The 72,089-nt window shown below is 35.4% G+C and overlaps 1 protein-coding gene and 1 long non-coding RNA gene across 4 annotated transcripts; one reads left to right on the forward strand and one right to left on the reverse strand.

The window, feature by feature from the left end:
* Window positions 1–7,292: 7,292 nt before the first annotated feature.
* On the reverse strand, window positions 7,293–9,170 carry LOC143235454 (uncharacterized). Of its 2 annotated transcripts, none has more exons than XR_013019198.1 (2): window positions 8,802–9,170; window positions 7,293–8,311 (listed from the first exon to the last, which is right to left on the reverse strand). It is a non-coding gene; the product is annotated as an uncharacterized LOC143235454 (long non-coding RNA). The 2 variants fall into 2 exon arrangements; XR_013019197.1 differs by having other exon boundaries at window positions 8,797–9,170.
* Window positions 9,171–9,227: 57 nt separating this feature from the next.
* On the forward strand, window positions 9,228–29,364 carry LOC143235453 (uncharacterized). Of its 2 annotated transcripts, none has more exons than XM_076473646.1 (3): window positions 9,228–9,505; window positions 12,377–13,082; window positions 26,130–29,364. In XM_076473646.1, exons 1-3 carry the CDS (start codon window positions 9,476–9,478, stop codon window positions 26,198–26,200), a joined length of 807 nt encoding a protein of 268 aa, XP_076329761.1. In that variant the 5' UTR covers window positions 9,228–9,475; the 3' UTR covers window positions 26,201–29,364. The 2 variants fall into 2 exon arrangements, with proteins under 2 accessions (XP_076329761.1, XP_076329762.1); XM_076473647.1 differs by lacking the exon at window positions 9,228–9,505 and adding an exon at window positions 11,074–11,185.
* The last annotated feature ends 42,725 nt before the right edge of the window (window positions 29,365–72,089 follow it).

Below are 72,089 nucleotides of genomic sequence, written 5' to 3' on the forward strand. Positions count from 1 at the left end.
TTTGTATCTATAAATTGACTGTTTTTCCAATGGTGAAGTTGGTTTTGTGACGATAGTGTAATAATTTGTCGTGTGCTTAGCTTCGTATAACCAGTCTTGCTTTTTTAAATTGTCTTAAGGACTTAGTTGCTAAGATGTTCAGTGATGTAGAGTATGATTAGTTTACTCCACTGCTTTGGGGTTATTGAGGCTATTTCTGGAGATAACTTTTAATTTTTTGTTGCTAGGTGAATATCTTTTACATGTTATTGTCTACTATTGTTCCTTCTATCATCATTGTTGAAGATGTTGTCAGTTTTGTATATATAACTAATAATTGTACCTCACTTTATTCAGAGTAGTTGAGGTGAATAAAATTTAAAGGGGGTGAGATTTTTATGATGTGCTGTATATACCTGTTATACTATTGAGATCTATAGTTATTGATATATCGATATATAGTTTACTACTGTTTATGAAATAGTCAAATAGATTAATGGATTAAATCCTCAAGACCATGATACCAAATGCCAAACATAAAGATCCAAATATCAGTTAATATACGGTGTAATTGTTTTCACTGACCAAGAGTGATCACATAAAAACATGCGTGTACAAGACTACAAATATAACAACAATTAATTACCCGTAGCTAAAGAATAGAACATTAAACATCTTGCTGTAACAGAAGGATATTGGCTAAGGTTGGTTTGTCATTATTGTTCTTGATGATATTTCTAATAGTTATAATGTATTCCTCAAAGGAAGGGAACGTAAAATCAATATATATGTTAAATACAATAGACTGTTTGAATATGTGATTCTTAGCTTTACATTTTTCCCATTACTCTCTATTATTTTTAACAAATAATAACGAAATAATAACAGTGGTATTTTTTATAATAGCCACAGAAGAAGGGTTTCGGTAGGCGAAGTGAATCTTAAAAACAATGAATCTTACAAGAACATGAATTTTATGTACAATGGGTCTCGCAGAACATGAAATATGAGATTTAAATGCAATGGGTATTGCAGGAAAAAAATGTTCATGTTTGTTTGTTCGTTATTAAGTGCAAAGCTACACAACTGACAATTTGTGTTGTGGCAACCCCTAGTATCGAAACCCGTATTTTATGTTATAACCCTTTCGACTGAGACGCTGGAGTAGGGAAGGTACAGTGGGATTTTACAGGAACATGAAGTTCATGTTCCTTTGGCGAATCATAAATTTACAGATTTATGTTTAAAATTAGCCTAATAGGTAGAGAACTATCGATTTTAATGTTGTTGAAGGTCTGTTCACACTTTAGTATTTATAATGGGGATTTTAGTGGATGGAAGGAATGTAATATGTAATCCTTAACTTCTCCATCGAATCTCATCACAAAAGATCCTTCACTGAAATTAAAAATGTTTAAAGTAAGGTATTTGTTTTAAGCTTGTTAAGCTGTTCAAATACATCCTTGCTATTTCTTAAAGCTGTTTATAATAGCTTATGCCTCTCTCTTAAAGACACGAACGTTATTTTCAGTAGTTTCACATAACTTCCGTGGTATAGATTAATAACTACCAAAAAGAAAAAAAGCACAAATTTATATTTCTCATGAATATAGAAATATACATTTGTAAACAAAAATGTATATAAAATACCACATTTATTTAGAGTTAGTGCTGTGACAGTGAAAAACACAAAGTTACTAAATATGACGCAATATGTTGACCTTACCGGTTGTCTGTACATTAAAAGGTCATTCCAGTCACGGTGTGAAAGCAAAATGCAACACCAAATTCAAGCATTAACTGGAACAAATTTTGTAACTTTTTTTGAAATATAACATTTGACATGTTTCTCTAATTCGTTTTGTTTTCTGTTCAGCATGAAGTCACTCTGGTAGATATTGTCAAAGATGTAAATAACTTGTACACGAGGACTAGAAGGTACAGTGTCTTGCAAAACTATCCAAACCATTACAACGTTTCTCCATTTTATGCCATCTGAATTTACAATCATGAAGCTTTCAAAGAAAACTTTAAAATCTACATAATCTATCCATAATGGAATAAGTTAAAAAAACTTGATTTCAGAGCAAAAGTATCTGTTCAAACCACAACTCCCATAGTGATACAACAAACCAGCAGGGTCAAGGAGTTTTCCAAATAAGTCAGTCATGAAGTGGTAGAGAAACACAGATTAAGAGAAAATTTCAAAATCGCTGATTACTGATTTATCCTTCGAGTATGACGAATGCTACTGTGAAACCAACACTGACTTTGATAGTTTTGTAGTTCCATGTTTGTGATGGGAGTCAGTGTTCATAGATCTACAATATCCCAGCCTCTACACAAAACTCATCAGTATGAAAAAGTGACAAGAAAAAGCCATTACTGAAAATGAATAATCTTAAATCGCGTATAATTTTGGCGACAAAGCATGTAAATGATACTACAGACATGTGACATAAGGTTTATGGTCAAATGAGACAAAAATTAGCTTTTATGTCTAAATTAAAAGCATTGCATCTGACGCAAGCCCAACACTTCACATCACCCGGTCAACACTATCCCTACCGTCAACCATAAGACTGGAAAACTTGTAAGAATTAAACGTAAAGGTGAATGGAGTAAAGTACAGGCGGATTATAGAGGAAAACCTGTTAGAGTCAATCAAGAATCTGTACCTGATTTGAAAATTCAAATTTCAGCAGAACAATGACTCAAAACACAAGATCTAAGCAATACTGGAGTGGTTTCAAAATAAGAAAGTGAATGTTTTTAGAGGCCAAGTCAAAGTTATGACTTGAATCGTATAGATAATTTATGGAGAGACTCGAAGATTGCAGTTAATCAACAATTCCCACAGAATTTCTCGAAATTTCACTGTGCAAAGATCGTAGAGAGCTGTCCAAATAACTCACAGCTGTAACTGCTGCCAAAGGGGCTTCCTCCGAGTTCTGAGTCATGCAATCAACAAATTTCAGTTTATGATTTTGTTTGTTTTTTGTAGGATTCGCTAACATTCAGCCTCTTTCAAACATAAAGAGAATTTGATCATTAGGGATTTCAATAAAACAGGTTCATTAACAAAAGTGTTTACATTATTTGTATTTTATCAAAATGTTACATGACTGGAAGGAGAATACTAGTTTTGCAAGGAGGCCCGGCATGGCTTAGCGCGTTAAGGCGTGCACTTCGTAATCTGAGGGTCGCGGGTTCGCGCCCGAGTCGCGCCAAACGTGCTCGCCCTCCAAGCTGTGGGGGCGTTATAATGTTACGGTCAATTCCACTATTCGTTGGTAAAAGAGAAGCCCAAGAGTTGGCGGTGGGTGGTGATGACTAGCTGCCTTCCCTCTAGTCCTACACTGCTAAATTAGGGATAACCCTCGAGTAGCTTTGTGCGAAATTCCAAAACAAACAAACTTTTGCAAGGCACTATATAGGTTCTGTTAAACCACATAAAAACAAAGTTCTCACTTACATATCTTACATACGATGACTTTTAAATTTCAATGATCCCGAATAAATTCTTCGTTACTTAAATTTGGAAAACAAAAATAAATGAATGGTAAAGAAATAAAAGTACGACATTCAAACTAAATCCTACAATATCTTTTGTCCTTTTTATTTTAAGCACATTTCATCAGATGTGGCGCTCTTATTACTTTACAAACTAAACTATAATGCCAGATGAGAATCATAGTTTAGGATATTACAGTCTTACAGTGTATGCTAGTATTTTTCAGAATTTGACGAGTCATAACTGAATACAATTACAAGGCTTAAAGTGTTTGTTAGTATTCCTTATAGTCTAGCCAGTCATTGGATATAATAACTAGGCTTAACTTGCATGACTATTGCCCTGACCGTTTGATCAGTCATTATTAGATAGAATTATTAGGCTTAAAATGTACGTTCTTGCCGTTTGCCCATTCTTTACTGGACACAGTTTTTTAGGCTTAATGTGTACGTTAGTAGCCCTTACAGTTTGGTCAATCATTACTATACGTAATTATGTTAGTAGCTTTTATCATTTTACCACTTGTTATCGGTTGAAATATTAAAGCTTAAATTGTACGTCAGCGACCTTTATCGTTTAGTTTAATTTGTTTGTTTTGGAATTTCGCACAAAGCTACTCGAGGGCTATCTGTGCTAGCCGTCCCTAATTTAGCAGTGTAAGACTAGAGGGAAGGCAGCTAGTCATCACCACCCACCGCCAACTCTTGGGCTACTCTCTTACCAACGAATAGTGGGATTGACCGTCACATTATAACGCTCCCACGGCTGGGAGGGCGAGCATGTTTGGCGCGACGCGGGCGCGAACTCGCGACCCTCAGATTACGAGTCGCACGCCTTATGCGCTTGGCCATGCCAGGCCCGTTTAGTTTAGTTTAGTTTATGATTGAGTTGTTTGAATTGTGACTTACGATGCAAATTATTGTTTTCTGTTACTTGCTTTACATAATTTTAAAGAGAAAGAAAAAGAAGATATTCAAAATCCTTCAATAATGATTACTTTGAAGACTACTTATTTGTTGGCCCGGCATGGCCAAGGGGATTAAGGCGTTCGACTCGTAATCTGAGGGTCGCGGGTTCGAATCCCCCTCACACCAAACACGCTCGCCCTTTCAGCCGTGGGGGAGTTATAATGTGACGAACAATCCCATTATTCGTTTGTAAAAGTTTTCAAATACCTCTCTGTATCGAACGGTTTGCTCTTTTTTTTTTTTTTTACAAATTATCTAGTAGTTTAAATCTTTCTTTTATTGTTAGTTTTGAACAAGTTATTCTAATAATCTGGTTTATTTACAGTTCCTTAAAATAAATACTGACAACAAAAAAATCAATTTCTCTCGCTTTATTTTAAATATTGCAATTAACACCACTTTCTTCACCACTTGTGGTGAGGTAGTTTATATTTGCTTTGTTGTTATTTATCAGTGAGTGATTACCATCTACCCCCAGAGGGATTTTGGTCTGCATGTCCGCGAACACATCTCGAAAATGCAAAAGCTGAAATTTTTTACAACAGATATGGTATCCCCATCATACAGTCCTCCCCTAATCTGGTCTAGATCCAGAACACTTAGAAACATTTTTTAAAAATACAGATATAATGCATACTTTCAGTATGTTAATAACTGTGTAACAAGTGATTGGATTCGGGGAGGTAAGTCTATGCAGTCTCCTTGATTGCCCTTACTATGAAATATACTTAAGGACACGTGTTTTATTGTTGAACTTGAGGGTACTTTGGGAAGTTGTTCTCTATTCGAACAGTATAAAAACTCGGCAATGTATACAAACACAAAGGAAAAAATTGGTTTGTCATTAGTGCTTAATAGAATTCTAAATAAAGTATTTTATGTTTGTAACTATTGCAAGTGTACACATTTGTCTTAAGGTTAAAAAAAATACAGGTGTATACACCCCCCATTGACTAAGATTGCTTATAATGCTGAAATTTGGGCTTCAATAACCTCGATGCACGGAGAACAGATAACTATAATTTAGATTTGCAATTAAAAACAAAGAAATAATAGTCGTATATTCCAGTTTGATAGCACGTGCACTCTTAATTAAAGAAAAGTAATGGTAAACAATTATAGCGAATGTTATAAAATATTTTAAAATGTTGTTATTACAAACTACTAATTAGATGTTATAGAATGTTGAGCATAGACGAGTTCAAGTTCGTAAAGTAAAGCCACTTACAAGCGATCAACCTTGCTTTTCGTTGTTATTTGCAAGATGGCGACTAGGATCCAGACATTGTCCCAGCACTATGATCACTGACTCTCGCTTTAAAACATGCTTCTGATGTTGCATTCCTATTCATAAATACAGTTTTGCAAAAATTTGGTACTTTGATAAAGCACAAGATGCATACTTCGTGAAAAATTATAACGCCAACTTTATACAACAAAGTGCCGAATTTTGTGAAACAATGCATAATTTTTCATCTTGAAAAATACAAGCTATAATTACCAAATTACAAACCTAATTATATTCTCAGTTGGAAACAAACACTCTTTTAAAGTAATTTTCCTGACATAATTAAAATCTCACTTTGAAACAAACTGAAAATTGCAAACAAACTTTCAAATTCTCTTCATAAAAAATAAATAAAAAGATAAACTGTATGAAAAATATTTGGTTGAGACATTGTCCTTTTTTTTGCAAAACCTGATAAGATGTCTGTGTCCTGCTTGCTAGTTTGTTGATAATTTAATATGGGTATTATTATTATTATGGTATTGCACTATTTAAGGTTACTTTCAAGGTTTCTTGTCTTGAGTAAGGGTAAACAGAGGCTTTTGATATAATGATCCCTTTGTCTACTATATCATACATCTATTAAAAATTAAACTTTACATAATCTAATACTTCTGTGTGCAAGTTTCTCAAGAAAAGAAATACAACTAACCAAGTTATGAGTATTATGTTTTAACTTAAATTTGTAGAACACAATAATAAGTGTATGCATTAGTACAAAATATTTTGATTGCAGTCTAAACTGATCATTGGAAAAATTCTATACTGTTATTCAGGTAAATGGTTCATTGCAGCTGTTATTGCATTATTGCCAAATGGTTAGACACAGCAAATTTTTTTGAAGATCCACCATGTATAAAAAGAAAATTGTGGTGAAAGGTGGAACAAAAATGAAAGAAAATGGATTTCCTAGAAATGGAAAACCATGTGATAAGTAAAGAAATTTCTCGAAGCATGCAGAAAAATTTGACATAAACAATGTAATGAGAAAGGCTGGAAGAAACTAGGAGCTTTTTACTTATAGGAAGCTGATCTTGGTAATAAAATACTTTCAAAGTCCACCTGCTAGCTACCTATTATCCTCAATAAGCTCACATTTCATCACCCAATAAATTCAGAAATTGCAGACATCAAAATCATTTGGCCAAGACACAAAGTAACATACATACCTCCACTGCTTTTTCTAAAGTTGTAAGTCCACCAAAATGAAAAGGAAGAACACCCAGCTTCCAAAATGATTCACTGATTTCTTAGAAGGAAGGAAGGAAAGACAAGAAGTGAAAAAAGTAAAAGAATTAAAGGAACAACAGAATCTGCAAGCAATAAACAAACTTACAGATATCATAATACAACTTGTTGAAAGAAATGAAAGAAAAATAATATTTTTATTTCTTTATAAATTTGTGTTTAAAGTGGAAATTAAAAACATTATAATAAAGTAATTATGTTAAAATGAGAAACCTGTGGCTTGTTTTCACTTTTTGTACTTTATATTTTAGTAGTATAATATCTATACCTGTAATTAATTCATTGTGTTATGGGGTTAACTATCACTTTTCTTTATTTGTTGCTCCTGGGACAAATTTTTTACATTAAATAGTTTGACAGTTAAATTTTACTACAGGTTGCACACAGAACAAAACAGAAAAAAAAATATGTAATAAGGCCTAATTATATATAAACAAACATAAAAACAACACTTCCAAAAATCTAAAAGTTGTTTGTGCAACAGACCACATGTGTAAAAGTTATTTTTTGGCACTGAAAAGTGTTTCCCAGAAAATCTCTCTCTTTGCAATAGCCTCCTTGTTAGTAACTGGATTTGTTTCTTTAATGTGCAATAATTAAGTGTCAACATCCATAACAACATTATCTCATTGAATTATGCATACATTGTGCAATATGCAATAAGCTGTTATGATTTTGGGTACCACTTCAACTTTTTCATTTTCAAGTACTTTAATCATCTAAGTCTATTTGTTATTAGCCAAATGCTTCCACTCAAGTCATTTGAAACTGAGTTGCACATTACATTGTTTTTGCTGCATTATCACATTTTCATAGTCTTTATATGGCAATATTAAAAACAAATTTAGCCACTGTCGTCCAGTAAATGAACATTTATAGTTACTGATGCAAAAATATTTGGCTGTTTTCCACTCCCGTGCATCATTGGATGATCCTGGCCAGCCTACAAATTTGGAATCACAAACTGCTTGTATAATTACAGAGTAAAATCCCTCCTTGTTATAATAACTGGCTTATTCTCTTCCTACCAATTATTTCCAACCAGTTTTTTAAACATCTGTCAGCAAGAACATTCTCAGTGTTCTTTCCAGATGGCTACTTAATATACCAATTTACCAGGTCACATAAATTATTACACAACAACTCTCCACTATATCAAAAAAGTGACATTTTGATACACGAAAGGATGAAACACCTTAGTACAACTCCTGATTTTAAAGTGTCCATAAAGGTGCTAAAACACTTTTCTGTTGCGACTCTAGGCCTTCCCACAGTACTGCAAAAATTTCTTGTGGCCACATGTTTGACATCTTCCTGCAATAATAAACGAAAATATGTTAAGAAGTCTACCTATGATATACCTATGAGAAAAGAAATTAATCAAACCACAGGAATTTTTTTTTGTTACTCAAAATCTATGAATGAACTAAAAACATACTACAACCAAAATGAATCGAATAATATAACACAATGTATTATCAATTACACTTGTGCTATTTTAATGAAGCATTTAAATATGTTATTAAAAATAAATTCCATTAACAGCGCACAAGTGAAATACCATTAGCACAACACTCGTGTTCAAATTCACGAAATCACTAGTCATATGATCTAAATCACTGAAATTATGCTAGTAATAATAATGTTACTATTAATACAACCAGCTACACTCAGGCATTCAATACTAGTACTAACATTACTCGGGTAACCTTATGGTGGGAAAAAACTGTCTAAAAAGAGGTTTAAAATTGGTCAAAAATATGCCAGCAAGCTTGAACCTACTGTAAACTTAGGCCTACCTCACCTGTAGACTTCTTCCTCGAAAGCATCGTTCAATCCATATACTGTGTCACTGTCTTCTCCACATAATCTTTCACTTTGGCTCCGTCAGTTTTACCAGCATTGCTGCAGTGCAACGCAACTCATACAGCAATATCTTTATCTCTATCCGAGTTGTCTAAATTGTATACTATAAATCACAATGAACATCAGCTGTGTAGGCAATTGCTACAGTAACAATTTCACACCAAATGTGCGCCATCTTGGCTAAGGAAACTTTTTAGGAGTCTTTTGTAAACAGCTTGCAAGCAGTGACGTTTTACTGGTAGATAACTGCAAGCAGATCGCTGAGTGCGTTGTAATTTACTAACATGTCCATTATTTCCCGCCAGATTTTCAGTCACTAGGGAAACTGTGTAACTCCGCGACGAAAACTAGTTTTCTTAATGTCAGGTTTTTAAAACTAGTCGTGTCAAAGTAAAGCAGTTTGGAAAGCTAGCGCCAGTCTTTAATAAGGCATATTACTGATGTACAAACGTTCACCAATTTCCAATTTTCATTTAAAATATCAAACTCATTCACAAAATAAAAGTACTCTCGAACCTCGCATACCAACACTTATCTACGTGTAAAAGCAAGCCAAACAGACAACTGTGTAAAAACCGAGAAGTTGTGTGTATTGCTGTTATGCATGTTTAAATGGACCTGAGACGTTATGTTAGAAGTGAGGTACGTATTCCACACTTGAGATTTAGCATACAACTAATTAAAATGACTAAGAATGAACTTTTTATATCTTTTATTGCAAAGAAAAGTTAAACAGATTTTGTGCATTTACATTTTAAAATCTATACAAATATTCAAAAGCTTTTTTCCCTGCACATTGTAAAGGTTGTTGATATTTGTAAATTTTAATCGTTAGCCCTACTGAAGTTTAACAATACTAGTACCATATTTAATGACCTTTAGATATAATTTACAAGAAATAACTTCGTAAACTAGCCTATAAGTATAACGTAAAGTTTTAGAAAAGTAAAGACAAAACTAGTACCAGCACAAGTAAGACGATAAACTGGTTATGTTTCGAAAAACTCTGTCCAGATATTACAATTTTTGTTGTTTTTTAATATTACTGATTTGACAACCGACTAGTTTTTTACGCCTTCTGTTGTCGTTAAAATGTATCGTAGGTACAATGCATGATGGTAATGTATCACAAAGACAACTGTGGCATGTTAATTTCTTTCTATGCTGTCTGGTATCCGACTGTAAATCTGAAAGTTGTATTGAAATAACCTCAATTAGTGTAACTAGACTGTTTAGTTAATAATTATTGTTGTGCTTTTCTGATTATATGCTTCATGATTTTTGTTCGGCCAAATTTTTAGTAAAATATCCTTCTTTTACACGGGTGCGGGTCTTAAAAATAACATTTAAAATGAGAATATGATCATTTTTAACACCCTTAAACAATATGTGATATTTAATTTAATGTATTAACATTATACATCTTATTTAGTGCTTATTTATGAACAGTTGAGAGGTGACTTCCCTCAGATCCCTGGACTGTAATTAATTCTCTCCTTGTTTACAAAGTCTGAGACTGGCACACAAGACTGTGAGTGAAAAACTATCGTCTACCTATATGCTTGAGAACACTTGCAAAGTAGTTAAAAAAATGGGCCTAATGTGGGAAAATATCAGCACACAACCCACTAAGTTATGTTACGAGAAGATTAAATATTTTCCAACTTTTTAAACGAATATAATTTTGACAGTACGTTTTCTGTTGTTTTTCTCGGAGCATCCGAAGGCAAAATTTTATTATTGTGATTGATCTGAGTTACAGTTTTTATTTTCCATGTTAATATGTTATGTTACCGAATGTCTTTGTGAGACACGTAAAGAATAATACCTAGATTTGGTGGGGAAGTTGTAACAGAAAAAAAAAAAAAAAAGGAATAGGAAGAAAAATAATAGAAAATAAAGTAACGGTACAGAATTGAAGTACCTGTATTAGAAAACACGTTTTAAATATATTTAAAGCCACTAAAATGTTGCCCTCTTCTCGAACATTAACTTTAAGCCTCTCGTGTACAATAAATGAATCGTGAATAGATGGGTATTAGGAAACTACAAATGGGGAAACCAAGTTGTCCGACCTTTTTCCAGAAATTATAGATGGCGTACCGCGTAAAAGCTATTCTGTGATTGGGTTGCTTTACGAATTTTAATTACCATTTTTAACTCGCTTTCTTTGAATGTTCCACTGAAGTGTACTGTAGCCACTATTTAGATACAACTGACAGTTCTAGACTCAGACGCGCTTTGAAAAACCAACTACGTTAACAACTGACTCTGTTGTCTAAGGAAGAAAGTGTTGCTGTCTTATCCATAAAGACTAAGGAAGTATGTGTTACTGTTGTATTCATATAGATAAAGGAATAATGTGCTGTTATATTGACGTATACGCGCTCGTATGTAAGATTGCATGCTTCAAATGTTAAACTGTAAAATTGGTCTCACAAAAAGAGGTCGGATGTCAACGTTACTTATTATTCACGATTTTTAGTCTGATATACATCTTTACCGCTGTGCTTAATTTTTAGCTGTTCTTTGGATACAGCCAAGATTTTCAGGAAATCTGGAGAAATGCAATAGTTATACAGTGTTTATATATTATTTCGAAGTGAAATAAAGACGTTGAAGACATTTAAAGAAATAATCAGTTTCAAAAACTATCGACTTTACATGTAAAATATCAACTATGGTTTCCAAATTTAAAGTGCTGATGCATAAAGTAAAACTCGGTAGAAATAATTCCAACGTTTACGAGGAAAATAGCATATGCAGCAGATTGTTTTGAATTTCGCGCAAACCTACACCAGGGTCATCTGCACTAGAAGCCCTTAAGTTAGCGGTGTTAATCGGGATTTGTAATTTTAAAACGATGCGATTTCATCCCACTTAATCTACTTGTAATATTACTTTGAAGAGTATTTTGTTCACCGTATTAACTGATAACAAACACATTAAAATATCCAACCCAGATTTATGTGTTATTACTTTTACCTTGCCTGTGTTACAACACTTACATTAACTGATTTACTACCCTTCACTCCTATGTTATAATGTTCTTACCTTATCTGTTTACTACTCTTATTTTGCCTGTTTACCCACACATACCTTGCCTATTTTAATCATGGCCAAGTGGTTATGGCGCTTCGACTCATAATCCGTGGGTCGCGGGTTCGAATCCCCGTCACACCAAACATGCTCTCTCTTTCAGCCGTGGGGGCGTTATAATGTGGCGGCCAATTTTACTATTCGTCGGTAATAGTGTAGCCCAAGAGTTGGCGGTGGGTGATAATGACTAGCTGCCTTCCCTCTAGTCTTACACTGCAAAGTTAGGAAAGGCTAGCGCAGGTAACCCTCGTATAGCTTTGCGTGCAATTAAAACAAACCAAACCAAATTCACAATGTCCCAATGAGAGGTGCGAGTCATATCTTCACATCTGTTTACACATTAATAGTGTTTATCTTAAGTAGCTGTTTAGGGTTTAGCTCTTGGCAACTCAGTGGTGGCATTGTGTTTTGCAGGTTGACCATAAAAAAGAAGAAATGGGATCGCGTAATATACTTCAAAAAACCTGCACTGAACCTTGCGCAATACCTTACTTCACAGAAGAAGACTTGAGTTATCTTCCAGCAGATACCGAATCTTATAACATGCCAGTTCCAAGCGAAAATATTTGGAAAAAAATTGATCTTCCAAAATCTCCACACTCGCCTGAACTAGATCTGTACGAGGACTGTCATCTCCCACTCAGTGAACAGGAACACTTACAGCTGGAATCAAGTAGTGATTTTGAATCTTCACGAAACATTTCCGATCTTGATTTTAGTGTTCTTAGTTGCTGGCCACGACAGATGAAACCAGCAGCGATCAAAGATGGTCTGAAGGTAGAGTTAATGCATGACTGCATGTGGTCTGGCCTTTGTTCGGACGATTGCAAACAGAAAGAACAACTTGCAACTTTTGGATTCACTTCTAGAACTTGTCCTCCTATAAATCCTTCGTCACTCGCTAGTCTTTCAGCAACGACAAACTCTCAGTCCTTAGCTGATGATTCTTCTACCATCCTTCCCCGAAGATCAGGTCCTTTGAGTAATGACCACAGTTATTATCAATCTCATTTCCAAACTCAAAATGGGTACCATAAAACAAACAAGTTACATCATTGCGATTCAACGCCTAATAGGCCAAATGTGGAGCACTACGACAGTGACACTTCATCACACTTCGGTGAGTGAATGTCAACCTGTGATATCTTAACCTCATAATCTGTTGTATCTGTAGTGGATTTACAGTTATAAGTTTATTATAGTACCAACGTTTGTTTCTGTATAGTTTTATTTTTTTGCATGTGACGTATATTTTTACTGTGTATTGCAATAATCCCGCGTGTTCTCGGAATTTGTAGAATATTCTTGAAAGTAAAAATCAACAATACTTGTTTTACGAAAACACGTTAGAATATTGTTGAAATGTCTAGAAACTCGATGCTCCGAACGATAAATAGTAGTAATATTATTGGAGTGTTTTAGTCTATTTGCTATAGACCTAGGAAACTATAATTGTTATTAACGCCTTTTAATCGAAAAACTACAGAATTATACCACGAACGTTTATAGAATTCAAACATGTTCAACCATTCAAATTCAGTTAATTACTTCAGACGTTAAAATTTGTACTAGGATATTAAATATCATCATCGGTAAAAGTAATCCGTTTGAGTCTAGTCAAGCTAGCTAGCTTCAGTGAGCTGTGATAATATCGATTCAGAATTAATTTGCTCGTCATGGTACTGGATTGTCGATAAAATATTCAGTTCTTAACGGGATATAAGATTGAATTTGGTTGTTAAGTTTGTAAAAAACTGTTGCGTATAAACTATCATTTGTAATTACTATTAGTAATAACAGTTATAACTTGTATTGTTGTTTGTGTATTAAAATATATTTGTTTTAGAAAGAAAATTATATGTATCGGTCTTGTTCGCAAATACTATCAATTTGATACATACACTGCTGGCCAAAATCTTAAAGCCAATGAACATAAAGAAAAAAACATGCATTTTACATTGTTATACTCAACCACTTATTGGGAATAGAGCTTCGAAAGATGAAAATAAGAAACGGGAAAATAAAAAAAAAATTAGCATTTAATAGGGAAAATGTGAACACTATGAAATTAGCCTAAATACTAGTTGGTCAAAAGTTTAAGACTATACTGAAACAAAGCGTTAATCGGTAAACACGGAACGAAATTTAATCATTTCTGTTCAAGCATAAGCGTTGTCAACATCTCCCACTGACATCTCCTGTGTTACATTGAGTAAAAACATGGCAAAGGCTAAAAAGTTGGCAGAGTTTGAATGTGGCAGAATTGTCGAGCTGCAAAAGCAAGGTCTCTCTCAACGTGCCATCGCTGGTGAGATTGGGCGCAGTAAAACTGCTGTTGCAAATTTCTTAAAAGACCCTGATGGATACGGAACGAGAATTTCAAGTGGTAGGCCCAAGAAAATTTTGCCGCCGTTGAGATGGAGGATTCGACGGGTTGTCCGGCAAGACACCAGCCGATCGTCGAACCAGATTAAGGCCCTTACGAACGCAGAATGCAGCTCAAGAACAATATGACAGCTTCTACGAGAGAAAGGCTTTAAAAAACCGTAAACGTCTTCAAAGGCCACGCCTCCTTCCACAGCACGAAACAGCTCGGTTAAACACTGCTGAGAAGCACCAAACATGGGATGTAGAAAAGTGGAAGAAGGTTTTGTTCTCTGATGAGAAAAATTTAACCTGGATGATCCAGATGGCTTCCAATGTTACTAGCACGATAAGGATATCCAACTGGAGACATTTTCTACACGACACAATGGAGGAGGTTTCATCATGATCTGGGGTGCTTTCTCCTTCCATGAAACAATGGAGCTTCAGGTTATACAGCGACGTCAAACAGCAGCTGGCTACATTGGCAAGTTGGAGAGAGCATCCATATTGACTGAAGGCTCACGTTTGTGTGGAAATGACTGGATCTTTCAGCAGGACAACGCTGCAATCCACAATGCGCGCAGGACAAAGGACTTTTTCATGGCGAATAACGTGATTTTTTGGACCATCCAGCGTGTTCGCCCGAACTGAACCCCATTGAAAATGCTTGGGGGTATATGGCAAGGGAAGTCTATAGAAATGGACGTCAATTCCAAACAGTGCATAATCTTCGTGTAGCCACATTTATCACTTGAAATAACATTCCAGCCGGCCTTCTACAAACGCTTATATTGACCATGCCAAAGCGAATGTTTGCAGTTATTCGCAATGACGGCCGTGCAACTCGCTACTGAGACCTCTTATTGGACATTTCCTACCTTGTTTAGGGTTTCTTTTGGTATGGTCTTAAACTTTTGACCAGCTAGTATTTTGGATAATTAAATAGTGTTCACATTTTCCCTATTAAATGCTAATTTTTTTTCCCCTTTTCTTAATTTTCATCTTTCGAAGTTCTACTCAAATAAGTGGTTGAGTGTAACAACGCAAAATGCATATTTTTTTCTTTATGTTCATTGGCCTTAAGATTTTGGCCAACAATGTATTAAACTTTAATTATATTCAATTTCAAATTTCTGGTCCTTTGAGATTATAACACGTAACTTGTTTTTGAATTAAGCACAAAGCTACACAATTGGCTATCTGTGTTCTGCCCACCTCGGGTATCGAAACCCGGTTTTTAGCGTTGTAAGTCCGCAGACATGCCGCTGAGCCACTGGGGGGCAATACGTAACTTACATAACATAATAAATCGGAGACTCGTCCGAAATAATGCGTAACATAATAAACTGGGGGCTCGTGTCCGAGATCTGAATAAGAAAAAAACAGTCGAAATAAATTAAAATTCATATCATATGATTTATATTTATCAGTCCCAACAATATTTTATCATGTCTGTTTATCAAAATTTTCATGAATCAACCTCTCCTTCTTTAGCAACTAGAAAAATATAATAAAAGTGAATTCCTTGAAGTTGCCATAATTTTAGAATTAAGATTAAAAATCAACGAGAAATAAAAACTAAAAAAACTGTATTGTTTAAATATCAGTTGATGATGATTTGTTGTCTGAGGAAGCATTAGGGGAATACTGTAATGTCTCCACTAGCCAATCAGGGTTGAGTGATAAAGACAAGTTAGAAGTCCAATTAAAACTCAAACAAATCGAGCTTGAGCAAACATGCATCGAAGCAGAAAGAGAAAGCAAATGACTCGAGGTCGAGCAAGCTGCTATCGAAACCGAAAGAGAGAATAAACGTTTTGAGGCTGAACAAGCCCTTATTGAAACTTGTCAGTATATTAAGATACTATCATTTAATGCAAATGAAGTTGATAAATACAGGGTGTTCGGAAAGTCACTGTGCAGTTTTGTAATCGTATTTTATTCAGTCTATTTCAAGCCAGCAACTGATAGCGGTGTTTAGAAACAAAATAAGAAGGATCCAGGCCTGTATTGATGCCAACGGGGGTCACTTTCAACATTGTTTATAATTGTCATTCTTATTTACCTTTTGTATTCTATGTTGAAACATGTCTGTTAATAAATATATAAGTACACAGTGACTTTCCGAACACCCTGTATATCCATCATTTTGAAAGTTGGAACCATGGAATGGCCCACCGAAAAATGGTCATAATTATTACAGTGTTTTCTTTATTGGTAAAGCATAAGACTTATGCTGCTCTGTCTCTAGAAGACTGCCTCAATTATGATAAGGTTAAAATTGCTATCCTCAAAGCAGACGATTAGTACTGGAGACTTATCGCCAAACGTTTCGAGCTTATCGCAAAAAAAAACAACCAAACTTATATAGAATTCGCCCACGAAAAATTTTATTTTTAATAGATGGTGTAATTCTATGCATATGGGTAACAACTGCGACAAAGTAAGACAATTATATGTACAAGGGACGACCTCAAAATTTATTTGGATGAAAAGAAAGTAGAAACACTACAAGAAGCAGCTTGTCTTTCTGGTGATCACACTTTAACACACATAAACCACTTTTCATAAAAAGAAATTCTTGCCAGCTCAGGAAAAACCTGTTTCTGTCCATTTCACTAAAATTGAAAATTATTCTAAAAAAAAATCCAGCTCCTATGGTTCGAAATCTACAGACAGTCATCATAAAACTTTATCCAAATCATCAGAGTCTGTCTGTTATTTCTGTAAAAAATCTGGTTATTTTTTATCCAATTGTTGGAGTTTGAATAAAGAAAAAGAAAATGATACAACACCCAGTGCATTTGTGTTCAAATCTGAACATAGTTTCACCAGATCATCCAATGTTGTTTATTTGGCCACTGATAAAAAAAAAAAAAAGGCTGATATAGTTAGGAAGGAATTTTGAGCTTTAGTGTCTGTTGGTTCTGTGTCTTTGACAAATGCACTCCTAATCCCGTACCCATATGTATTTTTGTATTACTGGGGTGACTCAAACATTATTATTAGGTGTATTGCCTTTAAATTCGAGGTTTACCGCTGGTGAGTCTTTTAATGGCTCAGAATATTGAAAGTTGGTTTTGTTAATGCTCCTTTTCATAATATTTATTTAACATCAAACCTAGTTTCGGAACCAGTTGCGGTTAGGGTAAAACTTATTCTGCCAACTTAAGATGTATCATTATTGTTGTGAAACTTTGGATGAGGGGGAAAGTTGTTGCTCAACCCAAAACTAGTAGTGAGCCGATCACTGTTTCATCCAGAAGTGTTTCGTGTACTGTAACTCGAGCTCGGGCTAAGAAATCAAGCCAAAAAGAAATGATAAACACATGTTCAGAGAATATTATTATAGATTTGTTACAGACATATTTCAGGGTTCGACATAGATCTTGTGAATGTTTGTCCTATTTACAAGTCATTGGTGAATGATAATGATTGACATGATAGATCTGGTTCGCTTGGTTAAGTACCGTTTACCAGAAGTAAACTGATATGAGCAAGAAAAGGATCCGCAGATCTCCTCAATTTTTAAATATGCGTGTGTATGTGTTTGTGTGTTTTCTTAGAGCAATGCCACATAGGGCTATCTGCTGAGCCCACCGAGGGGAATCGAACCCCTGATCTTAGCGTTGTAAATCCGGAGACTTACCGCTGTAGTAGCGGGGGGCTTTAAATATTCACTTCCAAAGAATGAACTGAAGAAAGTTACAATTGGTTACTTCTTCGAAAATGGAAATGACGTAAAAACCCGATAACCTAGTGCTTTCACAAAGTGAACCTTCCTTTTTCAGTTTATCCCTGAAGAAGTAAGGCCCACCATTTAAAGCGTTCGGATTATAGGGTTTACATTTTATTTCTATCAAGAATTAGTGAACCTACGTGTTTTTCTAACATCATGAACTCGTCAAAAATGGTGTGTGCTTTTGAGAAAATGGAGACCACCAAATGTACCAGCTTCAGAGGACTTGCTGTAATTCTTCAAATAGTTGTTCCAGAAGCATATCATTCTGAAATATTGAAGGTTGCCCATGAACTCCCCATGGGAGATTACGTAGCTGTGACAAGACATGTTACGAAATTATGAGACATTTCTTTTAGACAAAAATTAAGCATGGTGTTTCTCACTTTTGTAATGTTTGTCATACTTGTCAAGTGACTGGAAAACCTCATAAGAAAATTTCTATTGCTCCTGTAAAACATATCCCAATGTTCGAAGAACATCTCATTCATGTAATAATTGACTGTGTTAAGCATAAAAGATGATATTTATATTTAAGCACTTTCAGGTGCTTTGTAATTTTGTTATCAAAAAGTTGTTTGTATCATTATGTTATATATTTTCATAATTATTGAAATTGTATAATTCTTTAGCAATGTATTGTATTTAATAGATTATCTATATATGTGTAATATCATGTATAAAAACTATGTAACTCAAATTTTTAATTTTCTAACGTGGAGGCGTGACTGATTTACCATTATACGTTTATTTAAGTACCTATGCTTGTTTCTGTAATATTTACTCTCTGCATGTATTTTTTTCTTGACTGTTTATTTCGCAATCTCTCCTGTTCTCGGAATTTGTAGAAGATTCTTGAAGGAACAGATAAATAGTATTTGTTTTACGAAAACGCGCTACACTATTGTTGAAACGTCGAGAAACTCGCATAATTACTGTATAAAAACCGACGCGCCGAAACCCAAGTAGTAGTAATATCATTGGACAGCTGCAGTCAGTGTGCTATAAGCCTAATAAGCTATAATTGAAAGCAATTAATCGAAAAATTACAGAATTTGACCAAGAACGTTTATAGATTTGGAATATTATCAACCGTTCAACTTCAGTGAATTACTTCGGACGTTAGAATTTCTACTAGAATTTAAATATCATCTTCGGTAAAAGTCAACCGTGTGAGGCCAGTCAAGCTAGCTTGCTTCAGTGAAGTGTTTATTTTTGAAATTCTCGCAAAGCTACACAAGGGCTATCTGTGCTAGCCGTCCCTAATTTAGCAGTGTAAACCTAGAGGAAGGCAGCTAGTCATCACTACCCACCGCCAACTCTTGGGTTACTCTTTTACCAACGAACAGTGGGATTGGCTGTCACATTGTAATGCTTCCACGGTTGAAAGGGCGAGCATGTTTGGTGCGACCGGGATTCAAACCCGCGACCCTCATATTACGAGTCGAACGCCTTAACCCACCTGGCCATGCCGGGCCCTGGAAAAGTGAAATGGATGTCTATTTACACGGTTATACTTGACAATTAGGGGACCAATAATATGGTTTCCGCTTGACATCACGTGTCAATACAGTGGCACTAGTCAACGTGAAATTTAGTTTCCTCGAAAAGGGGAGAGGCCGCCTGGAAGGGCTTACTTTTTTAGTCATTCGCACTATCATACAGTAGTGTGTTATCTGTCAGTAAACACTAAAGTGACGTCACATAAATGACGCTTAACGTTATAAATATGTACTGTCGTGACGTCAATAAAACGACCGCATGTCATAAGTCACGAGAAGAATTATGCACTGTGTAGGCTCCAACATAGTATAAAATATAAATTTAAAAAACAAGAAGAAATAAGAATATTTGTCACTCTTAAGCTTGGTTTTATTTCTTCGTGAGACAGAATAATGTCGTGGATACTGCCAAAGTAGGCCTATCTTAGTATAATAAGCTCTCCCCAGGTAGTCTATACTGTTTCAATACTAAGTATACCTTTAAAATAAACAAACTGAATCAAGACTAGTTTGTTCTAAGTCGTTACTTTTAGTACATAAAACAACTGCTGACTAAGTAACTTTTGGTCTGAGGATGTTTGGATATTCAATATAATAGGGCAAGCAAATATCGCCTTTGGTGCGTCTTAAAACTTATTGCGAGAAATATTTGTCTTTTTACAAGGGCACATTTGGGAACTTAAATTTGTTTTTCTTATCAAATGAAATGCTGCTTTACCAAAAATTCACAAGTTATAAATTGATTATAATCTATACTGTTCTAAGTAATATAACCTTTCAGAAAATGGCAAGGTTGTGAAATAAAGAGAAAAAAAAAAGCCATAAAATATGTACAACAAACCGTCAATACTGGTGATAGTGGTGTCATCTATACCCTATTACTGTAAGTACGTTATAAGATTTATTATTACAGTGTACGTTGCTGGTATAGCGAGCAATGTATGAACTTATAACGTTAAAATTCAGGGTATGATTCCACGCGGAGGACACAACAGATAGCCCAAAATTCAGGGTATGATTCCACGCGGAGGACACAATAGATAGCCCAAACGGCGCTTTGCGGTAAAACACACACTTATACGGAATACACGATTATACGAAAACAAATTTCGAGCCTCCGTAATAGGGGATCTTAAATTCTATTAAAAATAAGTGTCTTCAACATTAAATTTCTATTTTTAAATAACGGTAACACTCTATGAATTACACAGAAAATACAGATAAATGTCAGTTAAACAAGAAATAATGAATAACATCAGTTTTGTTTTTTCTTTTCGAAAAACGTTCTGGTTCATAATGCAGAAAAGTTATTTTGTTAAATCATGTTTAGTTGAATCGGTATACTTAAATGAGATGTATCTTTGTGTTTTGGATGCGTTCGTGTCAAGTAGATGACATCAAATATCCAAATTTGGTGTTTCTTAAAACAGTTGTTGAGAAAGAATATTGCAATTCTTGTTGGAATATTTTAAAGCATAATCAGAGATATTAATCAAACACTTGTACCGAATGCCAAATATAGGTTACATAATATAGACTGTTAGAAGTCGTTTTTATTGGGGTTATTCATTTAAAATATAAACAGTATATAAATTGGTGGTGTAGAGCGGGTTTAACTCAGAATTATTGAGAAAATAAGTGTTTTTGTACTGTAGCAGTGATTTCTCTATTTGAATTTAGCCTACATTTACTCAAAACTTGCTCATGTCAACGTACCTAATTTTCTGTTAGATTGACAGTGGAATTTGGCCATCACTCCTATAAAACACCCACCCAGCCGTAAAATGGTAAACATAATTGTTTAGTGTTTTTTTGTTGTTGTTGTTTTTTTGGGGGGGTGTCAACTATAGAACCTCAAATCAACCGTTCGGCCCTATAACCACTACAAAGATAACTTGACTCAAAGTTAATTGGTGTTGATTTCGTTCAGGGAGGGGAAATAGATGATTTCTTGATATATAAAATATTGCAGTGGCTATTTAGCTGCAAAAAAAAATATGAATATTGATAAGCTACGATTACTGCTCACTTAGTTTAGATAGTGAGTAATAGTAAATTACGAGACTGATTTGTTTTAATTCCCTCGATTTTAAAACAAATGATACCTGTTAAAGTAGAGCCGGCATGGCCAAGCGTGTTAAGGCGTGCGACTCGTAATCTGAGGGTCGCGGGTTCGCATCCCCGTCGCGCCAAACATGCTCGCCCTTTCAGCCGTGGGGGCGTTATAATGTGACGGTCAATCCCACTATTCGTTGGTAAAAGAGTAGCCCAAGAGTTGACGGTGGGTGGTGATGACTAGCTGCCTTCCCTCTAGAGTTACACTACTAAATTAGGGACGGCTAGCACAGATAGCTCTCGAGTAGCTTTGTGCGAATTTCAAAAAACAAACAAACAAACCTGTTAAATTTTATTTAATAAATGTCAATATCCGGGTGATCTTCGAACTACTAAATACAACAGCCCATAATTTCACGACCATGAATATTGATAAGCTTTCAATGTGATAACATAATGTTTTGGGACAAAATGGGACCTATTGATCCATCTCGGCTGATCTATTCTCTAAATCAATTTAAAAGTATTAATAAATGAATTCAAAATGAGAGAAGAAATCTTAAAGCCAACCTTTATCATTCATATATATCTCAAGCTTTCTCTTAAACTCACTTAAATTTACTGCTTTTTCAAAATCCAAAGGCCAACCACACTGTTAGAAAAGTAAAACTGTCTTAGCTGAAGGTGACTCCCACCCTGTCATAATTAATAATTGTTTCTCGTATTCCAACTATTCTCACTGTTAAATATGGAGAAAAAGATGTATAAGCTTGTCAGTTCCGTTTACAATCTGAAATACCTCAGTCAGATCATTTCCTCTAACTCTTCCCTCCTTAAGAGAAAGTAGTTTGTGAGGTTTCAACCTCTTCACGTATGACTACCCCTTTATCCCAGGCACCATTCTCTGAACCATTTTCAACAGTTCAATGTCTTTCCTCAGGTAAAGAGCAAAGGCGGAACACAATATTCCCAATGCTGCCTAATCAATGACCCATACGTGAAGTTATATACTGTTTAGACGTGTATTTAATATTTCTGTAGATACAACCTAACACCCAACTTTCCCTACCACTAGCAACAACACTCTGTTTTAATGACTTTAGATTTATGACTAAATGATCTAAATCCTTCTGTAGATCAGCAGCATGCTTTCACAGCTAGCAACACCTAAGATATTAATATCATCTGCAAATTTAAGTAATTTAGTGATCATTATTTCAACTGTGTCATTCATTTAAATTGAAAAAAGCAAAGGTCCTACAATTTAGCCATGAGGTACCACACATGTAACATCAATCTAGTGTGACTAAACTCTGTTTATAACAACCCTCTGTTTTCTTCCATCCAGCCATTCTTCTATCGAATTACCCAACTTATTTTCACACCTATAGAGATAATTTGCTTTATAAGCCTTTTATGTGTCACCTTTTCAAAAGTTTTCTGAAAATCCAGATACACCAAATCTGTACTCTTACTTTCATCTACATAAGCAGTAACCTTTCCAAAGAATGTCCAAAGATGTGTAAGGCAATATTTTCTCTTAGTGAAACCATGTTGACTATCTGATGACATTCTAAACTTTGTTAAATGACTCTGCAAAGCATCTTTTATCAGACTTTCCAAAACTCTTCCCGTAACTGTGTAAGACTAATGGGGTCTATAATTGCTGTCACAGTTTTTATCATCTCTCTTAAAAATACGCGTTCTATTAACTAACTTTCAATTCTCTGGTACCTGCCCAGGACTAACTAACTCAGGACCTATTCGAGGACTAACAAACCCTTTCCTTACAGCTGAGTTAATAGCTGTAGCAAACCAGCCAGCCCTTATCTTATTTACATGTAAGCCAACAATTCCAGAACTCTCCCTTTCACTGAATCAAACTCATAAGTCTGACCAACCAATCTGTTCATCCTCATGTGCTAACCTAAGGCTAGCATTTACCCCTAGTGACCTACTTATAACTTCATCCCCACAGTTAATGTTGGGCAGTGTCACTGATAAAAGTAAGTTATGGCTTCTTTATTTATATACTTATTAATTACCTCTGGCCTACATTTACCAAATCATTAGCCCCTATGTACACCACACAAACCGAATCTCTGCTAGTTCCTTTCATTTTATATCCTGCTCTGTCGGTTATATCATCCACCATAGCATAATCTGATTTCTCTCTGTTTATCCCATAGGTTATTCTACCAATATTAATTGTCAGGGAATCGCCTATTACTATAACCTCTTTATTATCCACATCTTTCACTGATTCTTGTTCTCCCTCTAATAGTTTCTCTTCTGCAAGAAACCATGGGTTAAAATTTGTTACTTAACATAATAAGTTCGCTAGAATTAAATAAAATATTTTTAGTTTTAGCAACAATATTAATCTGTTTAACTTTCTGAGTGTCATTGTTAGCTTATATATCCCTTACATGTAAAAACTTAAGCTCCTCCTGAAATGGTGCTGCCATTTCTTACAGTCTATGCTTCTCTTTATCTGTTGCTTCTACTTTAATTATAATAGCTTCCAACTTCTCCGTCAATCTTCAAACTGTACATACAAATTTCACATCTTCATTTGTAGCTTTTTAAAAGGTAAATGCCAGTTTCGAGATCCCAAATAAAACCCACTCATTGCACCCATTACACGTGGCAAACTGTGAATGCTTAATTCTTACACTAGTCTTTAACCATTTTATATATATACTTATAGCCTAAAAATAAATACTTAATACCAGTAGCCTATAGTTAACACAGTTACTGTTAACCCTATCTTTTAACCTGTTCAGTGCCGTAGACGAGATAACTCGTCCAAGCCGATCGGTAACACAGTGCCACAGACGAGTTAATTTGTTCTCAGTAATACCTAACTTCAACACTAGATGTCAGCACCATACATGTATTTGACCTACTTACAAATTGTTTCACTTTCGATCCAAAATGGCGTCACGAAAAAGTTACAAAATGAAGAAGCATTAGAGTTGTATTGTACCAGCTGAAATACTTGGCATACAACAGGTTAAGAAGGAATTGTATTGGTTTTATCACTAGTCTATCTTTACACTAGAACTTTATTAAAAGTGGCAATAACTAGTCTTGGTATACGTAATGTTAATAAATTAATAAATCTAGTATATTAGTTTTTAGATTGTATTTATTCAATAAAAACAAGGTATTTAAGTTATTTTACGATTTACCAGTAAATTGAAATACACCTAAGCATGAAGTTATTCTTATGTTATTTAACCCTCTTTACTACTTAACTTATAGTATTAAATAATATTCAGAAATCCATAAGATATTATCTTTTCAACGCCCTGTGCTAATATGTTTTGATATTTAAAATGATCATTAATTTTATTATTGTTGTAGATTGTCATTATTAAAATATTTGAACTGCATGATATTTAGTATTTCAAAGTTACTTGGCCCGGCATGGCCAGGTGGGTTAAGACGTTCGACTCGTAATCTGAGCGTCGCGGGTTCTAATTTCCGTTGCACTTAACATGCCTGCCCTTTCAGCCGTGGGGGCGTTATAATGTTATGATCAATCCCACTATTCGTTGGTAAAAGAGTAGCCCAAGAGTTGGCGGTGGGTGGTGATGACTAACTGCCTTCTCTCTAGTCATACACTGCTAAATTAGGGAGGGCTAGCGCAGATAGCTCTCGTGTAGCTTTGTGTGAATTTCAAAAACAAAACAAAGATAGCCCTCGTGAGTGGTGATGACCAGCTGCCTTACCTCTGGTCATCACCACTCACCGCCATCTCTTGGGCTATCTTTTGCAAACAAATAGTGGGATTGACCGTCACTTTATAACGCCCTCACGGCTGAAAGGGCGAGTATGTTTGGTGCGACGGGGATTCGAACCCGCGACCCTCAGATTACGAGTCGAACACCTTAACTCACCTGGCCATCAACCATGCCCTTCGTTTTATTCAGATTCTTAATTACCTCGCAAGAAATAATGTAAAACCCAATCTATTTGTTACACGAAACCTTCGATTCTTCTGGAAAGTGTTTTGAATCATACTGGGTAGTGAAGGTTGCTTTTACACTTCCCTTTCTAGTCTTCTTTGCCTATGTTTTTTTTCCTGTTCTTTGTTAAACTTCAAAGATGGAGTTTCTTATACAATAAGTCACTTTTCTTGTTATGTCAACATTAAACTGTTTCGAGTCCTTAGTAATTTTATTTCTGTGAGATATTAACGTTTTTTAGTTTTTCGCTAACATAATGATTAGCGAAACACTATTGCTTTGGACAATATTATTATTGTTTGTGAATGTGCTATTATCTAGTTTAACCTTTACGCCTAAAGTTCGGTAAAAATCACTAACAGCAGAGAAATGTTGAAAAAGAACCAGAACATTTATTTAACGAAATCTTTATCACAAATTTTAGGCATAGCTTTCTATTTGTATCTTTGTTGTAGTTAAAATATACAGTGGGATTTAAAACAAAAACGTAAATATCTTCAGATCTTAATCTATCTTTTATTATGTTGCAGTTAAAGAAGAAGATGTGACTATCGAAGTATCACCATCCAAGAGTAAAAAAGAAAGGATTGTTGACACTTAGTGAAAAAAGCATTCCACGCAAATTATCATATTCTATCGATGATGAAAAACTGGTTGTCCGGAAAGCGATTGAACTGGTTGTGTTACCATGCGATAACAGTGCCCTTTGTGTTGCTATCGGACGTAGTAAGCCGTCAGGAATTCAAAGATTGAACTACAGGAAGTTTGAAATAAATAAATCACGGACTAGAAGAAAATACAGCAGTCGATCTAGCCTTAACTCTGAAGATTCCATAAGAGTTAGAAAAGAGCACAGCAGCATGGAAAGGAAAAGACGAAACGATTTACGTTTCGCCTTTCAGATCCTCAAAGAAAATGTTCCTGATTTAAAAGACAATTCTAAGGCCCCAAAAGTAATGATTTTAGAAAAGTCAGCTGCATATATTTACCAGTTAACTAAAACAAGCCAGATGTTAGATCAAACACTGAAAGCTGAAGTGAAGAAGGAACTGGAACTCCAGCAGAAACTACGACAGCTACAGAACAGTGCCTGTAATGTTTGTATAACTGATTTATAGTATTATACGTGTCATATGCAGACAGAGGTAACGGCTGATAATGGAAGACAAATCACTTTGTTCTATGCTCTATAAATCTTCAATTGTTGAATGTTTTTTTCTCACTTTAATACAATAACATAAAATAACAAATTTACCACGTTGTATTTTATAGTATGAACATATTAATCTTAGAATTAAATTTTTGTTGCCAGCAGTTAAATGTAGACTGTTTCCACCTACTAAGAAAGTAAATAAAAATTTAGAGTGAAGCTATAATATATATATTATTAGTTTTTAGTGTCATGTTTCGTAAACAGACGACTAGGGTATTGTGTATTAACTTAGGCTTAGCATAAGTTGAAATATTTAAAAGTACCATCGAAAGAGAATCGTAGGCTTACTGGGTAATTATAAACGTTTTCAGAGAGGTGCGCGTTTACACTACAATGTATTTGCAGCACATTACTCTGAACGTCTCGCTGAATCGTTAGGTAACTTGTCTGTATAGAGATTTAGGTGTTTGTATACCTCTTCCTCCCCCTCAATACATGGTGAATTATTTCAAATTACTACACGGGGATTGCTCCACGCACTCACTCTGATTCGTATAGATAATTATTGTAATATTGATGTGTTGAATGCAATATATTTTCATTAATTCATGCGAAGTTCTACACATGGAGAACAGTTCATGATGTAGTGTTCACATTTTTTCCTTCATTTTAAATTTCCTCCGTAATATAAAACTAATGAAGAGTTAGAAGTAACTCATTATGTAGTCTTACTTTACGTTTATTTCTACTGTATGTGTAAACTAGGGAGAAGTGCTTTGGATTATTTTCATCATCTATACAGTAACAATCTAGTTCCCTTAGTAATTCGTTTATGCACTAATATTTCTCGAAATAATGTAACGAGTTATGTAGGAGTCTATCGGTTATTGTTTCTATGTTTGCTTGACTTCATTAATTTTGAGGAGATTGATCGTGGTACTTTGTATGCTGTTGTAAGTAAGGAATTTTGTACTGTTTGTTATTTAGTTTTAATATTATTTATGTGTGTGAGCCACTTTAATTTGGAATCGTACGTTAAGCCTAAGAATGTTGTTGATGTAGTTTGGAGAAATGCTCTGTACATGTATTGTTGGTGAGCATTTTCTTTAACGTTTGGTTAGTTTTGTAAACATTGGTAATTGATTTTTTGGGAGGGACATTTATATTCATGTGATATTTTTGACGATATTAGACTATTCTATTTAACTAACATTGTAGATATTTGGTTGTTATAGACGGAGTGTATACACTTTTCTAGCCTGTCACGTCATCTGTGAAGTGTGAAGATTATAATACGTCATAAGATCATAATAAATAGTTGCTCCTTGGTGGGTTACCTTTAAATTTGAAGAATTAAAACGCTATCGCGTCTCGAAATCCGTGTTTATTGTTATTTGCGGCACATTTAAAGGTTAGTTACAAAAATGAATTTTTTAAATGCATCGAGAGCACGATTTTGTATATTAATAGTTCACAAATACAGTTTTTATATATTTACTACAAATTGCCGTATATGCAAAAAAATACAGTTTTAATCAATTATTTATGAACACTCTTTCATGTAAAGGTTTTAAAAACGAATACTGTTTATTTTATTGAAAACCAAAACCACTAAATGTAAGAACATAAAATCGGAAAACGATTCGCTAATCCTGTATCTACTTTTGATATTTCTGTACTAAAATAATAAAATCTCGTTTCTACAAGATGATCGAAAGTAAAATTTACGTTACTTTCAAGTACCCTTTGTGTTGTTCTGTTTTATTAAGAATAACCCTGTTTGGTTCGGCGCAGGATGTATTAAGAATCACTGGCAGTGTGGTGCTGATGTGCTCTAAAACAAATAACTCTCGGTATTGTATTGATGTGATATATTAACAATAACCCTCAATGCTAACTTTCTTTTCTTTTTTAACAGTTGCCTCTAAATGTCGTGTATTGCTCTGCTCTAGACAAGTACTTCCAATGATGTGTTGTCGTTTTTATTCAGAATAGCCCTAAATTCTCTTAATATTATATTAAGAATAATCTCTTTTCTTTACTTATGGCCTAGTGGTAAGCGTTCACGGTTCAAGTTCCGATTATAAAATTACGATTTGCATTTTGGGGACGAGAGTGCGTTATAAGAGTGATGATAAAAACCAACAATTCGATTAAAAGAAGCCCAAGAATTGATAGTGGGTGAAGATGACCAGGATCCCTATCTATTAGTTTAAAACTAGGAGTTCCGAGAGGCACAGCGGTATGTGTACGAAATTACAACGTTAGAAACCGGGTTTCGATACCCGTGGTCGACAGAACACGCATAGCTCAATGTATAGCATTATGTTTTACTGTTATGTTTAAACAAAACTAGGAACATCTAATGTAGAATAAGTTTCGGTAAATTTGCACGAATATCTGAATCAAACTTTTTACTACTGTGATCTATAAATCTATAAATAAAAAATAAGCATATTGTTATATTAATACAAATAAAGTAACAGAATACAGAAAATTAAAAACCGTCTCAACTAATCACTAAGCTTGTATAGGAAAAATGGAAGATTAAAATGTATTATTCGGCGTTCTGGAGAAACTTGAACAAGCGCACAAAATATGAAACCCACACAGAAAATGTACACACATAAAATGGTCACATGATTACAATAGCCAATTGTAATTTACTTCCATGTGGAATATAATATAGAATGGCTAGAGGGTCATAAATTGTAGTTTTTGTTTCTTGAAGATTACCTGAAATTAGGATAAATATATTTGAACTATATATTTATAGTTCTTATAAAATAAAAGGAGGCACATGTGGTTTTGTTCTGACATCGATGTATTGTATGATAAGAACAGCGATAATTTAGAAAGTGAACGTCTTTAAGACGCTCGTATCTGAATTTATCTGCGTGGCTCAAAAAATATAATAAACATGTCGAAATATGAATCTTGTATTAAGTATAAAACTAAGTCTGAATTGTTGGTTGATTTAAAATGGGTAAGGAAACAGCTTTACATTTGGGGTTTTCTGTTCTGCTTGAATAATTATTTTATGTGCTTGCGATGGTATAACATTTCAGATACGAAATATTGCTTGAAATATTTAAAAACAGAAGAAACTGTTATATCTAGTTCTTTCCTAAAATGCAGTTATTAAATGTCTAAAATAATTTCTTGGATATTTCTCATACTAGAACCAGCGTTATTTAAATGTTTCCTTGGAACTATTAGTAAAAACGTGTAAATAGCAAGATTCAAAAGATCACACGTGTCACCCCGTACAGGATTTTAAGTCGTGCTGTGCAAACCATTCGTTTAGTGTACGTTGCACGTATTTTCCTAACAACTTTGTCTCATGGCTCCACCGATTATGTAATTCAAATGTAACTCAGTTTAAATGGCTGCCCGACTCGAACCATTCTTCCATTTGTTAATGCATTTTAATAAAAGCGTTGGCGGTGGGTGGTGATAACTAACTGCATTCCCTCTAGTCCTTCACTGCTAAATCAGGGACGGATAGCGTGGAAAGCCCTCATGTAGCTTTTCACGAAATTCAGAAACAAACAGACATTTTAACTTCATGTTTGTGTACAGGAAATTGCTGATGGTGCATTGAACAAACAAGTTGTTATAAGGTGTTTTGTAAGTTGCACCCTATTCTAGCTTTAACACTTCATTCCTAACAGTAATAATTAGAATTTTTTACATTATTTTTAAAGATATTTTTTTATAATAAAGATTACTTTGCATATGTATTTTGACAAACCAAGATCTCACGAACCTTGCGAAATATTGTTGGGATTACGACTGACAATATCATAGAAATAAGTGTACCTAACTGATGAATGAATACATTCTAACACTTATAAGTAAGAATACTGTTATTAAATTAGTTGTATTCGTTACTGATTCAAGTTTTGATTATGAACTACATAGGTAGCTTGTGTTGTTCAGAAGTTAAAGGCAGCGGTATGTCTGTGTACTTAACAAAGCTAGAAACCGGGTTTTGATACCCTTAGTGGGCAGAGCACAGATAATCCATTGTATAGTTCTGTGCTTAATTACAATCATATAGAAATTAACGCTGATTTGAGATGAAATGTTACGCTTTAACATTACAGCGATCCTTCTTCAAAAGAGAAGTCTTAGAGCTAACGAGTGAAAACAAAAGAATAATATATCATATGGACTATTCTTCTGAAGAGAAGTCTTAGAGTCCACGAGCGAAAACAAAGAAAAAGTATTATACTAACCAAAAGGCATTTGATATGTCCATATCCGACGAGGCTTTTCGTAAGGTACCAAGGCTTATCAGATCATGTGGATTGCAACAGGCAATCCCCTCAGCCTCCTTACAAAAATCGTGTCGTTAAATAGAATATGCCTTGATTAAGCCTGAAGTGTTAAATTTTGAAAGCTATGTTAGGTACATATGCTACTTATTTCTTATACAAATCAGCATGGAACTGAAAATACGAGTAAACAGTTTTAAAATTAAACTGGTCATTTTATGTCGCTTTTAAGGTAAATGAGTATAGTAAATACCTACCGAGAATTTTGACAGAATTATATGAGGCCTGTCTTGTGAATCACAAAATTCATATTTTTAAGTAAATAAACGTGTAATAAAATAAAATAAATGCAAATACAGAAGTTGTTTGTGTATTTTGGTGCAAGGCTACGAAATTGGATATTTACATTTTCTCTATCTCTGATGTCGAACCCTGGATTTAGTATTGTAAGTATTAACCCACTGGGGTGGAAATACTAGTTTGAATATACTGTTAAGAAATTTCTATAGGCCTTCCTTTGTGTTTGACATCCAAAAAAGGAAAAAGGAAATAAATACATTGATTATCAAAAAAAATCTATAAAGCTTTGTAATTCTCTTAATCCTAGAATTATTAACAGATCATATGGATACCACCAGCTTTTTAAACACGTTTAAAAAAAAAACAAAACAGGTTAAGCACCTCGTCGTTTCTTGGCTTGGTGGTACCTCGAGAATTTCTAGCAAAGGAAATGAATCTGGATATGCTAAAACAGAAAGGTTCTTGATCTCATAAGTGTTTATTTTCAGACAAGTACCACGGTTGAGCCACAAAGAATGATTTGCATTTGATGCAATATAAAAGTGTCATCGCAATTACTTCGCAATAAAAATGACCATTCGATCATTAAGGCACCAACTATAAACTATTTTGTAGAAAATATACAAACCGTTCCCTTAAACTATCATTCATAAACTGCATTCTTAAGGCACCTTATATAAACTGTCTTCTTAAAGCTCCATATATAAAATGTCCTATTAAGGAACCACACTTAAACTATCCTCTCAGAGTTCCACGTACAATTTGGTTTTATGAAGCACCACACATAAAAATTACTTTTAAAACACTACGTACAAACTACCCTTTAAGGTGCCATATATAATAGGCTTTTGACATATGATAAAAATATATATGAACCACAGTTATATTTTCCAACCCTAATGCAGAAATCAAAATTTGCGGTTACGTCCTTTTTTTTGTAAATGTGAGGTTAATATTCACAGTGCTGAGTGTAATTTTTGTTTCTGGTGATAAAAAGGCATCAAATACGGAAACTGGGATGGTAAAAAGATGGTTTCCGTACGTTTATGTCTGGAAGGCAAATCACCAGAGACGATGTGTGTATTTCGAGGGCATTAAAAATGCAACGAAATTATCCAGCGTTATCGTCTGTTTTTATTTCCCATCAACAATTGTACAGTTCTTAAACCAGTTTTCTACATTTTTAAACGTTTTTACATGTTGGTATTTCAACAGACTTCATCAAACATCTCCATGACTTCAGCCTGCTAATTATGTCTTTTCAAACTATTCTATCACGACACTTTAAAATTTAAAGAAATTGAAGTTATCAACTGTTTTATTCTTCGCTAATAGATGCCACCACAAACATTAATCATACCAGTGCAACTGAGATTTTATTATCTTTACTCACAGGTGTATCGAAACGACAACTTTAACTACTTTATCGGAAGGTTAACATATTGCTGCTTACAAGGTACCTTTTAAGTATTACACTGTACTGTTCTTATAATCATAGTTGTAAATCTTTAATAAAGTGAAATATTTTTACCAAAAAATTAAATTGATACACAAATCTCGTTGAAGATGGCGCTACAATATCAGTTCTTATTAGACGTTTTTTGGCCGATATAAGAGTGTCCAACGACGTGTTCTTTTTGTTCTATTAAATGATTCTAACATCAATGGAATCTGACTGTATTCAACTAAACATTATTCATTCTTTCAAAAAGTTAATATATTTATCAATCATTTTATTGTTTGTTAGTAATTAATTGCAAAATTACACAATGTGTTATCTGTGCTCTGCCCACCACGGGCATCGAAACCCAGTTTCTAGTGTTGTAATTCCACAGGCATATCACTGTACCAGGGAAGAGCATCTTAGTTTTATCTCACTTATGAGATAACTTTCAAAGAATGGAATTGCTTTCTATAAGATATTATTTTCGCTCTAATGTTTCAAAACCTTCTTCGTATATTAAGGTCGGAATTAGAAAACTCGTTTTCTAATATACTCTTCAAAAAAAGAAACGCAAAAGGGATATTTTTGTTATTTTAAAGAGAAATATATGTAATAACGTTACAAGCTCAGAGTATGTGATGTTACACGTGTTAAGGCACTGATTGTCAGACCGAAATGACAATAAAAGTTGTGCACTTTGAAAACGGAGTAAAACATCGGATTTTTCGCCAAAACGCATTCGTGTCCAATAAATTTGTTTGAGAGATCTGCATGTTCTGCAAGTGCAACATGTGCAAAATCCCTATAAAATTGACGGGTTCTCGGTTTCCATAGCTCAGTGTTAAGCCACCGACACGCAATACAGTTACGCCAAGACTGACTGAAGCACAACGCAACAACGTCATTGGTCGATTGGAAGCAGGCGAATCTTGATCAGATGTTGCCAGAGCTATGGGCTATGGAATCGTCACCAACAACATGGATCAATTCGTGACCGTCCACGATCTGGCAGACCACGTGTGACCACGCCCGCACAAGATCGTTACATCTGGTTACGTCACCTTCGGGATAGAACCACCACTGCGACGTCTACTGCCTCAACCATACCAGGGCTGCGTAGAATTTCCGATCAGAACGAACGCAACCGTCGACGAGATTCTTAGGCCCCATGTGCAATCCATCATGGTGAACGTCAACGACGTTTTTCAACATGACAAAGCCCGTCCTCACACAGCCCGACTCACCACTGTCTTCTTGAGACACCACAACATCAACGTTCTTCCCTGGCCCTCCAGATCACCAGATTTAAACCCCATCGAACATCTTTGGGACGAGTTGGACCGACGTCTGCGACGGCGACAACCTCAACCGCAGACTCTACCTCAGCTTGCAGCAGCTTTGCAGGCTGAGTGGACAGCCATTCCACAGGATGTGATTCGTCACCTCATCGCTTCCATGGGCAGGAGATGCCAAGCAGTTATTGATGCTCACGGGGGGCATACTCGTTATTGACGTTGAGTGACGTTAAACTTCAACTAGTGAGCGTAAACTTCGCCTTTGCAGACTTTGGATGTTCAGCAGTGAATGTGCAAAGTTTCACACATGTCATACAGAACTACCCGGAATAAACTTGTTAACAATATGTCTCAAATTTTGCCTTTTGCGTTTCTTTTTTTTGAAGAGTATATCTTATCACAGATCCAACTCACCAGAAAACTAGCAAGAACGATAGAGATATAACCCGAACCAAATGTTCTCACACCATTCAACAAACTAAAAAACGTATGACGCTATTATTGGACTTCTTTCGACCCTGATGGTACACTAATAACTCTGCGGACTTACACTGCTGGATAATAATTATATAATAATAATATTATTATATGTTTATAATTTATATTTTCTACTACATATTTTGAAGTATAGTTATCGTCTAGTCACACCTAGAAACATATCGGCGCTACGTAAGTTGCGTTATTTATAGAGGCTTTACGCACAGCTCTAGTTATTTCTAGTAAAGCTACGTAATGGGCTATTCTTTGATAGATTGTGTAGGCAAAGTATTCATGAAGAAACTTTGTAAAATGGACAGGAACTACCTGTTGTGGAGACACAAGTGTAGAGGACGACGTTTCGAAAGTCTTCCGTCTTTTGTCTTCTAGTTGCTGTCCATTCTACAAAAGTTTCATTCATTACGTAATGGGCTGTTTGTGCTGTTTCCAACGCGGATAGTCTAATCACAGATTTTAGTGTTAAATCATTCTATATTCTTAAGTTAAATCACACTACCAACTCAAGTTAAACCATACTTTAGGCCCAAGTCAAAGTATATTCCAGGCACGATTTAAATCATATTCAAAATACACGAAAATGCTACTTTAGACTGTAGGAAAAAATGTTCTTTCTTGCTAAAGGTTTTATTTTATATGCAAAAATCAACATGTGTGGCTTGAAAAGGTAAGAAATAACTCGTAGATGAGTGATAGACACTCTAGCCTGCTTCTATTGGATAACTAAATGTTTGTTGACAAGTAAGACACTGTTATCCGGAAGTGACACACCATAAATCTATTTCAATCATGAGTGTTTGTGCGGGTTTTCTTATGGCAAAGCCACATCGTGCTATCTGCTGTGTCTACCGAGGGAAATCGAACCTCTGATTTTAGCGTTGTTAATCCGTAGACTTACCGTTCTACCAGGGGGAGACTTAACACGTGACTATAAGCATAAGTGATCATTTCAAATTTTAACAACAAAGTCGGATATTTTGCATTGGGTATCGTGCTGTCACCCCTGGATTTATAACACCCAAAGAGCCTACCGAAAAATTAAAAATTTATTTTTCAAAGACATATGCCTCCCAGCCTCTTGACGGGTCAATGATGTACTTCTTACGCAAAACTCCATTTTCGAATCTTTAGAATGAACAAGATACATATATAGAGCCCATTGTGCAAGTAAATCAACACTATAATATCAGTTTATAACGCATTCAGTTTGAAAAAGTGACTAAAAACTTATTAATTAAATATATTTGTACGCCAAAAATAAAACTGAAACATTAAGCTGTAACAAAAGTTAGCTTAGTATATAAACCTTTAGCAGGTTTCTCAGAGCTTCAGAGAAGTGGGGAATCTATTTATATTTTATTTTTTATCCAAACGTGTGATTGAAATAAGCAAACGCGTCCGCATTTATTCCGTGACTAGGGTAAGTCAGGTTTAAAGAAATGCATGTTTTGTCAGTCCTTTATTAGGAAAAAATAGACCCAAAGAAAATAAATCTGTAAAAATTTCCTTTTTATAAAACATATACAAAATCTTGTAAATAGAGAAATCTAAGTTAATGCGATAGGATTTCTCAAGAGATTCTTCTTTTGATGCGTACAAGCTTTAAAGACGTAACGAATGGTTGATTTGTATTTTTTAGAAATTTCTATTACGTTCTCCTTTCCAAATAAGATCCTATTTATCTAAAAATATTACCTAGGATCTATAGGCGTCCAATTTGCTAAAGATCACATGCTATGATTCGTCCAAACCCAACACAATTATTACACTGGTCAACAATTTTTTTCGAAATCTCAGTTGCATAAGATTTTTTTACTCATTCTTACCCTTTGTGACCTGCTAAATTCAAATATGAAAACGATTCAGCTCTACATGCTCTAGTTTTAATGCAATTTTAAGTTTTTCATTCTAGCCTTTTGTGGTCAAATTAACACATTGATGTCTCCTTGTAGCCATGATCAGATCTGAAACAAAATCTAAACAATTTTAATATCTCTGTTGATAACAAGCCGGACGCTTTCTGTTATATTTGTGGATGCTTCACGCTTATTCGTCAAAGGCGTAATATAACGTCGTTTGTGAGGCGTGCTTATAAAGCGTACTTTGGACTTGCTCTTGGTGACCAAGACAAGAAATGGGCCCCACATATTGTGTGTCATAACTGCGAGGAAATGCTGCGTGACTGGACAAAAGGGAAACGTAAGGGTTTACCTTTTGGAATTCTATGACCTGGCAAGAACCGATGGACCACACAACTGACTGCTATTTTGTCTGGTCAATACAAAGGGCATTGGCAAGAAAAAGCAGACAAAATCTCATATCCTAGTATCCCCTCAGCAATCCGACCTACTCTGCACTCTGATGAGCTCCCAATCCCAGTTTTCAAAGGATTTCTTCCATCTGAAGATGTGGGTAGTGACCAAGAGCAAGAGACTGCTGATGAAACTCAAGAAATATTTTCAGAATCTGGCGATCCTTCTTATGAGACCCCACAGTCATTAACTCCTCAACAGTTTAGCCAGCCGGAGTTGAATGACCTTGTGCGTGATTTGGGTCTCTCCAAAATGCAGCTGAAGTGTTAGCTTCCAGGATGCAAGAAAAGAATCAGCTGAGCCATACAACTAAAGTGTCGTACTTCCGAAATCGGGAGCAGGCTTTTGTGCCATTTTTTACAGAGGAGAATATGTTTTTTTATTGTCATAATATCTCAGGTCTTCTCCAGGAATTAGGGATGCCAGTATACCATCCAAATGACTGGCGATTATTTCTAGATTGTTCTAAGCAAAGTTTGAAGTGCGTTCTACTTCATAATGACAATGTCTATGCAGCTGTTCCAATTGGACACTCTGTGTATTTACGAGAGGAATATAATGACATTAAGACTGTGATTGACCTACTAAAATACCACAAGCAAAACTGGACAATTTGTGTGGACCTCAAAATGGTTAATTTCCTCCTAGGTCAACAAAGAGGATTTACAAAGTACCCCTGCTATCTTTGCATGTGGGACAGCTGAGCTCGAGAAAAGCACTGGAACCAGAAGGAGTGGCTCATACATTGAGACTCTGAAGGCAGGTATGCCAAATATTGTCAACGATCCAATTGTCAGTCGAGAAAGATCATATTTCCTCCTCTCCATATCAAGCTGGGCTTGATGAAACAGTTCATGAAGGCGTTGAATACTGACGGTGAATGCTTCCAACACATATTTTCTGTGCTCCCTGGTTTGTCCTTCGAGAAGATCAAGGCAGGTGTTTTTGATGGACCACAGATTCGTGCACTTGTGCGTGATCAAGAATTTGCCAGAAAGATGAACGACAAGGAAAGAACTGCATGGCTTTCATTTGTGGTGGTGATGGCAAACTTTCTCGGTAATAAAAAAGCTGACAACTATGAAACCCTTGTAGCGAATATGTTGTCAGCCTTTCGCGATCTTGGATGTAACATGAGTGTCAAACTCCATTACCTGTACAGTCATCTTGATAGATTCCCTGAGAACCCAGGAGCTGTAAGTGACGAGCAAGGGCGAGCGGTTCCATCAGGACCTCAAGACCATGGAAGAGCGTTACCAAGGGAGATGGGACAAACATATGATGGCAGATTACTGCTGGAGCATTAAACGAGAATGCTCTGAGACAGTCCACAAACGCAAGTGCTACAAGCAGAAATTCATGACTGAGTAGACTGCAATTGAGCTTTGCCTCCTCATAGTAGCAAATGTCTTATCTACTAATCAGTTTTATATAAATCAATTGAAATATAACTTGATATAAAATTGAATTTATATAAATAACTTGAATACATTTATACTATCTTGCATTTTCTTTTTTATTACCCAGCTATATTAAAGAGTTTTATAACATATTTTATTACATATTTTTCATGATAGACTACGACGTCAATGTGATGATGACGAAATTTTGAGATTTTCAAATACCTTGATTGCAAAAAAAGTAGAGCACTGAGGAAAAAACTAACTTCAGATCTGAAATCAGGGCAAGAAATTATGTAATACCAAGTGTTTGATATAAATGCAACAAAAACTTTGTTGACCTGTGTTATTTAACTAGCAAAGGTGCGTGTTTTACGCGCAGAGTTAAATTCAATTTTCGTTTGGCATTGGTTTCGTTTATTTTGTTATAGATGTTTCGTTGTTTTTCTTATAGCAAAGCCACATCGGGCTATCTGCTGAGCCCACCAAGGGGAATCGAACCCCTGATTTTAGCTTTGTAAATCCGGAGAATTACCGCTGTACCAGCGGGAGGCTGTTATAGACATCCTTGCGGGTTCGGCGTGGCCAAGTGGTTAGAGCGCTCGAGTCGTAATCTGAGGGTCACGGGTTCGACTCCCTATCACACCAAACATGATAGCCCTTTCAGCCATGGGTAAATATAATGTGACGGTCACTGCCATTATTCGTTAGTGAAAGCGTAGCCCAAGATTTGACGGTGGTTGGTGATGACTAGCTGCCTTTCCTCTAGTCTTACACTGCTAAATTATGGAGGGTTAGATATCCCTCCCATACCTTTGGTAAAAAAAAAAAAACAACAAGATATCCTTACTTACTTGGATCCTCATTCGCGACTTCAAAATGGCAAAAAAAGAAAGAATGGACACTAAACTCAAACCGCTCGTGCGATTGTTTTACAATATAATCCCGAATTTTGGGTTCCTCCACAAAATTATATCGGATTTGGTAATTTTTTCAGCACTACTTAACACCCAACAGGACAACAATGCTTTTACACGTTGTGTAGACGAGATAAGCATTCCTTGTCTTCGGGATTGCAATCCCTTCCTCACAAGAAAGCTGAAAATATGACTAATGGAACGCTCTCATAGTGATTGGTCGAGGATATTCTTCACGTCCTCAGTAAGGCCATGACATCCCACCATCACAGGAATGCTGCTAAAAAAAGCACATCGAAAATACAATTAGATATCATGCCTAGTTAATGTATTTTATTCTATTCTTTGGTTGCTTGAATATAGGTCAACATAAGAGAAATTTTATAACTAGTATATTTAAAGCACTGTAATTAATGTGACAGAACAACCACATTAAACTCACTTATATTTTTTACATACTTCAGAAATTGGTCAATCAGTTTACTCTGTTAAATTAGAGTCGTCTATGAAATGAAGATGGATGATGCTCGCTAAGTGCCTTCACTCTAGTCTGTATGTTCAAAACCAGCGACGGCTACTACAAATACTCGTTGTGTCGCTTTGGGTAACAAACAGACACCAATAAATAACCTAAGTATATTACTGTTTGTGTTTGAATTTCGCGCAAAGCTACTCGAGAACTATCTGCGCTAGCCGTCCCTAATTTAGCAGTGTAAGACTAGAGGGACGACAGCTAGTCATCACCACCCACCGCGAACTCTTGGGGTACTCTTTCACTAACAAATAGTGGTACTGACCGTCACATTATTAGGCCCCCACGGCTGAAAGAATAGAAAAACATACGTAACTTTCATGGTTGTTTTTTGTTGTTGTTAGATTTTTTTACATTTGATACTCTGACGTGTATGCTTTTTTGGTTTTTTTTGTTTTTTTTATTTCGCGCAAAGCTACACGAGGAATATCGGCGCTAGCCGTCCCCAATTTACTAGTGTAAGGCTAGAGGGAAGGCAGTTAGTCATCACCACCCACCGCCAACTCTTGGGCTACTCTTTTACCAACGAATAGTGGGATTGACCGTCCCATTATAACACCCTCACGGCTGAAAAGGCAATTATGTTTGGTGCGACGGGGATTCGAGCCTGCGACCCTCAGATTACGAGTCGGACGCCTTAACCCACTTGGCCATACCAGGCGGCATACCCTGATATATATTTGTAAATATAAACAAAAAGAGTAAAGTTATTCAACAAAATTTAACAAAACTTTTGCGCATGAGAGTTATCGGTCTGAAATGTTATTTCCAGCTTGATTTAAGATTAAAACTGAACCGTTCTCAATTTTATATCGTTCGGATTAAAAACAGCTGACTTCGGGAATCAAAACTATAACATGAAAAGACGTGCAGATATATAAATATTGTTTAGGCTAAGCAAACAAATTTCTAGCTCAAGCTCATACTAGTGGACAGTTATTATTGATTATTCATTGTCAACTTTTTCAGCACAAATGTATTAAATTCCATGAAATTATACACGTTAAAGAACATTTAGCGTAGTGTGATATTATCTGTACCGATTGCATGGGCGTGATGGCAATAAACTCTGAATCTAAGTTCCAAGGCGTTACTATAAAGCAGTGGTCCGGCCCTCGACGAGTCGCCAAGTGGCTCGCGATGTTCAACGGGAAAGTCAAACATAGAGAGTTCGCGCCTGCGCGAAGATTAAATGCTGTAGAAGAATATGCATTAGATTAGATACTGGATGGTTCCATATTTGTGTTGAGCAATAAAGAAAATTTAATAAGCAAATCTCATTAATGCATAAGCATTTAATCATTGGCGCAATGACGTAATATTTCCGTAATTGCGAAATCTCACGCGTTCAAATTGTTCTTCGAGATTTACTTACGAGCCCTATTTTGATATTATTTCGTAACAAAAATAGCAGCTAATCGTAAAAGAAAAGTTGACGACGAAAACCGGCAGTTTCATGATGATTGGACTGCGCAATACTGTTTTGTTCAACAACAGAAGAACGTGATCTGTCTGCTGTGTCATTCGACAGTAGCAGTGGCGAAGGTATCCAATATAAAGCGACATTATGAGTCGAAGCATAAAGATTTCCACAACGTTGTCGGTGATGAACAAACAGCTCGAATTGAATCTCTGCGGCGGTCACTGAATCACCAGCAGAACGTTTTCTCAAAGCAGTCAGCAAATTTAGGTGCAGCATGTGAGGTCAGTTACGATATTTCGTTGATGATAGCAAAATATTGCCGACCGTTCACTGATGGTGATTTTGTCAAGTAATGTATGATTACCACACTGGAAAAGTTGTGACCGGAAGTAGTTCGCAAGCTACAGACGGTGGCTTTGAATCGTATGACAGTTCAACGAAGAATTTCACATCTCTCACCAGACGTGACAAGGCAGCTTACAAATAAAGCAGCCAACTTTCTCTACTTCTCTTTGGCAGCTGACGAGTCGACTGACATCAGTTCAACAGATCAGCTACTAGCTTTTGTTCGTGGTGTGTCATCATCGTTTGATATCACAGAGGAACTAATTGGCATGGGTTCCATGAAGGGTCAGACAACTGGGTCTGCTGTATTCGTGGAGACAGTACGAGTGTGTAGTAGTGTTTCATTGGATTTCACGAAACTGGTAAGTGTGACAACTGATGGAGCACCAGCCATGACCGGAGAAAGTAGCGGGCTGTTAGCACTGTTGATGAAGCATCGAGGAAAGAAGAACAGATAGTTGGTGAAGTTGTACTGTATTATTCACCAACAGAACCTGTGCAGTAAAGAACATGATTTTCAGGCACTGATGGCATTAGTGACGAAAACCATTAATTTCATCAAATCAAGAGGCTCAATCACCGTCAGTTTCGAAATCTTCTTGAAGAAATTGATTCAGACTATGGTGACCTTCTGTATCACTGTAAAGTACGCTGGCTGAGTCGAGGGAAGATGCTTAGAAGATTCTGGGAGTTGATTGATGAGGTGATAGAATTCCTCAGAAGCAAGAACAAGGACATAGAAGTGATTTCCATGACTAATTCAGCATGGCAAGCTGATATGACCTTTCTGGTCGACATGACACAACACTTGAATGATCTGAATTTGAAGTTGCAAGGCAAAAATCAGCTTGTCTGTCAGCTTGCAAATCACGTCTCAGCTTTCAGGACAAAGTTGCAGTTGTTCCGGCAGCAAGCAGCATCAGGCAACTTCGTGCACTTTCCCACTTTTCAGTCACAGCTACAGAAGAATCAGGACGTTTACACACAAGTTTATGTTGGGAAGCTAGATACCTTGATTCAATCCTTCAACTCACGGTTTCATGACTTTGACCAATGCAGATTGTTGATGAAACTTTTTACTGATCCGTTCAGTGTGTCAGTGGATGATTTGTCAGCAGAATATCAGCTCGAATTTACTGATCTCCAGGCATCTGATGAACTGCGTGCTATTTACCGAGGAAACAGTTTGCTTGACTTCTACAAAAGAAACTAAATCAAAATTGGGACGGCCAATCTGGTATATACACTTACAGTATTAATTTTTTTTTTAATTTTGCACAAAGCTACGTTATAATGTGACGGTCAATCACATCATTCGTTGGTAAAAGAGTAGCCCAAGAGTTGGCGGTGGGTGGTGATGACTAGCTGCCTTCCCTCTAGTCTTACACTGCTAAATTAGGGACAGCTAGCACAGATAGCCCTCGAGTAGCTTCGTGCGAAATTCAAAAAAACAAACAAACAAACAAACATCAAAACAAACTGAACTGGATCTGGTTTAAGTAGTTATCGTCTTAGTTTTGTGATGTCGCTGTACACGACTTGTAATTTCAGCTGTGGATGTTTTACCAAAGTGACAGTTAATACTTTTTATTTGATTAAAGTAAATGGACAGTAAACCTAAAATTCCAAATCTTTCTACAACAGGGTAGGATTATCTAGTTCTAATCCCAAATTTATCAGAGCATTTCGTTCTCTCTTTAGCACTTATATATAATCATGTTACGCTACACTGTGATGAAAAATGTACATTGCACATATTTGAAAGTCATTGAACTTTAAAATGTTCCCCAAGAGTTCCATAAAGGCATTAACTTTCCACGTCTTTCTGAAGATGGACTTCTTCTGATTGATGAAAGTGAAATGATTTACAGCGAAAAAAAGGTAAGAGAAACGTTTTTCTTTGTTCCCGTTGAGTACATCAAATCAAGAATTTATTAGAAGTACCTAGGGTCTATTTTTTCTAATCCTAACAGTATAGAAAATAAAATTAGAGACAGGGCTTTAGGAAACAGTTTATACTAAAGTTTCTGACGACAATACCATTGTTTCTCCTCGAGTATAAAGTCCCTTCTTTGTGAACCTGAAATATCACATAAAAGCCCCTAAAATGATGGTACTTTGTCACTATAATCGGCTCTTAATACATATCTGATAACTGGAAGTGCAGCTTCTAAAAAGTTGTACACTAACAACGAGAACAATGCAACGTATTAGTGAAATCGTATACACACACAAGGATAACAATTGACATTAGCGAAACTGTATACACTACAAGATAACAATGGAAACATTAGCGAAATGGTATATGTTGGTAACAATAACAGTGGAAAATATTAGCGAAGTCTTATACACTCGTATATTACAGTGTATCTCCATATGTTCTTTAATTTACTACGTACCACTATAATATTACACTATATTTCTAATTGTTCTTTAACGTACGACATACCAAATATCCTTATCCATCAGTATTGAAAAGTCCATAGTCGTGACTATTGTTTTTCAGCTCCGACAATAAACTTGAACTTGTATGATGTTTGATCTAGTTTAAGAATGTAAAATAACTTATGTATTACAATATAATGTTTAACAGAATGTATTCCAAGGTATGGTATTTATACATGATACTATCTATATCGGGTTTTACTCGAAGGATTTAACTTATAGTATGTAAGTAAATTAATTACTCATTATATATATTTTTATTACCCATAACACGTTGTTATTAGTAAATTTCTTTAAGTATGCTGTACTTCTATGGATCATATCTTTAACTCTGTTTACCCACTTTCTAAATAAGATTATTTTTACGTCTCACTTCATCGAAGTAACACTTGATTGAGTGATTTACCGATTACTTGTATACGTTTAGGACATTTAGTCCAAATCTTAATTCGTTATGACAACAAGTTTACCGATTATTATGTGGTCGGTAAAAGAATAAATGTAAGTGGATTAATTACGTTAGAAAATGAAGTTCTGTAACTCTTCAATGGTTATGTTCTTTAACACGATTATAGTCAAAGATCTTACTGTTTATGGCTGCCTTGTTAGAACAGCTAATAGTTTGTATTCAGTTTTATAGGTTTTAGTTAATAAGTAATGTAGAGAATATTCTCTGGCTATGGATAATAAAAAACATTGTTCCATACTTCTGTCAATAAATGAATTTACAAAGTAAACATTATTCTTTTGTTTATTAGTGTTATTTTTTAGGCTTAAGAGATGTCAAAGAGAAAATAATAGCTACTCTACATCGCTCACCGAACTTGTTAATAACTGTATTTATGTTTAATTAAAAATAAACTGAATTTTATCAACTGATAGCCCTCACAAGGTAACGTACAGACTTTTAAGACCTTTTGTTTGGTACATTTGTAAATGGCCTTGCAATATAAACTATAATGTTCTTCAGCTCTCTTGTTTTATGTTTACAAGAACTATATGGTCGACATGTAAGCCATTAAGAAAAGTGTTACCTTCATTTTAACTCTAATGTTAAGCCTACAGAGGTAGGTCACAACAACGAAAGTAGGGTATAGTGAAGCTATTTGAATTTGTTGGACTTCAGAGTAGTTGGATAATTCAACAAAGACTATAGAAACTCGGTTAATGGCATGAATAATTATATACATGACGTGTTGTTAAGAGACTTCTAAAGCCTACAACAATGTTTGCCTGCTGTCACTAAGGGTCATTTAAATAGTTTTTAGTTACATGGCTCACTTTTGATGTGGGATATCGAAAAGTTTTAAAACCTACAGATTACCCCAACATTTCTCTATTCTTCACAGAATCACCCACTTAATAACTCACTTCATCCCCTCCATTTCCATCGCAAAATCTAATAATACGTCAGTTGTATTATAGATGACGCATCGATTTAGCGAAATAAGAGATCATGTTTAGCAAGCAGCACTTGTAGACATTTTCAGCATGTGGTAAGATGTTTAATAGGAGTTTCAGACAAGAATAGAACTAAAACTTTAAACCCAAAAGGTGTGTATTATGCGAAGGTGGGTAAAATGGCCATTCAGCGACGCCCACCGTCACGAGACCTAACAGTGTAGTTATCGATAACTGAAAGTCTAAAGATAACAAAGTTTTAGCATTCGGCGTCAACTCTTTTTACTAACGTAATCAAATAGTGGTATTTGAATGCGTTTTTGCAGCAACAGGATGAAAATCATTTGACCGCGTCTGGCCCAATTCCGAGGAATACTACATTTTAAACAGTAAAAGAAGTCATTAAAAAAAAGTACATTCAAATTAGTGTAAGCTAACACTGAGTACTTGTATTCGCAACAAAACAACTAAGGCTATTTGTCACAATCCCTAATATTGATCTACTAATATGATAGAAGGAAGCAACTTGACAACATTCTATTACCGACCATTTCCACTAAACGATTGACTGTCATTCTTGTAGTGTAGAATGTATTATGGCATCGTACGGATTTCAAACCGGATCGCCAGCTTCAAAATTTAGAGCTTTTGTTTTTCAGTCCAAGAAGAGAGATAAACCAAATACGTAACTATGTATGCAAAACTAAAAACCAATCAACTTTTCATATTAAAAAAACATCACAGTATAATACAAGTTACCTGCTACGAAATAAGGTAACTTATGTATTTTAAAATATATTTTATCTTCTTGCTGTTCAGCCACACAAACTTCACCGTATCATTGAATAAACGTCTATATTTGGTCCTTATATTTAAATCTTAACCAATCTAATTGAGTTGTGTGATTAATTTTAGCTCTATTATAGGTAAGCAGCTTAGGTTTAGCTGTACCATTTCTGATTAATTTTCTGGTTGTAAACACCACATATTTCACCAATGGAATGGCACGAAACATAATTGGTTGTAGTGCCTGTTTTGTGTTGAAACTTCCAGTTACCATGGTTAATATAAATTGTGCTTTCGATCCTCTGTCTTGCCCCTACCATAATGAAATTGAAACAAGAAATTGCAGACCAGTTAGTACTAACGGGAACAAACCTGAGAAGACAGCTAGTCATCACCACCCACCGCCAACTCTTGGGCTACTCTTTTACCAACAAATAGTGGGATTGACCGTAACATTAGAATGCTCTCACGCCTGAAAGAGTGAGCATGTTTGGCGCGACCGGGATTCGAACCCGTGACCCTCGGATTATGAGTCGAACGCCTTAACCCACCTGGCCATCTTTACTAATCTAGTTCATACTATTAGTTATTTTTCATATTTTAAGACAAAATTACAAAACCTTAAACCAAAGTGGTTGAAAAGATGGGCTTTTTTTTCGTTACAGGAAAACTGAGAATGATTAAATAAAGCTAAGTGTTAAAAGGAAGAAAATAGGGGAAAGTGATGTCATACCAGGTCACCATGGTAACTCGGAAAAGTTATAAATCGATTTCAAAGTGTTTTCGCAAGCGTGCTTACGTATTTTGTATAATACGATAAGAAACAAGAATGTTAGATGTAAAAACGTCAGAGAGGTTTGTTTTGAAAGATAAAATATATCGACGGAAACTATAATGATTATTAATAAAGATGCGACGTGAAAATAAATTAATTAGAAAATGACAAGTACATAGAACTAAATAGTTATACGAAAACTTGAAAAATAGTCAAAAATAGGTAATAAGTATTAAAAAGATTAGAAGTGAAATGAACAATTCTTATCACATATGAGATATAAAAAATATTTTCTTTCAGAGAACTAATTAATGGTCGAAAATCACCAATTCCAAGATCTATGATTGTTCGTCAAGGTAGAACGGTATTTAAAGTTATAATCCAATGATTTCATTTATTATAAAGTCGGTTTCATTATCGATGAGAAACCAGTCATTAAGAACGTCTGGGTTGGTCGATTTGTTTGCTTTAAAACTGTCACATTGGTCTATCTGTTGTATCCATCGCAGGAAACTGAAACCCGAATTTTAGCATTGTAAATCCATAACTATCCTCTTTACCACCAGGGTAAAGGAAGTTTTTCAGTGTTAATAAAATGTATGGTTATTGCAACGCTCCAGCATGATACAACTTATATTTTGGGTTATGCAAATAAAATATTTATTTATTTTAAAGTGTGTTTGGTCATATTTGTCGGCAAAAGAATCGGTAGTTTTCATGAACTTACACATGACCTTTATTAATGGGTGATAACCATTCTGCGAAGGGTGTAATTCCCTATTGCACAGACAAGGATGTCTTTTAGATTTCTGCTGTTTCAGTTGTAGTTTGTTTGTTTTTTCAGAATGCGAGAAGACTTTCCGAGTTTAATGTGTTCTGAGTGAAATTTTGCTATTACACTGATTAAGTTTTCTGCAGAAATCAGTGTGTAAATACTGATCATTTAAACGGACAAAGAAATCAAGAAAGTTACTTTGAGTAAGGGAGTAATCGAGGGTAAACTTATTGTTTTCGGAAAGTTCCTGTTGTCTTCCTTCGGGAAAGCAGAGGTTCTAAAGATATTCTTGTTTATACAAGACTAAATTAAACACTACTACTGAATTGTTGTGATCTATTTAATACAAATGATCATGCAAACTCCCTCCTCTCTTCCAGGACAATTATGACCAAAAATATTTTAAAATTTCCAAAGATATTGATTGACCAAAGCACACAACAATATTTACCTCATATAATGTAAAAATTGCAACGATTAGTATATAGAAAATCCCTTACATCTCTTAAGGATTTGTTTGTTTGTTTTTAATTCCGCGCAAAGCTACACGAGGACTATCTGCGCTAGCCGTCCCTAATTTCGTAGTGTAAGACTAGAGGGAAGGCAGCTAGTCAACACCACCCACCGCCAACTCTTAGGTTACTCTTTTACCAACAAATAGTGGGATTGACCATTACATTATAACGCCCACACGGCTGAAAGGGCGAGAATGTTTAGTGTGTCGGGGATTCGAACTGGCGACCCTCAGATTACGAATCGAGGGCCTTAACCATCTTGCCATGCTGGGCCTTCTCATAAGAAACATTTCAACAACCATACATTTCTAGTAAGACCAAAAAATGACTTTCCTTTTGCCCAACGCTTCAACTAACTTAGTCATTCTACTAAGAATGTTACTCTCATCGGCACTGAAACCAGTCTTAAAACTAAAGCTGATAGAGAAATAAATGAAATCTATTGGATTTTAACCTAAAATACTCTCCAACCTAGTTTAACAAACCGAAATCTGATAATTAATGTTTCATTTTTCTTCCATTAATTTCCTATATCTGGTTTGAATTATATGTTTCTATTTGCAATCTTTCTGAATAATGATAAAGTACTACGTTTGTCTTTTTTATTTTCAATTCTGTCTACTAAATGTCCCCTGCTGGTGCAGCTACAAATCTACGGATTTACAAAGCTAAAATCAGGGGTTCGATTCCTCTCGTTGGACTCAGAAGACAGCCCGATGTGACTTTGCTATATCCTTGTCATATCCTTCGGCTGGGTGATTAAGACACTCGGCTTGTAATCTGAGGGTCGCAGGTTCGAATCCCTTTACACCAAACACGCTCGCCCTTTCAGCCGTGAAGGCGTTATAATGTGACGGTCAATCCCACTATTCGTTAGTAAAAGAGTAACCCAAGAGTTGGCGGTGGGTGGTGATATCTAACTGCTTTCCCTCTAGTCTTACACTGTTTAATTAGGGACGGCTAGCGCAGATATCCCTCGTGTAGCTTTGCACGAAATCCAAAACCAAACCTGTTTTTCCAAGGAATATTTCTTCGCTCCCTCTGAATTCATATGATCGTCTGTTGCTTTCTGACACCAATGAGACTTCAGAATGAAGGAAAACAATATTCTTCTTTACCAGGGTATACCCATTATCGTCAGGGAATAACATTATTGCACTCTTCTTCAGGTTTCAATTCTAAACCAAAATCAGGTGCAGAATTGGGATTTGAATTTATGATATGGTCATAAATGTTTTGCTTCCTGTTTCTATGTCGGAATACTGTCGTTTTCTTACACTTCTAGGTTCTAGCAGATTGTACGTGAAAGACTGAGATAAGACGACACCAGTTGCCAATTTTTATTTGCAGTTTTCTTTCTTTTTCTCAATGTCTTTCTTTTCTTGGTTTCAGCAGGTTTCATGTGAAGAGTCTTGTAGAACTGTTTTATATGTTCAAACGCTTATATTTCATTTTTCTTCTAATAAACACACCCATAAAACTCTGCTCTCCAGATAAAATTAACAATGCATTAGACAAAATAAAACAATACTTCATCAACATCAATAAGTTTCCTACACAAACCGTAGAAAACATTATACACACACCTACACAGAAAGCAAAATCAACCAACAAAAGCAAATATATCTCACGATTCAAAAAAATCATGAAACCATATACTGCTGCATGCCATATATTCCCGACATCAGCAGAAAAATAACCAACATTTGTCAAAAACTAGCAACAAAATATGACATTCCAGTTAATACCAAATTTATTCAAAAACCAGGCACAAAACTAAGGTATATACTATGTATATACACTGACAAACATCACACCAACATTATTTATAAAATACAATGTGATAACTGCCACGACTTCTCTATTGGAGAAACAAGTAGAAAAATGGAAACTAGATTCAAAGAACATAAAAAGTCACCTTCACATGTTTTCGAACACTGCAAATCAAATAAACACAACATAATCATAGAAAACACTCAAATACTAAATAAAGAAACAAACATAAACAAACGCAAAATTAAAGAAGCCTTACTTATTCAACAACTTAAACCCAAAATAAACCAATATAAGGGAACGTCTTTATACCTATATTAATATAATAAAATAAATTATATATTCAAACATCCAACACCGCCCTCTACGTTCCGACACTCAGTTACACAACCCATTTCAAACATGTGGTCACCTTCCGGTCAGTTACTTCTTTCTTTCTTTGTGAACTTGACGATGGCCGAAGAAGGTCGAAACGTTGTTCGCTCCTCTACGTAAAATATTTTCTCAACCCACACGAGAGGTATCTTTTGTTGGTTTTCTTTTCCTTTTAAACGTATTATCCTGCCTCAATAAGTTCGGTTCAAACTGCCCGTGACTGTTATATAATCTTGTGATATTTTCCCATGTTTACAGTCTATGCAAGTAACACAAACATAGAGGACCAACCGAGGGTATGTTTCTTTATGGCTCAATGTTTTGTCAACAGAACCTTATTTACTATTTCTTTGGTTTTTTTCTAGGATATGAACTACTTTTGATTCATGCTACTTTTCAGAAGTTTTCTAAACAAAGATTAAAAGTTGTCATCTTCAGTTGTTTAAGATGTTTATACTGGTTACCATTACCGCAGAGCATCATGGGTCATTTAACATTCCACTTCGGGGAAAAACCATACGCTCTCGGAGGATTCGTTTTCGTTTTGTTTCGTTTTTGAATTTCGCACAAAGCTACTCGAGGGCTATCTGTGCTAGCTGTCCCTAATTTAGCAGTGTAAGACTAGAGGGAAGGCAGCTAGTCATCACCACCCACCGCCAACTCTTGTCTACTCTTTAACCAACGAATAGTGGGATTGACCGTCACATTATAACGCCCCCACGGCTGAAAGGGCGAGCATGTTTGGCGTGACGGATATGCAAACCCGCGACCCTCAGATTACGAGTCGCACGCCTTAACACGCTTGGCCATGCCGGGCATCTCGGAGGAAGATTGAACAAAAAAAAAGGAAAAGGAAAAATAAAAGGTAGAAAAAGAAACGATAATAAAAGAAAAAACGAGAGAAAAGAGAAAGAAAATATGGAATATGGAAGAAATATGGATCAGATAGAGAGTCAGAAATTCATAGTTATAATATCAATATTTTAATTACAATATTTTGTTTTTTATTCACTCATTTCTTTACTGTCAGAGCGTGAGCGTACGAGGGCTGTTCAAAAAATACGCGGACTGACGTCATAAAACAAAATGTACTTTATTTAGAAGTTACAGGTCTGGGACCCCTTCAAAGTACTCTCCTCCCCAACGCACACACTTATCCCAACGGTGTTTCCACTTGTTGAAACAGTCCTGGTACGCTTCTTTTGTAATGTCCTCCAGCTCCTTCGTCGCATTTGCCTTAATCTCAGGAATCGTCTCAAATCTTCTTCCTTTCAAGGGTTGATTGATTAATTGATTTAGTGTTTTATGGCACAAAGCAGCGAGGCTATCTGCGCCAGACATTCAGTAAAAATGTAAAAAAAAAAAATAAATAAATAAATGTAGTAATAGACATAAATGGATCCTTTCAAGGGTCTTTTGAGTTTGGGGAACAAGAAAATATCTCAAGGAGCAAGGTCAGGTGAGTAGGGGGGGTGGGGAAGAACAGTGATCGAGTGTTTGACCACTCACGAGTTCTGAGGCACAAATTTCGCAGCAACGCGGTGCATCTTCAATTCTTCGGTCAAAATCTCGTAACTAGATCCAACTGATATCCCACACTCTTCAGCAAGCTCCCTGACAGTCAGACGTCGATTTGCCCGCACCAGGGTGTTGATTTTGTCGACGTGTGGATCGTCAGTTGACGTGGAAGGACGTCCAGGATGCTCATCATCTTCAATGGACTGTCGACCATCCTTAAAACGTTCATGCCACTTGAAACATGCCGTACGCTTCATAGCAACATCACCGTAAGCCGTGTTAAGCATAGCAAAAGTTTCAGTCGCAGAGTTTCCAAGTTTAACACAAAATTTCACAGCAAGTCGTTGCTCCTTCAGATCATTCATTCTGAAATCCGCCAAACGAAAAAATCGCACTTCACTTAAAACCGCGTAGCTAATACACAAATGAAGATATCTGCAATCGGGAAATGGCGTCGTAATCAGCTGAGCTGTGCGAACCTAGCGACACCAAGCGGATTCCCCTGGAACCAACTGGAGCCGCTCAATTCAAACAGTCCGCGTATTTTTTGAACATCCCTCGTATATACGTTCTACCATTAGACAAGGAAGACTGTCTCATGTCACCATTTTGAATATTGAAAGGGAAATAAAAAAACTGTGATTAAGAACAAAATGAAAGAGATGATCAACGATTTTGCTCATCAGAAGAATCTGAAAACTTATTGCTTATTGTTATATGCATTAGAAAAGTAAAAACACTAGTAGCAATGAAAATAATTATGTTTACAGTTTATGATTCTTAAAGGTAAACATATGTGGTTACTTTTTCGGAGCAATCAGGGTACTAAAAATTTATATTTACGTTTTTTGACTGTTTATGACAAAAATATGATGCTACTTTTTCGGAGGGGTCAGTTGAGAAATCTGCCCTACGGGCCTGATCGTTGCTACTCAATGTGTTTATAACCTTTGTAATTAATACCTAACCTCTCATTGTTTCTTCTTTTGTAATACTTGTATATGCAACGGCATATAATTGTATGAGAATTAGGCCTTCTTTCAAAAAGATATTTTTCAAGAGAAAAATAGTAACAAATCTCATCCGCTGAAAATTGTATCTTATCCGTAATACATCTGAAAAACTTGCTTCTGTCAAGTTGTCAACCCTAGATCGGTATCAATATTTGTTTCTAAGTTCTTTTCACAAATATCATTTTTGTAATTGGTAAAGTATTGCAATTTTTCTTTCTCTTTTTCTTCTTTTGTAGCTTGGAAACATTTGGTAAACATTAATCCCTCATTTCTTCAGTAAAACTTCACGTGACAGAGCAACATGTAATCACCAAGGTAACGAATAACTCGTTTATGATTATTCTTTTAGTTCCATTACTCCAAGGCCCTATGAAAACCGCAACAGATGAAGTAGTAAAACTCCGAAAAGTATTTTTGCGTTATTAAATATTGATCATCCATTGTACATCTTTCAGACGTCTTTGTTTTTCAGCAACCTTCTGTTAATTATTAAACATTTAAGTTCCCAAACTGTTTAAATCTTAGAAATTAGTTAAAATTAGTTTCGGCCAATTGTGACACTGCTTTTATTTTTGTAGTTTACTTTTAATGCCTGTATTATAATAATATTCTTTAATATTTCGCAATGCAGTAAAACTTTATTCTTTTTTTTTAAGTTACATTTCTCTGTCACTAGTTTCTCGGAAAGTCGGAGGAAACTTACGATGCTCAAATCCTGAGTTCGATTCCCGTGGTTGGCATTATGAGCTGTTTTGCAGTAAGATAACAACGACATATCAATAAAGAACTAGGTTAATAATTTTAAACTTGAAGTGGTTTGGTGTACCGTTGTTATTTTACCAAAATAATAACACAAATGACTATTATAACCAAGAATATACACGGAGTTTTACCAAAGAACATTAAAGCTTTAATCTACTTTAATTTTCTAAATTGACTTTATAATTTATTTTTAAAAAAGTCTAGTCTCCGTAGTGATGCGAGTAAGACCATTTCATTAGACCATAAAGATTGTCTTCAAGTAATGACACTAATAAGGTAATTTCCTTTAGGATTCAAGTATAGTCTATGAAAACATGAGTAAATATGTTAGTTTATTACTCCACCACACTAGTTAATACGTACATTTTTAAAATTATCTAGTTTTGTTTTAGTTCTCCTTTTGGGCACAGTGAGGTGTTCAAGTAAGATAATAACTTTAGCTTCCTTTAAGTAATAAACCTAGTTTTGCGTAAAGACCAGATTGTTTGGTTGTATTAACGGAATAGTGAAACATCTAATTATGTTATTAATCTATTTTTGTCAGGCGGATTAAATAATACTTCCAGATAACTACGCTCTAATTACTCACCTCCCTCTAGCTTGATGATCTAACAAGATGTAATCATGGTCTTTCATGTGATATAGAGCTGAGGTTATTTAGCATATTTAAGGCTGTGTTTGAGGCTTGAAAAATCAAATAGCTTGTGTGTGCCTCATGAGTCGTGTGGGTTCTCATGGTAATAACTTATGGTTGGTATAACAATAATAACAATCATTTTTTTTCTAAATACTCTTTGTTTTAACACTCACCTTTTCGAGTATTAATGCTCTCGCGTGGATTAGATGTGTCTCTGGTCTGGTGATTTTCTTTGTTTGAGGCTGCGAGAGCTTTCATAGCTCTGGAAGAGTTTAAAGTGCATATTTGTTATAAGCCAACTTATTAGTACACTGATTACTAACATTTGTATTTTCGGTTTGAATCCTCGTGGATTCCTGTTCCTGAGGGAGCCGGTGTTAGGTGTATTAAATAAAAAGTACACTTCAAGTAAAATACACAGTGATTGTATTTGGTTTGCAGGAATTATTTTAAACTATTTTTTATATTTATTTTAACCTAACTGGAGTTGTTTTCTTCAGTTTTAATTTGACTCGCACGAACTAACAACAGGTTATTATTCTATTAAAATATTCATTAACTCTTCCAAGTCATACATGAACAGCGCCGCTATCTTGTAGCCTATTGCTTGTTGTACTGTAAACTGACTTTAAGTTCTTCTATGTGGGTGTGGATTAATGCCGTGTTGCTTTTTTCACGACCCATCTGTCACATGCCAAGAAAATCAGAGATGTGAAACCTCCTGTTAGTAGTGGGTCTTAATTTCTACACTGTGCGTTAATTGGAGAGATACCACAGGAAGAAAAATAGTTTCATTCGACCATGATGCTGCTAGTAAGGCCATTTCATTAGCCCTCTTTGTTAGTATCCACATAGTGATGCTAGTAAGTCTATTTCGTTAAGCCTTGAGGTTAGTCTTCACAAAGTAATAAAAGTAAAGATAGTTCGTTAACTTAAGGTTAGTTTCTACAAAGTAATACTAGTAACGTTATTTTGTTAAGTTTTGTGTTAGTTTATATAAAATAATACTAGTAAGGCTATTCTGTTCAGTTTTTGTGTTAGTTTATATAAAATAATACTAGTAAGACTATTCTGTTAAGTTTTGTGTTAGTTTCTACAAGGTGATACTACTAAAACTATTTCATGAAACCTTGGTGTTAATTTCTACAAAGTAATACTGGTAAGGCTATTTCGCTAAGTCTTGAGGGTATTTTAGATTGTCATTCATGTTCTACCTACACCGGTACCCGATGTTTCTTGTACTCTTTCCCACTCATTTATTATTTTAAACCATTTTACAAATAATTCTGAATACAGTTGTGAACTTTCATGACCGTAGTCCCACTAGTAACATGTATTTGTAAATATTATTACTATAATACTGTACCTTCAATGACAACTTTTTCCCATAAAAAGCCTTTATCTATTTAAGGTCCCTTCAACAGTAAGTAATAGTTAAATTTGCAAAAGTAATATCTCATAATGCAGTCTCTTCGTATAAATCAGAATGTTTATATTGTCTCTGTCAGAGAAAATGAATGTTGTGTTACAAAAATGAAAAGAAAACAAGCTTTTGTTTTACTGTTGTTCAGCAACAGAAAGTACAATTAAGCATTCGTTATTTAAGGAATATTTTGGTATTATTTCGTAAATACGGCAAATAATAAGTAAAGCAGCTGCCTATAGCGCCCTCATTATGAAGGACCGGTATAATATGTTTTTGTGTGTCATACTTAAATATGAATCTGCAGTATATAAACATCATACGACGACCCATTAACGAAGGTACTATATCATTGATGACGAAGAATCCACTTTTTAGAAAATATTGGTTGGAGACAGCTTGAACGGGTAATAATGAAAACTCTTCTATTTTACTAGTTCGTTTTATTGTACAGTTTAGGTCTTTAAAAGAGATTCCATATCCCTAAAAAACTTTGCGTTTTATAATGTAGTATGAACGTGGTATGTTTGTAAGTTTTGGATTTCGCGAAAAGCTAGCCGTCCACAATTTAGCAGTGTAAGACTAGAAGGAAGGTAACAAGCTAGTCAGTACCACCCGCCTCCAACTCTTGGGCTACTCTATGAAAGAATAGTTGGAATAAGCGTCGCTTTTAACGTCCCTACGGAAGAAAGGGCAAAGATGTTTGGTGAGATAGGGATTCAAACCCTAGACTCTGAGATTGCAAGTTAAGCACCCTAACCATCTGGCTAAAAACAAATATTATTTCATCCATACAACCCGGCATAGTCACGTGGTTACGACGCTCCACTCGTAACCTGAGCGTCGCAGGTTCGAAACCCAATCCCACAAAACATACTTACCCTTTTGGGTGAAAAAATATGAATATTCGTTTAATTGAGCATGCATTAGATTAATCTGACTTTCTTTTTCCATTTTATCTTACAAATTCAGATGAACTAAATGAAAAGTAATTAATGAACTCCCAGTAGAAAACTAAATTAATAATTATTGAATCTTAGAATAATCCTCCACGGCTGAAATTAACCCCTTAATTAAGTTGGCAGTTATTCAGGACTTTTAATTAAATCGAATCAAATACTTTGAAATAATCTGTTCTTCAAGGAATCAACTCGCTATTGCAAACTACTTAATGTCGTGGAGGAAAACACACACAAAAGTTATGAAAACATGTAGAATTAAATTGCATCTAATCATCAGTTCGGTACATATGCTATTAACGACATTTTCGACCATAATCCTGATATATCCATTGGGCTTAGCAAGCCTAGGAATTTGACATTGGTTCTAAATTCTTGCACGTAACTAATTAAGGAGAATAACCTTGGCAACTGTAATTATAATTAGCGTGGATAGTAGGGTATTTTTGTACTTTCTGCGTTATTTTTGGCCATTAGTTCAGAATTACTGGCGGCAGTTGATAGTGTCAGATCTCTCGTACCTCTAAGTATGAATACCTATAGCAAGCAAATTCAAGGTTCGACCTCTATGGCAGAAACAGAGATCATAGTTCCTTCGCAGCTTTACGCTTAACAACATAACTGAGCAAATACAATGCAGAAGAACTTGACTCTGTCAGCGGTCTACAGTGTTTTGGGCAAAATTTGTTTTTTGTAGAACTTCGCGCAAAGCTACTCGAGAGCTATCTGCGCTAGCCGTCCCTAATTTAGTAGTGTAAGACTAGAGGGAAGGCAACTAGTTATCACCACCCACCGCCAACTCTTGACCTACTCTTTTAGCAACGAATAGTGGGATTGACCGTCACATTATAACGCCCACACGGCTGAAGAGGCGAGCATGTTTGGTTCGACTTGGATTCAAACCCGCGACCCTCAGATTACGAGTCTAACGCCTTAACCCACCTGGCCATGCCGGGCTTTTGGGCAAAATGCCAAAAGAATAATTCTTGCACTGTATTTGCGGGTTTGTCACCATGTTTCTATATAGTGTAGGGTTTGGGAGAAGCAGCAATTTGTTTGTTTTGTGTGTTTAATAATATCTTTAATGACCCGTAATTTTAGGGTGGCGGGTTCGATTCCCGTCATACCAAACACTCTCGCTCTTTCAGCCGTGAGGTTCAATCTACCTATTTGTTGGTAAAATAGCAGCAGCCCAAGAGTAGGCAGTGGATGGCGATGACTAGCTGTCTTCTTAAACCACTAAATTAGGGAAAACTCAAGCAGATACTCCCCCACTTCGCTGTGCGCAAAATTCAAACAAAATTGAATTAAAAAAAAATATTGTTATAGGAAATTCAAGATCCATAATTACAAAAAATTATGCTTTCAGATCATTTGGCAGAAACATTATAATGTTATTAGTAATTTAGAAAAGTGTTCACAGAAAAAGATTGAAATATTTGTTTATCTCATGAACGACTTTAAAAAGTAGTTTATCTCAAACTCCAAAACGAGGGACGGCAGAGGGAAGGCAGCTAGTCATCACCATCCTCCGACAACTCTTGTTATTACCAACGAATAGTGGGATTGACGTCCCATTATAACACCCCATGGCTGAAAGTGCGAGCATGTTTGGTTCGATTGGGATTCGAATTCGCGACCCTCGGATTACGAGTCGAACGCCTTAACACGCTTGGACATGCCGGGCCTAAAATTGTAAGTACAAGGTGTGTTCCTATCTTAAATTCCATGTACAAAGTGTTTACATCTGAAATTCTATGTTTAAAACGTGTTCTCTTTGATTTCCATGTATAAAATGTTACTACGTGGAATTTCAAGACGAGATTTTTGTTGGATTACTGTAAAGAGAAACATGCAATCCCATACAAAGTGTGTATTTCCCCTTTACATTCCATATATTTCGTTACTATGGAAAGGATTACACAATCCATCGTTTAGATAGAGTGAGGAGGAAAAATGTGTTTACAGATTATTGTATGAAACCCCTTTCTTTTATATTGTACCGATCCCAAAGCAATTCAAAAGTTTGCTCTTTTTACTGTATCACGTGCATGTAATCCACAATACAAGAGTAAAATCGATAAAAGTATTCTACATTATAATTCCAGGTTTAACAACTTCTTGAAAGTGTTAAAGTAAAAACTATAATAGTTTTTTTTTTGTTAAAAGTATCATAATTCTATCAAGTTCTTCAGGTCAGCTTTTAGCTGTAAAAGATTTATTGTTATCACTTCACTGTTCTTAGAGGTAGAATGCTAATTTATCAGAAGCAAAGTCGTTTATGAACAATACACGTTTCATAATAAACTAGAGGACCTTAAACCGAATCTTAAAGCTAGATTTAATTTCGTCTATTAAAAGATAAGTTATAAATATGAAAATATAAACCTAATTGTATTACCCAAGTTGCAACCAGTGTTTCTCTTGATCTTGACTGTGATACACTCCAAATGAAAAATATTTCTTTCTTTATATAATTTCAAAGTGCGTCAATAACGGGGAAGGGGGGGATAAAAGTACTGTATGATATATCAGCTAAGAAGAATATGGAACGCTATTCATATAAGCCATATTTTATAACATTTGTCATAATGTGAACGTGTTATGTATCATAATTTATCTTCGACGATAGGCTCGGCATAGCCAAGCGTGTTAAGGTGTTCGACTCGTAATCCGAGGGTTGCAGGTTCGAATCCCGGTCGCACCAAACATGCTCGCCCTTTTAGCCATGCAGGCGTTATAATGTGACGGTCAATCCCACTATTCGTTGGTAAAAGAGTAGCCCAAGAGTTTGGCGGTGGGTGGTGATGACTAGCTACCTTCCTTCTAGTCTTACACTGCTAAATTAGGGACGGCGAGCGCAGATAGCCCTCGAGTAGCTTTGCGCAAAATTCAAAACACACAATCGTCGGCGATTCTCCACTGTATATGGTTTGTTTTGTATTGCGAATATTATATTGTCCCCACAGCTGAAAGGGCGAGCATGTTTGGTGTGACGGGGATTCGAACCCGGGACCGTAAGATTATGGGTCGAGTGCCTTAACCACCTGGCCATGCCGGGTTCAGTTGTAGTTGTGCCACAAAAAGGCACCAAGAGGAATTATATTAAGATATAAATATTTTCTTACAAGCAAACTTAGAATAAATATTTATTTGTTCTTCCATGTGAACAAAAACTAGAAATCAAAATACTTGTAATTCATTTGACTTAAGGTCTCAGTTCATAATACGAATAAAGTTCAGCTTCATTATGGTCCAGTGGATATCGTACTGGACGGATAATGTGAGGGCATTGAGATACTATTTTATGATTGGCTGATCTAGCTGCATGTAGGTTCAATACGTTATAGCTTACTCGGTGTCTTTGATTAGAAATAATTTTATTATTCTAGAAATTCAATATTTAGAAACGTATTATTGTAATAAACTCTCTAACTTTGACTGCAAATTGTGTGCGGGTCTCCGATAGTCCATCATAACACTGCAAAATGTCTCCCAAAATATTGGTCAGTTCTTCACAATGGGTCTTGTATTTATTATTTGGGCTTCACTTCTAGCAAACAGTACAAAAAGTCAAGAAATCAAACCCAAGTTTACTGTCTTTAATTAAGTATCCTATACATACCAAACCAACTTCCATTTTTATTTCAATTAAGTCACATCATGTGAATGTGTGTGTTTTCTTCTAGCAAAGCCATATTAGGCTATCTGCTGAGTCCACTAAGGAGAATCGAACCACTGATTTTAGCTTTGTAAATCCATAGACAAGTCACATCGTACAGGGTTTTTCTTAAAGTGTAGTTGTATTAAGTATATATCTAACACGTCACGAATATTTATTTAATTATTCAAAGGAATTATGTATATTTTCTTTAGTTGTTGTTGTTGGTTTAGCGCAAAGCTACTGAATGCGGAATCGAACCCCGAATTTTAACATTGTAAGCCTAAACATTTATTGTGAGATTTTCATTTATTATAAGAATAAAGCACGACTTGTTACTGTTTTATTCGTTTCCTTAGGATGAATTCAATTATTACTTTATGTGTAGTAAAGAAACTATAGGAAACTGTCTTGCTTTCAGAGTCAAGTGTAGAAGTACGCTTATATTTATCGATAGTAATATGGCCCGGCATGGCCAAATGTGTTAAGGCGTTCGACTCGTAATCCGAGGGTCGCGGGTTCGAATCCCACTCGCACCAAACATGACTCGCCCCTTTCAGACGTGGGTGCGTTATAATGTGACGGTCAATCCCACTATTCGTTTGTAAAAGAGTAGCCTAAAAGTTGGCGGTAGGCGGTGATGACTAGCTGCCTTCCCTCTAGTCTTACACTGCTAAATTAGGGACGGCTAGCGCAGATAGACCTCGAGTAGCTTTGCGCGAAATTCAAAACAAACAAACAATTGATAGTCGTGCAGTTCTCTGTATTTATGCTACATATCTACTAATGTTACTTATAAATGTATTGCAAACTTTGGTGTCTGCCTGAGAGTTCGTCGGTTTTCCATTTGCAGTGGCCGTTTTCTGCACTACGTTTAAAAGGCTTAATATTTATATTCAAACATAATGAAGGATATTATAGACTAGGTTGTTAGAAATTAATATCACTATCATTCACATCTGAAAATGTGACGTAACGTAAATAATAAATATGTAGATTTATCGTATGTTATTGGTTGAGTGTTTCTTTGCATGAATGGAATGCTCAACTATTACTCTTTGTGAGTGGGTGGTATAAGTAGACCAGAGATTTGGACCTAAAGTGCAACACAAATAACCTTTATAAAGTTCATGATTAATTTAAATTGACAGATTAACTTAAACTGTTCCCGTCACTGAGGACAGGTACTTTTGTTTATTATAATAAATTATACCAACCATAAGACGTTACGTTAGGCCTGTTACACATTTAATACTGTATTCTTAATGTATTAATTCAAGGGTGTTCAAGAATTATAAGAATATATAATTATAGTATTTCAACTTAGTATTAAAATCTTTGGTAACAGATATACTGTTGTACGTTTATTTTAGTGCTTACGCTTCTCTAAGTAGAGTTGTTTTCTTATGACGTAATTGTTGGCTGTGTACTGCGCACGTTCCGTCTGTTCTTGTAATTTGTGGAATGTTTTGAAAGTAAAATTAAAATTAACTAGGTTTGTATGTAAACTGACAGTATTGTTGCCAAGTGAACTTTCGAGAAAATTGTGTGACTTGTATAAAAGCAACGCGACAAGAGGAAGATATCATTGGATAGCTAGAGTCAATACGCTATAGGCCTTGGAATCTATAATTGTGGTTAATGCCTGTTAATCAGAAAACTACAGAATTTGATCAGAAACGTTTATATGTTTCGAACTTTACAAACCGTTCAATGAATTCCTCCGGACGTTGTTTTCAGCCTTTCAGTATTAATCGATAATGGTTTTATATTCTGATGTTTCAGGATATAAACTGGTGATTCGGGAAACTGTCGCTTAGAAGCGGAACACGTGCCCCGTGAGCCAGCGCCAAGCGACTTACCACAGGTAAGTCGAATTGCTTCAGATCTAACTTTATTTTAGCCTATATTCAGTTGTTTTAGTGGATGTAGTAATCACAAAACTACACAATGGGCTACTGTTCTCTAACCAACACGGGTATCAAAATTGGTTTCTAGCGTTGTAGTACTAGTTGAGTATTATTATAAGTTTATTTCGGACGAATCTCCGATTTATTGTTACGTATATTAACGTATTACTATTCAATTAAATGGAAATTTTAATTTGAGCTTAGTAGTTAATTTACTGTTAATATTTATTAAATTTATGCTATTTGTCAACATTGCTGACACACAATTTCCGTTTCTACACAAATATATTTTAATATAGAAACCTAAAAATACAATTCAGTATAAAATGATGGTTATAACTAATAGTTATTACAATTGATGGTTTATATACAACAGTTTTACAAACCTGCAGACAATACTGAGTTTTATATCCGATTTAGAACTAAATATTTAACAGCTGATCCAGATCCACGACGACTAAATTAATTCAGTTGAAATTGTTGCTTTAGTTAACTAGTTTGGTTTGGCCTCACACTGGTTAGCGAAGATATTTAATGTCCTCGTAGAAATACTAACGTCCGAAGTTAATTCACAGAAGTTAAATGGTTTGTAATGTTCGAAATATATAAACGTTCCTGGTCCAGTTCTGTAGTTTTCCTAATAATAGACGTTTATTATAATCGTAGCTTCCCAGATCCCGTATGGTACACCGGTTGAATCTGTCCAATGATATTATCATTACTTGTCTTGACGGCTTACTTTCGTATAAATCATGAGAGTGTGTGTTTTTCGTATAGCAAAGCCACAAAAAGCTATCTGCTCAGCCCACCGAGGGGAATCGAACCCCTGATTTTAGCGTTGTAAATCCGGAGACATACCGCTGTACTAGCGGGGGGCACAAATCATGAGAGTTTCTAGAATTTTCAAAAATGTTTTAACGCAACATACTGTCAATCATTAATATTATATACATGTATACACACATAGCACATTGTTAATCTTTACTCAAGAACTATCTACAAGTTTCGAAAACAGGCGGGACTAACACAATACATAATCAAAACATACGTCACATGCAAAAAAAGACAACTATGCAGGAAGAAGAGTAGGTATTATAATAAGTGTCTAACAATACCTGCTGCCTTTAGAGAATTACAAATTGGCACTAGGCACGTTTTACCCAAGATATTACATGTGTATACATACACATTGCAACTAGTATATTATTTACAATACTTCATCAAATAATTTACAACTTCAATAATGATACCAATATATAACACAATACAAAATAACCATTTGATAATAAAATTACTCATCACGTGACACAAATGTAATGCAAATCATACTGAGTCAGGTATTCCCAACTGAAAGTTTAAAACTTAATTTTCTAGCTCGTAATTAGCAGGACAGTAAACGAAAATTAACAATATTTATGTTTATAACGTGCATTAGATACTGTTCAACTACAGATGTGTACAAAAGATTAAGTGTCTTATAATAATAATGTAGACATTAAATATATTAGAAATATATACAGACGATTATTCTAGCTTTATAGCAACGACTCGAGTGTTACTGCATGTCGTGTTATCGAATACAAGAGCGATGACAATACGCTTGTGTGGCATGTTTAATGATTTGAAGGAAGTAAAACATACTTCCAAAGAGAAGTGTTTATATAGAGATATTAATAAGCCATGTAAAGCCGTTAACGTAACAGAGAAGGATATTAACTCGATAAAGACACACAAGCCACGTTTCCCGTCCTTCTACATATCTCCAAAACAACGACTGTTTTGATGAGATATAAACCGATATCACAGCAGCTCCTTTCAAACTTACGTACATGTGAGGTTTCCTGATACAACCCCAAATAATCATACGACTTTTGTTCATTAATACGAAATTGGTCTTATAAGTCGTCCCTAGTGCGATAGGAAGTTTGCGATAAATGTGTCAAGCTGTGTGGTCTCAAATTGACCAATGTGACCAACTCAAATGTCGAGCAACAAATACAGCTTAATCTTAGTGACGGGAATGAGTATGATGGACGACTCAGGGGAGTAAGGCTAAAGGTAGTACTACATATATCGCTATTAACCCTAACCACAACCAAGGGAACGGGCTTGAAGAAATCACCAAACCAGTTTACGTTAATGTTAAGTGTAGCTCTTCAAGTAGACGACGAAATGATGGGTAATTTTTAAATAACATTTTGGGCTTATTTTACAAAACAATCATGTTATCAAACATGTCATTTTGGGGTCATTATACAGAAAAAAATCATTCCCCTCGGTGGACACACGATGTAACCCGATGTGGCTCTACTAAGATAAAAACATTTCTTGTAAATCGCGAAGTTCCAAAAGACTTCTTTTGAACAGATTAAGATTGTTAAATCTTGAAAACAAATTGGAGAAATTAAGAAAAAATAATTTGTCCATAGAATAAATTTCACAATACAATAACATTCTGAATGTGTTTTTATATTTTCTGCTTTACTTGCATGGGTTCCTTCTTTGATTTTAACATTTTTTTCTTTAACCTAATACTGTTTCCATCTTCCACTTGTAACAACGTTTTTTATATCTTCTTTCTTTAGCTTAGTACTATTCCAACAGGAGTTTCAAATTCCACTTGTCAAACATGATTTTTAGCGATTCTCCTATCCCCACATAATTCGACTTCTAACAAACACTGTGCTTTATAAATTTTGCCTCGAGTAGTATTAACGTTTCTTTTACCTTTAGGATGTAGGTATATCCAAAAACCATTATTTTATGTATATAATATAAATAAGTCTTTAAACCCTGCTCTAATATTTAGAATGTAAGTACTCGAGGGCTATTATTGTATCCCTTACTTCAGCCAAGTGAGAAAAACGATGAAAACATGCATTTATAATATTACTCATGCACACATGATAACAGGAACTATGATGTCGACAGAAACGAGCGCATTTTAATCTTTTATGATAAAAATATATCAGTAAAGTTTATAAAGTATTGTTTGGGATAAATAATAAGATAAATCCTTCTTTTTAGAATTTCGCGCAAAGCTACTCGAGGGCTATCTGAGCTACCCGTCCATAATTTAGTAGTGTAAAACTAGAGGGAAGGCAGCTAGTTATCACCACCCACCGCCAACTCTTGGGCTACTCTTTTACCAACGAATAGTGGGATTGACCGTAACATTATAACGCCCCTACGTATGGGGGGCGATCATGTTTGGTGCGACCGGGATTCGAACCCGCGACCCTCGGATTACGATTCGAGTGCCTTAAACACGCTTGGCCATGCCGGGTCCAAGTACGTCGGTTAACCAGTCTACAGGGTGTTCGGAAAGTCAGTGTGCAATTTTGTCTGTTAATAAATATATAAGTAGACAGTGTATTACGTTTAGGACTCAGGTACGTCTGTTGTTATCTCAAAGAAATTCAGTCTAAAATTGATATAAATAATTTTATCTGTGTAGCCCTAACTCTTTCTTCGTGAAATATTTAAAATCAGTGAGAACTCGTAATGTAATAAACTCAAAGATAAACTTAATAGCATAATTACATCACGAAGTTACGGAAATCCAAGTTAAGTAACGCAGACACGAATCGTAATAGGAGATTGGCAAGTGAGGTATATAACATTATTTAGTGCATGATAATTAGAAAAGTTGTTTATATTGATAATGTGTTAGTCTATTCGCTAATTATTTATTAAACGATTATATCAAATTACGAGCTGCGGTTTAATTGTTGGTATAATTTCCTTAGTGTTTTAATCACTTCTTATTAAGAAAGCAAAGAATGCAATGTTCCTATTTCCTCATCACACACATGTAAATATACAAACAGGCTTAATCAACTCTCTCCCCAGAAAAAACAAAACAAAACCATCATGTATTCATATATATCACATCTTCATAGCTTGCAACTACAGAAAAAGATGTTAGATAGACTTATTTGCTAACATTTTGTTTTCTCCATATCTGATATCTAGTCGCTGTAATGATGGTGAAATTCGTTAAGAAAATACGATGAGTTAAGAACTAAGTACACTAAGTTAAAATAATATTTATTAAAGTAATTTCTGGAGACATTTTTAGTGTAAATATGTTTTAATTTCTTATCAGGTAAATTGTTTTCACTGGTTTATTTGCAACGCTTTAATGTGGCTGTTTTTTTAGAAAGAATTAGACATAGTGATGACGCTATATCTCTAAACTTCATATAAGTAGTCCTACAATAACTAAACAGTTCGTTATTATGTCATAATTTGGAAATTTTATCGGATTCGGAGAAATGGAAGAACATTATAAACATATACTACTCAGTGTATGAAAATTCAATGAAAATAGTGATTTAAGCGTAACTTGCAAGAAACGTATTGGATAAAAACGTTTTTTTATGAATTTCGCGCAAAGCTAAACGACGGCTATCTGCGCTAGCGGTCCCTAATTTAGCAGTGTAAGACTAGAGGAAAGGCAGACAGTCATCACCACCCACCATCAACTTTTGGGCTACTCTTTACCAACGAATAGTAGGATTGACCGTCACATCACAACGCCCCACGGCTAAAAGGGCGAGCGTGTTTGGCGTGACGGAGATTTGAACCCGCGATCCTCAGATTACGAGTCGAGTGCCTTAACTAACTGACCATGCTTGGCTTGCGCTCCTAAATCAGAGAGGTCACAAAAGTAGCCTGCTGTTACTCATAATCGGAGCTACTTATTACTACAGAATTTTAAAAGCTTTGCAAGTGAAAGTAATTACGGTTTTTACACTCTTGCTGGCTCTGCTTCTAAAAACAAAAAACTTGATTTTACTATCTGGATGTTCTTTTGCCTTTTAATTTCACGCAAAACAACTAGAGAGCTAGTTTTTAAGGTTTTACATTATAAACAAGAAGAAACACAGCTAGCCGATACTACTCGCCGCCAACTCTTGGACTACTCTTTACAAACAAATAGTGGATTTCACCGCAAAATTATAATGTCCCTCTCAACTTAAAAGGAAAGCCTTTTTTTGGAGACGGAAGTCGAACTCACAACCCTTGGATTTCGACTCGAGTGCCTAGCCATTAAATCACGCCACGCCCTCAGTGTTTTTAGTTATGTTTCCTCTACCATTTTACCGTTGAAATATTTATAAGATCATGTCCAATAAAAATGCCACACAGTATCTAATATACATATTGTGTGTTATTAAATGTACTGAAGACATATTAACCCTTGAATTCCCGAAACGTTTTTACATCGGGCACTGTCGTGTATGTGGTATCACCGTTGTGGCTTCATAAGAGCTTCTAGTAAAAGATGATGCTATAACGTGAAAATGTTGGCTGAAATAACACAAAAAACAAAACACTTTATTATCTGGGATGTAAATAGTCCTCTTAATGCTAATTTTATTTCCAAGATGTTCATCTTCCAGCATGGACTACAAATCCTCCAAAATAAGAAGAACTTCCAAGTTCATAGCTATGGTGACTAAAACTGAGTTCAAAATAAACGTTTTGAAGTAAGGTTTAACTTAAACTACTATCAACAAGCTTATTTGTTTTTCAAAGTACTTTGAACTGAACAAACTGAACACAAGAAGCTATTTATAGTTCTCGTGTCTACCGCTGGCACAATGGTAAATCTACGGATTACCACGCTAAAATCAGGAGTTTGCTTTCCATTGGTGGACACGGCAGATAGCCCAATGCAGCTTTGCTATAAGAAAACATACATACGTAACTGTCGTAGTATAAAGTAATAACCCGAGCAAATACCTTTTGCTTCAGAGTAAACTCCAGAGTTTAGAAATATAAAAAAGCTGCTATAGGTTAAGAGAAAAAATACCATTAGCTCTTTTTTTACATTATTATTACTTCTCATCTGTATTCTCTACTCTGTTTCGATTCGACTTTATTATATAAACATTTTTTTTACCTGAATAAATTCAGTGTTTCAAATTATTCTAACAAAACTTGTTTATCAATCTTCCCTCTACTGTCGTTTTTATCCTAATACAAAGAGATTCTTGGCTAGTTTAGACTTTCGCTACCATCTAAACTGTCTCGTCTTTTCATGAAGAATAAAATCCCTACATTACTGACTTTCGCACTTGGTCTATTGAAAGAATGGTGTGTGAACAGAATCTCAGTTTTCATCATCATGCCTTTCCTTCATTTAACTCTAGAATATCACATTTTTGACAATATTGCAATAGAACAACATCTTGTAATTGGAAATTCTGTTCCCACATGTTTGGCCACTGAAGAAAAGTCGAGGCAGTTTAGTTCGTGCTATGTTATATTTAACCAATCAAGTGATATGTCCACTTCCATCCCTGCCTTGTTTGGTTCGTTTTATTTCAAGTTCAGTAACCAGCCTTACATAGATTTTTTATTTGGTAATATTTTTTCTTGACACGTGTTTATTGTTTTTTATAATACTGAATGTAGGGTGTATTTGAAAGCTTTATACATTTTGAATAGAATAATAATAATAAAACAACTAGTCAAGGATCATGAAAACTATTTTGCTCTATTAAGTGATGACAAAATTGTACGTAAAACTAGGCCTGTTAAAAAGAATTATGATGACATAGCTGACCCTCTGGGAAGCTGAAAAGCGGAATATATACCCAAGATAGACCGATCTTGCCAGGTAGCTCCTAATATCAAGCTTCTAATGAACTATAAAGAAGGAAAATCCAGATCTCTTTTCTATTGTTTTAATGCAGAGGTCCGTGTCATTTCTGCATAGAATGCTGGGGCACTCTCTGCTGTTTACTTAGAATTAATAAGCAGTGGGTTTGTTTGAATTTCGCGTAAAACTACACGAAGGCTATCTGCGCTAGCCGTCCCTAATTTAGGAATGAAAAAGCAAAAGAATCACCATCCACCATCGTCACCATCCACTGCCAACTCTTGTGCAATTCTTTTACCAACAAATAGTGGGAACGAGCTTCATAATATAACACGGGATTCAAACCGTCGAGTCATGCATCCAAACCACCTGACTATTTCGGACCTACAAGCAGTAAGTAAACTATCTCAGACGGGGATTGAATCCATTACTCAACGCCGCTAGTGCTACAATCACTATATATATAGTAAAATTTAATCGTCGCTAGTAGCTTGCATTGCAATCACATTTATACTTCCACTTTGATACTTGGTGTTAATCAGTTTTTTGGAGTTACGTTGTTGTTGTATTTTTGTTGCTGAATAATGAGGAAATAAGAATTTTTTAAACCCACTTTAGAGCAGATTTAAAATTTTTGGGGAATCAAATTTTTGGAAATGTTTACACACTGAACTTTCACAATCACATTCATAATTTTGAGAATAAAATAAAGCATTTCTTATTTCTAACTGTGCAAACTTAACAAGCATGGACATTTTAAACATAAAAAGCAAAATATGTAGCGAAAAATTAACAGTTATTTTCATTTTTCACTTGGCTACAACTCTACAGTTTTGTAAGCCTAAGTACGGTATAAAACAACTTATTTGAATTTAATTCAATAAGAATAAAACTAACAAGTATTAGATTTTAAAATAGGAAATAATGCTTCTTGTTAATTCTATATTAGTAATCAACCTTTTTAATCTAACAAATTAATCCTACAGTTATTTTTAATCGTTCTAGTCGAATCAAAGGTGAATTAATCTTGTTGAAAATCACCAGTTAGGCTTAACTTGGAATATTGTCTAGAGTTTCGGTCTATCTTATAAAGAATACTGGTATGTTGGAAAAGGTTGAGAGGAGAATTACTAAAATGATTCCAGCCACATGAGGGTTATCTTATGGAGATAAGCCAAGATCTCTTAACATATCTTCTCTTGAGTGATGTGTGTTAGTGAAGTATAGAAGATGGTTCAGGGGATCAGCAGGACAAATGTCTTCAAGTTCTTCATGCTATGCTCTGAAGAAAATAGGATGAAAAGAGAAGCTGGTCTCTAATTGAGACAATTTGATTTTTCTGTCATGGTGTTTAGCTTAGAGAATGCCTTCTCAGCAGTAGCACACCAGTATTTTAAATTAGTTTTTAAAAGATGATTAACACTTTCGTGAAAATAAAGTGTGATTTCAGTTTTGTTAAAATTGTTATTAAAGGTAGGTGTGCGTAACAACATTTCTGACCAACTGGCCCCTTGTTGCCTTCCTAGGTCATCTTCAGGTTATCAAACTTGCAAACTTTCTTTGTTAAGCTGAAGATGCCCTAGGAAGGTCGAAACGTTGTTCTAAGCTTATCAATAAAAGTGTTAAAACCCGTACCACCCGTTCTCAGATACATTTTTCTTTGAAGTGGGTTTCTCGTCATCAAGAATAATTCACATTTTGATATGTAATGTAGCAACAAGAATAAAAATGTAGATTTATCATATGTTATTGAGTGTTTATTAGCAAGGCCAAGCATGACAAGATGGTTGAGGCACTCGACTCGTCATATGAGCGTCGTAGGTTCGAATTCCCGTCACACAAAACATGTTCGTCCTTTCAGCCGTGCGAGCGTTATAATGTGACGGTTAATCCAACTATTCTCTGGAAAAGAATAGCTCAAGAGTTGGCAGTGGGTGGTGATGACTAGTTGCCTGCCCTCTAGTCTTACACTGCTAAATTGGAGACGGCTAGCGCAGATAGCCCTTGTGTAGCTTTGTGCAGTTTCAAAAACAAAAACAAACCAGAGTATAACACAATTAACCTTTTTAAAGTCCATGAAATAATTCAGACTAACTTGAACTTTTCCCGCCACTGAGGACGGGTGCTTTTACTTGTTCAAAATATTACTAGAAATACATGATAATCTAATTTTTCTTTTATAATTTCGAAAACCGTTATTTGAGGTTTAATAAAAATGTCAAAATATTCCACAAATGACTTCATCCTGCCTCCTCCTCCACCACCAATCCGTGGCATGATAATATTTAAAAGCAATCATCTATAATAAACTTGCCTCAAATATCCTGGTGAGTTCTACGCAAACAATATTGTTCAGTTATATAATTACAAAAACTTATTTTATTACCAGAGTAACCAGAGCAACATTTATAAGTGGCACTGTCAAGTGTCGTGATCAAACCTAGAGGATTTTTCGAAAATGTGACTGCTATTTTGACAAAACTGCTCATAAAGATTATCTTAATGGAAAATTCGATCAGCCTTCTATGATGATTTTTTTTCGTCATCGCAACGCATAAGACTATATTAATGGACGTTGATTTGCTATGAAATATTTCGACATACGCCGGACTTCCATCTATAAACAACACCCCTACACAACAATATGAAGCTTATTCCAGGTGACACATTCGAATTCGTAATCAAAACTACAATGGATATATTCCAATAACAAGCTCGATCGATTTACTGAAAACGTCAATGTAATCAGCATACGAACCTTACTTTGTATTAGGAGACTAGTCATGACTTATTTGTTTTATTTATATGTAAATCTACAGTACAATCACTGAATACAGTATATTCTGATAAGTATGATTGAAAAATAAACGAGTATTGATAGTCTGTTTCAGTACAACTGTGACCGACGTGTGAACTTAGAAAATGTTAGTCCTAGTGATAAAATGTTCACTATGTCTATACATTTTCGAAATGAAATGTGTAGCGTGTTTACATTGACTCAAAATGAAGGTTAGAAATGAACCATATGATTTAGGGTAGCGGTAATTAGTTCAGTTTCTGTTTGTTTGTTTTTGAATTTCGCATTAAGCTACTCGAGGGCTATCTGTGCTAGCCGTCCCTAATTTAGTAGTGTAAGACTAGAGGGAAGGCAGCTAGTCATCAACACCCACCGCCAACTCTTGGGCTACTCTTTTACCAACGAATAGTGGGATTGACAGTAACATTATAACGCCCCTACGGCTGAAAGGGCGAG

The sequence above is a fragment of the Tachypleus tridentatus genome, chromosome 12, assembly GCF_004210375.1.
Source record: "Tachypleus tridentatus isolate NWPU-2018 chromosome 12, ASM421037v1, whole genome shotgun sequence".
Lineage (NCBI taxonomy): Eukaryota > Metazoa > Arthropoda > Merostomata > Xiphosura > Limulidae > Tachypleus > Tachypleus tridentatus.

Coding starts and splice junctions, on each gene's coding strand:
- LOC143235453 (XM_076473646.1), top strand. CDS start 9,476: ATGGACCTGAGACGTTATGTTAGAAGTGAG. Junction 9,506..12,376: donor GACGTTATGTTAGAAGTGAG/GTACGTATTCCA, acceptor TGTGTTTTGCAG/GTTGACCATAAAAAAGAAGA. Junction 13,083..26,129: donor TGACACTTCATCACACTTCG/GTGAGTGAATGT, acceptor ATTATGTTGCAG/TTAAAGAAGAAGATGTGACT.